This window comes from Embiotoca jacksoni, unplaced genomic scaffold (genome assembly GCF_022577435.1).
Source record: "Embiotoca jacksoni isolate LCO1_2020_lvr unplaced genomic scaffold, fEmbJac1.0.p SCAF_1, whole genome shotgun sequence".
Lineage (NCBI taxonomy): Eukaryota > Metazoa > Chordata > Actinopteri > Embiotocidae > Embiotoca > Embiotoca jacksoni.
In genome coordinates this window covers 19,151,590-19,204,156 of record NW_027185229.1, presented here as the reverse complement: position 1 = coordinate 19,204,156, position 52,567 = coordinate 19,151,590, and the positions used below count along the sequence as shown (strand labels likewise).

Genomic DNA, 52,567 nt, shown 5'->3' with positions numbered 1-52,567 from the left:
GCGTGCACATCTAAATCGCTCCTATAGCTTCTGTGGTAATTACAACATTTGGATCGACCCGCTATTGATGACAACAGGTTGACTTGCCCCGCTGTACGCGCAAGAGTAATTGCTTAAAGGTAATTGTGCAAAAAAAAAAAAAATAATGCTCGACTATTAAACTCGAATAGAAAGAGCACATATGGCAGAAAAGAAGAGGTGCATGTGTCAACTCGGTGGGCCCACCGTGCATATAAAATTGTGTGACAATTGCCGTGGAAAACACTCCTGGTGGAAGGCAATTTCACAAATAATTTTAGCAACAATTAGGGAGTGTGGAGGGGTGAAATGGCGATTTCACATGCAGATGTGCCGGTGGGAAGGATCTGGTACCCTGCCGAATAGCTATGACCCTCACTCTCCCGCTTTGGTTTGCTTCACATGGGACAGAAAGGCACAAAGAGACCGCCTCACCCTCCTGGGAAGGCGCAAAGAGCAGTGGATTAAGTCAAGCATCAATCATGTGAAATCTAAACAACAGCACATTTCTCTCACGGAAAGCGTGTTCTTTTACAAATATTTCACCTCTCTCTCTCTGTGAAGCCACAACAGGTATGTTTTTGAACAGACACGCAAATAAAACTAATAATCCCGCATTCCTGCAAATATCATTGGTTCAGCACCATCTGGTCTTGACTCTGTTATCCCAACCATTACAAGCCTGATATTCATTTGCGGTGCAGCTGTTTATAATTTCATCCAAAAGAAAATAGTTTTCTGTGTGCAGATGAATTAACATTATTACGAATTTAAGTGTAATGTTTGGTTTGTAATATTTTTGAAAACATGACTACACGTCTTTTTTTTTCCTCCAACTTTTAGTTTTCAGATATCTCATAATTTGTACTCTATTTTGAATTTAAATTGAACATGCAGGGGACAAAATAACATGAACACCTCTACCGCAAGCCTGCAAACTCAAACACAAACATTGTGAGCTCCTCAAAGACAAGTGCAAGATTACTAAGTTTTAATTGCACATTATTTTGTTTCATGTGCACATTTTTCTTGATGCATTGACATTTTCAAAGACATTGAAAGAGAGTGGCTTTTTAAATCATAGCACTTCAGTTTGCTATGAGCAGAATACAGTGATGTTGAAAAACAGTCTGCTAATGAAAGATTTTCATTGTTTATTTTCCAGTTTTACTTTAGATTGATTTTGGTAACATGAAACCAAGATCTAAATCCTCATTTTAATGTTGCAAAGGTCTATTTTCCATCTGTGCTTTCAAAACATAGTATTTTTTTATGTTTAGGAATAGTTTTTAAGTATTGTTGTGGTTAACAGCCACCATAAAGACGTTGGCACCATGTCCACTAGTGGGCGACTACTGCCTCACTGTTTCTAACAGCTGATTTTTGTTGTAAAAAGGGACAAAAGCCACATTTCCTGTGAGCTTCATGCTGCTCTAAACAACAGCTTTGTCATATGTATCCGAGCAGAAGTGGCATCTGACTCACACTCGTCCTCGTCACACCCTAAACTCCATTTTGCCTGGTTGTTTCTGCGGGGTTCGGCTCATATAAGTAACTCTGTCACTTAAGTTTCCTCTCAGCGGCAGCAGACAGAAAAACACTTCCTCTCTCTCTCATGATACAGTCTCCAATCTTATCTTGATCAGGACCGCTCTTCAAACACTTCCCTACATAGCCTCTCATTATTTGTGTTATGGCAATTACCAAAGTTTCTTTTTTGCTTGTAGGTGAACACTTTTCTCCCCCTCCATATCTACATGTATTTTCTCTGTACACAATGTTTAGCCATTCACACTGAGGAGCACAAAGGAGAAAACACCTTTGATGAGAGCCATCGCCAATCCTGAGCTGAACTAAGGTGAGAAGTGCAGGTAATAAGTGCATATAAACATTCATTTTATTTAAATATTAACAGTTCTTTTATCTTCTATTAGTGGAGTGTGAAATGCAGCCAAGGAATATAGAGAGCTGAATATATTTGGATGATGTTTTTTAATTTCTGCAGTACAGCCAATTCACTTCTCAGAAAGATGTGTGTACTACATCCATAAAAATTGAGAAAAAGCCTTTTGTTTCTTTAACTCTTTTTAAAAAGAGCAGATGGATGGTAAAATCTAGGAGCAAAATAGGTATTATTGTATAAGTTTTAGATGTTAAAAAAAAGAAAAACAGAACACAGTAAACATTGTGACAAATACTCCATTTCATGAGCCCTGCAGGCTGAACTGTAAAAGTTAGAGAAATTCATAAATCTGATTTGAATATTTCCTGAAGCTCATTTTCCATTTCATGCGTATATTAACGCTGAGGGCACTGTGTTCTGTTCTTTGTTGACAATGGCAGATGTTTCTAAAAATAATGTTACATCTGCACACGTCCTCAGTACATGACCCATAAGCTGCCTCTGCTCTCCAGTGATGGCTGGTCTCACTTGTATTGAACTTAAAAAAGTCTTTCATGCAAACCTGCCTGCATATAAAACAGCTGTTACTATGATAAACTGCAACCCAAAGATTTCAAGAAGGAAGTTGTACTGTGTACGAAGCCCAGGACATTATTTTAACTATCATCTTGCTTCCATTCATGGTTATGGTAGATGTTTCTTGACGCTGCTTCAACACTGACAAGGTCTGCACTTCCACCACAGCCTTGTTAACGTGTTGAGACATTTTCACATCTGCTTAGAATTACCCAAATGTGTAATCACTTCCTTATGGGAATTATTTTATCACGATAGAGAGAGAGCGTATAAAATGCGCTCTTAGGAGAAGACTGTTGAAAAGCTTACTATGTGTTGTAACTGTAATTAAAGAAAGCTGATTTGAGATATTCATCTCATTATGTGTGGCACAGGGAGGAGCTCTGAACAGGGATGTAGGGTCTGACAAGGTGATGTTTGGTTAATAAGGAGAGCAAGGAGAAAGGAATTCCTCAAATGCATTTGGAACAAGTTGGCCTGCATGTGATCCTTGCCTGAATTCTCACTGTTCAGTTTCCACCTCGCTGGCTCTGTATTTAAGAAAGAGGAAAAGTAAAACCAAGAGAGGCGAAAGCAGCAGGTTTGGAAAATGTAATAAATTCTCAACAGAGATACCCATTTCAAACAACCATAAAGACTTCACAGTGTAGAAGCATTTCAGCATTTCGAAATGCTCCTTTAGAGAAAAAGTGGCCCCCAACCTGGGAGTCAGGACTCTGATCCACAGAGACGATTTAAACATAAGGGACAAGAAAAATATTTTGCACTAAATACCCTCAAATGAGACAATCACAGATCTTTGATTAATTTACACTCAACTCACGTCCCAATCAAGTTGATGTTGTCTTATTTCAAAGCATGCCCAAGCCAGAAATGGAAACTACGGCTTTAGACCAAAGCACATCCCTCAACAACCGTGCTCATTCCCACATCGTCATGTGCACTGCTCACACACAATGTGTGGCAGGGGAGAGGAAAAACAACATATGTTATGTTGACATCTGCATCTGGTGTCTGAGTTACGAGTCTTGGAGAAATCTATAACTCAACCAGTGATCAAACACAGCTAAAGACCTCTTAGAGAGGGCAGCCCTCTCTGGATTTCTGAAGAGATCAGAGGAACAGGACATGGACACGTGAGAAACAAAAGATGGTCAAACTTTGGTAAAAATGAGAATATATCTCAGTCATATTCGGGCAAACTTTGGAGAAGTAAATGTTGCCTTCATGTTGCAGCACTATCAACCGTCCGTTGGTTCTGCAGAAATGAGTGGGGGTGGGGGGTGGGGGTTTGCGGATTACATCACACAAACAGGCGGACCCAGCTGGTTGGGTGCAGGTGGGTGCAAGGGTGGCAGCAGCGTGCTGGGGGTTGATCAGTGCCAGAGTGGGTGACATCCTGTCACTGCTCATTATAGTGTGAATTCTTTTTATCCTCAGTAACACCTTCACTTGGCACGAGCAGTTCAAACCAGCGAAGTGACACAGTAGATAGAGGCCTGGAAAGGAAAGAAACAGAGCCCAAGTCTGGTTGCATCATAAAGGAATTGATGGAGATGGTGGACAGCGCACCGCACAAAGACAGACAATGAAATTACAGTGGTCTCATTCATTCAAGTCAGGGAGGAACTAGGAACAAATGAGCAGAAAATACAAGGCACATGATAAATGGCTGATGATGTCTGTTGTCTTCTCGGTGTCTCTTGAAGTGCAACAGTGCTGCTTTATCCTCCTTGAACAATATTTTAAGAAACCTTGTCTGTGTATCCCGAGGCTCTTATCGCCTCACAGCAGCGCTCACCTGCCCTCTTCCGTTTGACGCACAGAAAACCAACAAAGTGCTCATTTCTGTTTTACTGACATATGAAATCACGCTTCCACTTCAAGCGCACCAGTTCGCTTAACATTTTTTTTACATTAGGATGTCGTGAGAGTTTAACGCGATGCCTGCTAGTCTAAGTCATGCATAAACAAGGTAGCATGTCATAGCCAACTGCTGATCTCGTGTCTTTGATGATTTGCCCCAGACCGGAAAGAACACATTGAGATAATGCAACATTTTAAATGGTGTATATACTGTCATGGCCGCCTACGATGTCCCTGAGATAAGGCTGCTCTTGGTTTAGTGTCAGTATCCTCAGAGAGGGGCATTTTTACCGTTACACACTGAGAAATGTCTGTGTTGCTACTGGGTGTTCAATAAACAGGTTACACTAACACCTAGACGTGAAAGATCACAGATGAACAGATTTCCCCGAAGCGTGCATGAATACGTCTCAGACTAAATCAGTCAACTAGTATTTTTAAAGAATTTATCCTTCACGATATTCGTCACTTGCTTCAAAATCCCTTCAAAGGTTTGACTAGAACACAACCAGAGGGCCTCTTCTAATAGTTAGAAAGTCGCTTATGGATCTAATTTAACTAAAATCTGCTTTTACATTTGTCAAATGTAAACTCTTCTGTGCTCTGTCCAGTATGTTGAAAATAAGGAAAATGAAGAACGGCTGTGTTACTATTCAAAAGTTTCCGATTATTTAAGATGTAAAAAAGAAAATGAAGTTGTTAAAACTCCTTTCTTATGTTGTAACAACACTGGACAGTGAGTGTACACTCAAACCTTTAGTGAGTTGGGCTGTAAAGGAATACTGTGGGTTGCTGGCATCATTTCATTACAGTGGCCAGTGTTACAATCCATTTTACACGACCAGAAATGCTCTGTGTGTGTTGTACTTGTGTGTGTGTGTGTGTGTGTGTGTGTGTGTGTGTGTGTGTGTGTGTGTGTGTGTGTGTGTGTGTGTGTGTGTGTGAGTGAGTGAGTGAGTGTCAGTGTGTGTGGCATGTGATAGGACCAAAATGCTTGGGTATCACGCTCTGATGTGCATGCCAAATCCACTTGTCCTCTCACACAACCTACCAGTGTGGCTCTGCCGTTTCAGCTCTACCAGCGGAGGTCTGGGGAGAGCAACGACACAGGAAGCAGGTCACGACCTCATAGAGCAGAAATCACAATGTGATGTGCTGACTGCGTTTGACCAAATATTACCTTCAGCCGGCTTCGGTTGCCCCGTCTGTTTCCACTGGCTGTTAATTGTTTTAGTATGTAAATGTGACTGTCGATCAAATCAGTCAGATTAAGTTAAATCAAACATCAGTATTAAAAACATAAATAGCATCTGGAAGGAGGCTTCTTTTGATCGCAGAAATAAAAAAAAAAGAAATAAAAAAAAAAGAGGAAAGCAAAAAATCTGAACTGAAGGACTATTTTCATTGATACTTGGGTTGGACTGAACCAATTGCTTTGCTTAAGCAAAACTAGACCTCAGTATAAAGATATTCAATCACAAGTAAAAGTCATGCATTTAACATTTCACTTCAACACCTATTGAAGTATAAAACAATATTTGTATTATCTAGAAGAACCCAACAATTCAACAATTTCCACACAAGCCACAGTGCCGAGGAATAACTCCCTTAACAGGAAGAAACCTCCGACTGAAACAGGTTCAGATGTGGTCAGCTGTCTGCCGCGACCAGTTGTGGCGAGGGGAGAGCGGTGAGAGAAAATACCAGCATAGAGAGTCAACAAACGATATGAAAGCAAATTGAGATTAAGCTAATTTTAAGTACTTTATTTACTGTTGGTTTGTATAATCTGTAACAAAGCCTCATGTTCTACACACTGATTCTATGTTTTGTTTGTTAAATCTAAATCTGCAGTCTAACTGAAGCTAACAGATATACATAAAAAGATGATTTAATATGCATTCATTTTTTTGAACTTCAGTGTTTTACCACTCTGATAAAGTCTAAATCGGTCTTTTAGGGCATAAAAAAGTAATTTTCTGATCTGGTGTTCTGATTAAAATCTGGATACATCTTTTTTTTGACCGTTTTCTTTTTCAAAATGGTCACAAAGCAAAAGTTGTATTATTATCTCTGCACAAGCTCCTGTTGTTGATGGAGAAATCAAGTCAGCAAAAGTCGAGAGATAGCGTAGTTTTTTTTCCCTTAGCTGACCATGTGGACAAACAGTACAAACTATCCTATCGGTTTTCTGTTTATGAAACAAGCACAATTCTCATATTTGAAGGCTTAGATTATTTCCCATTTAACTTTTTTCAAGACCAACAAGTAGTTAGTTAAAGCTGGAATTTTTGCTGTCCAAGTGGTACACAGTTGTTTGCCAAGGTACTACAGCAGTATTTATCAGTTACTTCACAATTAGCAACAATATTAGTGAAAATCAAAGCAAAGAATTAGGATTTTAGCCTATTTGTGGAATAAAACTGTTTTTCCCACAACATTAACATCTTTATTGACTGAGGCAAGCAACCACATGCCTCAAAATTCCAAAGAACACAGAGCATTTTTTCTTTAATCGGCGGCCGCAGTAGTGCACAAATCTTTGAAAAAAAACGAAACAGAAAAAGAAAAAGTCTCTTTGTTAATGAACATAAAAGTAATGCCTCCATTTTGCATGCAATCACAATTAGTCTCACCACAACCATCTGAGAGATCCTCCCAGAAAAGGGAGATCACTTGACCATCTATCTGTGACCAAATCCTGTCTTTCCATTAGGTGCTCGCAACCATAACATCTATCTTGGCTCAAACTGGACACAGATGCTTAAAAAAGCAGAGGGCATTACAAAGAGCTGACAGTCTGGAAGTCACACGACCCCCGTGATTGAAAAGGTCCATTATTCTGACCGACCGAGCTGAAGAATCTTATGAATATGCTGCTCCTTTCAAAAACAAACCTAAAACAACATAAAGCTGGTTGAAAGTATAAAATACCATCATTGATGTTAAATGCCCGTTCGCTTTAAGATGCGTATGAACAGAATTATAATGTATGCTCACAACAGTTTAGGGGAACACCTGCAGTACAGCACGAAAGCTCTCCTACAACATATTTAACTTTACCTTTTCATAAGAGGAACGTAATGATCGTGAGGAAGATGAAAGAAATGTGAGGAAAGTGTTCATCATTTTACACTGTTTTTCACGGCCTCCCTGGTTGTAGTGTGGTTCATGACAGGATCGAGACATTTCCCTGCACCACTTTCAGTAGCGCATGTTTGTATTTAAATGCTCTCCCAGGGGCCATGTGGGTTTCTTATGCATACTCATATGACTTCATCCCACATCTCAAAGACGTCAAGCTGAATTGGAGAGTCTACAGTGCTCCAACTGTATAAATGAATGTCTACACAGTATATATGTGTTGGTACGTCCTATCCATGGTGTTTTCTTATCTCTTGTATATGCCTCAAGCGGGTCAAAACCCCCCACAAACCTGAAAATAACAGGAGGACTAATAATTTTCTGTCTTTTTAAAAAAATATATTTTAGTTTTATATTCTCACAAAATATACCTAACTAATTAACACCCCATACCAATTCATATTCATGTAAAATGGGATGAAGTTTGTTCCATACAGGACAGGAGACACTGCAGTTTTACCATAAATATAGATAATATGATAGTCTCGCTCCTGTGCACTTTCTAATTACATATAAACATTTATCCCTAATAAAAATAACTGTGGATCCAATGGAATATTGAAACAATACCTGACATTTTTGGAAAAGGTCATTGCCATCTTGCTATTTAGGAGCCAGAAGTGACCATATTTGGATGAGCTGGGGAGGGTCAAGTGGTTAATCTGATTCCAGAGGACACTAAACCCTGCCCACCTATAAGCAAAAACCTGACAGCACCACAAGCCTGTCAATCAAACAAAGACTCCCTAAACATACTGCTTTTTGAGGCCTAATGTCTAATTAATCATGGGATTATTTTAAAATGGACCACCAGAAAACTAATAAGAAAGTAACTTTAGGGAAAGACACCATTGTGACTTCTTGAAAAAATGTATTGACTTAGTATTTCATGAGAGAAGCTGAATGGAAGTCTATGGAGACGGAGCCTTTTTGGAGCCAACCTCTAGCAGCCCTCGGTGGTATTGCAGTTTAAGGCACCTCTGCATTGGCCTCACTTTACAGATCCAGAAATTACATTCACTTTTATATCAAAGTCTATGATGGAAACAGGGAGAAACAACGAGCTTGGCTCTGTCCAACCAACACATCCTCATATACCAAAATGACAGAATAGGTCATTTGCAAAAACGACATATGACCAAGAGAGAGTACCAGCGACAGACGCACTGCACCTTCATCATCATGGTAACAATAATAAACACATGATTACCGTTGTGATGCGATCACACTTTGGTTAGCTTTAGGCAGCAAAAGTACTTTGCTAAATTTAGGGAAAAGTCAGAGCTTGGGAATTCTTCTATTTGATTAGAAGGTTAGAATAAGATGATGTATTACGTAAATTACGTGATGGGAATTAATAAGTGACGTTATTAAAATCCATCTTGTTTTTACACAAACAGCAGTCTCCTGGCTGAAATTCTTCTATTTGATCCATCCAAACACCCGTAACCTCCGGAGTTTGCCACTCTTTATGTCACCTGACCTCATCCTTTGATCCTGCTGTAATTACTATGGCCACCTGAGGCCGCAATAAATGTAAATATGTCACTTGATAAAGCTGCTGGAACAGATGAGCTACACGTCTGTGTTTAAGGGCAGGCTGGTTTGGTCCGAAAATAAATCTGCTTTCCACTTTTAAAGCTCCCTAATTAATACAAGTTTTGAAACTTTGGTTTATGTATGTGTTAAACAAGTGAGATACAAAGTGTTAGAAGTGCTATTAGGCAGATTTTATTACATTTTGACGTATTTTGGTAAATGAAGCTGATTGGTAATTCTCTTTTCATTTTGCCCTCCACCAAAAACCAAATAAATATCTCTCTTAATATGTTGAACTATTCCTTTAATGTCAGTCATTTCTTTAACAGTGCATCACTAATCAAGCCAGGATGGAATATTTGTAGCTTCTGTGTGGGACAACACTTTGACGACAAAAATTGTAATTTCAAAATCACAGCACAGATTGAAGCCAACACACGTCTGACTGACAACTAGTCAATGTGAACAAATATTTCAGAACAAATCTATTTCAAATGACACTGAGAAAAAAAGACGGCATTAGTTTCCCAGAAAAACAAATACTGGTTGACACTAAAAACTATTAAAGTAAATGTATAATGAAATACAAGACTATATAACACTGTAAAATGATTTGGAATGTTTTAATTCAAAATACAACGGGGGTATAAGGCTTTTCAAAGTGCATAATGTGAAGGCATCCTTGTTTAGAAGATACTAGTAGCATCTTCCACATAATCAAATTAACCTCAGACATGTTTGACTAAAATGTCTGGAGCAGCCGTCTTCGTTTAAAGCAGACTCCTCTTTCTTTTTTCCTGGTAAAATATCTGGTCATCTGAGCGTCTCTAACTGAACTGTCACAGATGATTAGAGGAGGAACAACTTGTCTTGGTATCCCAAAGAGCATGGGGTCCTCACGAGAGACTGAGCCACAACTAGAATCAATGTCACCGTTCAGATAATCATGCATTACCGATTCACCATGTAAGATGCATTTTGTTTGCTGCCTAACTGTGTAAAGCCTCTATTCATTTTCAGATTTTTCCGCAGAAAAAAACATGGCCAACCCCATAATGATGCTTTCCTCTTGAAATTCCGAGGCCTGGATTTTGAGAAGAAAGTGTTCTGTGCTACGTTGTTCATTTGGTTGCTCAAATTATTTCTGTGAAAAATTTTAAATCTTTTCAAACTGCAAGCTTGTAATCTTGTTATTCTTTCGAATTAAAGATGTGTGTGTTATGACTTGACAATTTCTCTTGTGATAGTCTAACTCATTTAAACTATGACTTATTAATACTCCACTGTAGCAGTGTGTATGATTTTTACCATTTTAGAAGGGAAAAAATTAAACATAGTTAAGACGAGATGCTTTAATTTGCAGATTGGAAAAGCCCTTAATGCTACTGTAAACAAATCTAATTGACTTAATGTATAAATTGGCAATGTTATTTTTTATTGAAAGCATAATCAGGGATATTATCAATTGCATGGAAACTAAGTATTTTACAAATATTCTTAGGTAATGTCTCTTTTATCTGTCCGTAACCAGTCATAAGTCATTACTAGCTTTGTGTGTGAAGAGTTACGCAGGGACAGTAGGATATTTTCAGAATGACAAACAAGGGCTCATCTCTTTTGTGTGTCTTCAGTGACCTCTCCTCGCAGAAAACCATGTGTTTGTCACACACACACAGAAAAACAAGCTTTACACAACAGGGGTGTGAAATCACCATGTTCCAAGACTGGGAGCGGTGGTGGTGGTGGCGGCTATGATGGTGGTGGTGGTGGGGGCAGCCGGGCTCCCCGTGGGCAGAAATCTTTGTGCGCTCGGACAACATCAGGCAAAGCAATGACCCCTGAATTCGTGATCACTCTCAGGAAATTGGTGTTTCATCTGGGCTGGGGTCAACAGTGGAAACTGATTAGAAACTCGACGCGCTGCTAATGTCAGACACACAACACATGGATAATGTGTAGGATCGCATGACTGATAAAACACTGTTGTAACCAAAGCTCCTCACTTTGAGTGGTAGAAAATTATATTTACAAACTGTCAACCATAAATGAAACAGCTGGATTCGTCACTTTTTCCACTTTTTTGGTTTACAGTGTGTACCAGATCCATTATCTTAACTAAAACTAGAAAATGCATTGCATTTAGGTTCCTTTGAGTACATTTGCACATTCACAGGCATTTAGCTGCATTCAAATCTGATGTATTTTTATAATGAGGAGAGTAAATATAACTACTATACACTATTGAGGCTCAAAAATCTGTTTTATGTATTGCCAAAAGCAGCAAATAAGAGCACGCAAATAATCAAGTTTAATTTTGAGGAGGTTTTCCTTACATATCTCCATTGGAAACCATTTTATACTTCCAGTCCGCTGCATTTTACAATAACACTGTATATTCCACAACATTTTTTATAAACTTTGTTTATTGGCCCTTTGTTTATTGTTTAACTTAAAAATAATAAACTTCTAAAATAATGAACAATCTATGCTGATAAAATGCAACAACCAGATAGAATATAAAGTCATTTAAATGAGCTCCAACTCAACCAGATAAAAGAATAAAATTCTGCTCACATGTCAATGCATCAAATATATTATTTTTTACATGTTATCATTGTAGCCTCTTACATTAACCCATGAGACGCTTTTGATACCTACAGTTTGTTGATAGGCCTACTTGTCTTTTCATTTTCTGAGTTTTACTTGTAACAGTAGGCCTATTTTATAACCTTTACTTCAATAAAGATTTTGAGCATCCCTGCATCTCCTGCCTAAAAGTAACCCTACATGTTAAACCTGCAGGATAAAACTTGAAAACAATGTCTGTATGTAACTACTCACATTATCTTTCTGAGGCCATTTTGAAGGCTGAAATGAGTTCCTCAAAAAGTGTCAGGAAATATTTCGGAGTGAAACACGAACGCTGACTTTTCAAACGGGAACTCTTTTGCAGTGATAGGTGTAGGCGGCCCTTCAGTTTCCTGCGGTGCAGCGGGCAGCAGTGCAACCGCGCCATCTAGCGTCACTGAGACGCAACTACGTCGCAGATACGTAACTTCCTGTTCAAACATGGCCGCGCACTGACAAATGTCACGACGCTTCTCCTGCTTAAAAAAAAAACAAAAAAACATCAAATTACTGTCGTCTGTGCGGCGAATAAAGAAGAGGCGACATCCGTAGAGATTTTCCTCCACGTCGTCTCACATCCTCAGAGGTAATTCACTTCTTCGTGCTCATTTCTAAACCGCCTATGCCATTAAGACAGGGCACGCTTCGTGCTGTTAAATTTAGCACCAGCCATACTGTTGTCATTCAATGACAATTTCGGGTTTATTAGTGATGTAGTCGGGGTTGAACAGTACAAGATTCGCTGCCGGCGTGGTTTATAGAAATTCGCTTTTATGCACATTGTTTTAAATGATGATTACAAGTGTTATTTCGTCTGTTGCAGGATATTTCAGCGAACAACATGGTGCATTTATGTGAGTATTCAGTCAGAGCTCTTTGCTCTCTGTCAAGGTTTTTAGAAAGGACAAGTGGATATATTTGTTTTTTTCTCACTTGTTCTTCCACTATAACTACATGTACGTATCACTTTGAAAAAAAAAAAATATATATATATATATATAGAAAATGCGTTTGAGATAAGAGTTCGTGTTTCATCTAAAGTGTCTTAAGAAGCTTCAATAACGCGAGAGGTGCGAAAAACGGACAATCAGTGGCTCAAAGCTGTGAATCAGGTTCCTTTACGTTTCCAAAAAAAAAATGTAGTACCGAATCTGAAGCTGTGAATCCTCGCAACAACAAAATGCCGACATGTCATCCCACAACACAAGTGGACATTTATCATCACCGGTATGAACACACTGCTTCGTCACTTCTTTCCAACCAAATCTAAATCTAAAACAAATTCCAAAACTAGTGAAAAATGTCCATTTCTGACAACAGTCCTAAACGCAAAGATGTGGAATTAAAGAATAATGTCAAAACAGATAAAGGAACAATCCACTCATTGGAGAGGCAGTAATCAGAGGATTCATTTTCTCATTTCGAGTGTATCACTTGGCTTGAGCTTCACAGTAAAGAAGAAAAGCAGCAGTCAAAACAAGATTAATACAGCTCACTTTGGGAGAAGGCAGGGTACACCTGTGAGGTGACAGTGCTAACCACTGCACTCTAAGATTAATATAAATAATAACAAACAAAAAAAAACATTTACTCCTCTCATCTCTGCTCCTTCCTCCATTTTTTTTTTGTTTTGAAGGTTATTTTGATAAAAGTAACAGGATCAGAGGTATAGACAACAAGAGTTGCTAAGTAAGATATTAATCAGCTTCTGTACGAGGTTCTTTGACAGTATAACGTTAACTTGTGGGATATCAAGCAGCCACTGACACCGGGGTATGTAACTCTCTTTTGTCCTCTTCTTTGACAATTCTCATTGTGTTCATTTCCTTCTGCAGCATCGCTCCTCCTAAAAAAGTACCACGGGGGTTACGTTGTCATTCGATTGGCTCTTGCAGGCCACAATCAAGCAAACAGACCCTTTTATCGCATCGTGGCAGCTTACAACAAAAGGGCAAGAGATGGTAAATATATAGAGCAGCTGGGTTCCTACGACCCTCTTCCAAACATCTACAACGAGAAACTGGTCAGTTTCAATTTCGACCGGATCAAGTACTGGATCGGTTGCGGTGCACATCCGACGAAACCGGTGGCCAAACTTCTCGGTGAGTAGTCACTTCATGAGTCGGCTCTTTTTAATGTCGTTTGCGCACTTTCATTGTCGTCCTTTCCAGAGAATTGTGCTGCTCGTAGAGGATTGTTTAATCAAGGAGGTCCAGCCGTAACATTTACCAAGCGGCCCACCCTTAGGTTAATATTTATCTCGAGATAATATCAGTACGGTTTACTCATTGAAATCTTTGATATGTTTTGTATACAATCTGCTATAAATCGTGACTTCATCATGCCCTCAAGCACCTCGTGCACCCACTGGTGCAAAGAATTGTACAGAAAAAGATTAATTCTTTATTTTGTGGGTTTAATAAGCATCTCTTGCATCACTTCACTGGACCAATGGCATCCTTAGAATTAAATGTAGTATATTTAGGAGGACTACAAGAAATGTACATGGTCTTAAAGTGATCATATCGATACACTAAGTTCCAAAAGATGTTGGCAACTCCCAGCAATGTTTCTGCAATATTTGTTTGGAATAGCTTGTTGTGGAAGTTGTCATCTTCCCCCTTTCTTTTCTCTCTTTCTGCAGGGTTGGCGGGATTTTTCCCTCTGCACCCCATGACGATAACAGAGGCGGAGCGTCGGAGAGCCCAAACGGAGCTGACAGAAACAGCGACGGAGGAGGGACAGAAGCAGGCGGAAGTATGAGAGCTCAAGCTGCAGACCGTGTGACTGTCCAGTTATTTGGAAGAAGAACCGATCGATTCGTTTTTTTTCACTCGTTAGCCGCCTATAGCGGTTTAAGATATGAAATGCCGTAGGATTCGTTGCTTCAGTCGGATCTCTGAAAAAGTCATCTTACAACTGATGTTTCATCAAACTCAGCAGCTTCACGCGCGGTGCGCTGCAAGCAGCAGTTGTTTGTATTTATTCTTTTATGTGACTGGATTAAAGAATTTCAATATTATATCATTTCTTTGGTGTTAAACTGTAGATATTTTTTATGATCATGTCTAACTTTTCCTGGACTTTTGTAAACATTCCGCACAAACAAGTTTTCATGCCTTTGTGCCGATAACAGCCGCAGCTGCCAGCATTATGTCTTTGGCTTCCCGTTCTCTAGAGCGGGATATCTCAGCAATTTTGAGAGAATTTCTTCAAAATTGGCTCAAACGTTGTTTTGGCCTCAAGGATTATCTGAATATAATTTGGTGGTCAAAGGTAATTTTTTGTTTTTGTTTATCCTCAAGTCAAATTTTTGATTGAGTACAAATTATAATTCAACTTTATCTTAAGTACATACATTTTCTTTTGTCACAAGCAAAAGGTTCCCTAATGTAGGTCAAAACAATATGTTTTGCTTTTTTTACCCCCTAAATTTGTACTATTAACAGCTACTGTATTTTCTATATTATAAAAGCAGAATTTTCACTTAAGATGAAACTGAAATTTTATTACAATCAATATTACATTTTGTTTACTCAATGAACAAATACAAGAAGATTCTCTTCAAAAGACCATCTTTATTGTGATGTTTTTAAAATGTGCATCACCTTCTGTTACTTGTATGTGTTAAAAAATAAAACCAAAATACACAAATAAAACCTGAGATTTGCAGTCAGTAGAGCTAGCTAGTGTGTGTATCACACATCAACACTTGAGGAAAAACACAGAATGAGTAAATGGTCTGTACTTGCACAGCGCTTTATCACCTTACGGCCTCAAAGCGCTTTTACATGTTTTTTCCAATCACCCATTCACACACGAATGAGACAGATCACCATGCAAGGTGCCGCCATCAGGAGCACATTCACACACCGATGGCACACCATCGGGAGCAACTTAGGGTTCAGTGTCTTGCTCAAGGACACTTTAGGCATGTGGACGGGGGGAGCTGGGGATCGAACCACCAACCTTCCGATTAGTGTGCAACCCACTCTACCGTCTGAGTACCGACGGAGTAAATTCTGGTCTTTGATCTGTTTTTAAGCCTTCTGTAACATCAACCACATCAATGCCAACATGGTACATCTTTTCTTTAAAAAAATGAGATAGGCAATGCAAAAGCCATCAAAAGTTTCCTCTGGTATTATAACTTGGCTATCCCTTTATAAAACAACCATAACAAATGTTACCTTGTGTTGAACCATTACAAATGCGAGATCGGAAGTTAGCATCCAAGTAATCTTTGTACTTGAATATTTCTTCAGCTAGCTTTTCCAGAACATCTTTGACGTTTGACCTATACACCGCATTTCCATGTTTTAACTGCGGTTCAGTGTCATAGGAGAATGTTAGTCTCAGAAACTCTCTGATACAGAAGTTCTTGTAGAGACAGCTGGAGTAGCTCTGTGTCGTCTGACAGTAGACTCCAAATCATCATAGGCAGTGACTAAATCCTTTGCTGCAATCATCAGTTATTGGGATGACCCGTACAGTTGCCAAATCCTCACATTCTGCAGAAGATGTGAAAGTTCACTTGTGCATCTCCATAGTGTCCGTCTTGGTCCTGCAATCTTACATTTCAGTTTACCTCACAGACTTTTCGGACTTCATCCATAAGCTGCTCCATTGTCAGGAATTCCATCAGGCAGAATGAGCCTCCTGGTGTCATCAGGATTCAGGATAACTTGCACCTTGGCTGGCCTTTTCATTGACCTGTCAGCCCATCCAAAAGGTTCTAGTAAAAACAAGAATAAAAACTATTCCTTTCAGTGCAAAATTGGCCATAACTTACAACTAATTCACACTCACAGATTCATTGATTCACACTTCTGGTGAATAAGAAAGAAATTTCACAATAAATATTTATTATTTATGAAATCAATGTTTGTGTATGTTAAACTGCTAAGGCATTATGTCATCTTTAAAATCGAATTCTTACATTGAAAAAGGCAGAAAATGTTGTCTTTTTCTTTCACTAGGTGAAGTGCCTGTACGCATACAAGGAATAACAATTTCCACCATTTGCTCAAATTGATTGCTTTACTCAAAAAAGTGTTACAACTTTGGATCTGCTGTAAAGATTTTAGTGTAGAGAAACATTAAAAGGATTTCTGTTTTTGGGAGACAAGCTCAAATTCTACAAGTTCTACAGCACAAAAGTTTTTTTGTTTTTTTTGTTGTAGGTCTTTCACTTCAAGACAGTGGAAAGTGAGCCACGACCACAAAGAGAAGTGAGAATTGGATTTTATTTTACTTACTTCATACTGTTTCGAATTTATACTACATTACATATTCAACTGAAATTACATTTAAATACTACATTGGTAAACATACATCTGTGTAAGTTCAAAGCTTTTCTATTAAAGTGCTAAATTTCTATTTTGGATTTGTAGATTATATTTAAATATACAGGAAAATAATATTCACAGTTGTTCATTATGGTACTTACCAATTTCAGCAATATGTTGATTACTTTATAATCCACAGCAGCAAACCTGTGAACACAAAGAAAATGGTGAGATCTTACTTAATCACAATAGACTCTAATTGATTAACTGAGCCTCAGGTTTACTGGTGGTTCTGTACTATACTCCATTATACTGACAGATCCAATCAATCAATACTCAGCACTTTAGTCAGTCCTACAACTTAATTCACCGTCGTAATTTTTGGTTATGCATCACAGAATAAAATTTGAATTCATATGTATTCATATTTGTATTATTAAATGCTGTTTAAAGAGCAAAACGGTAAAGATATCGCGCGGGGGGGGAACCCTCTGAATTTCAAGTCTGTGGGGCACAAAAGTCAGTGAACTACAACCCGCATTGCTGCTGCACGGCTCCACCTGCACCCCACCTCTGCACCGCTAGTAGAGGTGAGAATGGCTGAGGAGAGGCTGCATTGTTTATTAGCCGTTTCAGACCGGGTATACGGAACATACAAGTGACCAGTGCGCATTTCATTAGACATGAAGCCGACACGTTTAACATCCGTCGGATTAACGATAAACGGTGCATGACTGAAACGACGACAGGCCTTTTGCTAGTTTATCGAAGCGAGCCTTTCCATAAATCACTATTTTGGTCCTTCCGTGCCAGCGAAATTGCATGAGAAACAATATTAACTTTGCACTTGTCAACCGGAGGTAACCGCAGCCTCGCAGTTAGCACGAGACAGCGAAATACACGCGAAATACAAAGATAGTCTCTAAAGTGTTTGCCCATGCTGCCACTAAGCAAAAAATGTTCACAGAAAACACACATTCCCTTCAAAACAAAGAATTTCAAACGCTTACCTTGTTTAAAGGAGTTGTTTGATCCCGAAGAAAGTGCTCCCTTCGGAAGCGAGGTAACGGCGGGCAACAAAACTCGACGCAGAATAATTTGACGTCACGTCACGTGGCAAGTAAAAAATACTAACAAAGTAAAAGTAAGTATTGGTGTTAATTTACTCTGAGGGGAGTAGGTTTTAGTTTTAGACAAACGGAAAAACCCTGGTGTAAACTAGAAATCACAATTTTCACTTTGACTAAAGTATAAATTCACTTTAAGTCAATGACACTGACCTTTCACTTTTTTCAGTGATGTTTGTGGTTACAACTCAAGAATTCATATGCTAAATAGAATAAAATAATGACTTGATGATATTTTGTATCCAAAGGGTCAAAGGTCAACTTCACTGATATCATAATGTTCTGCAAAAACAGCTATTCTGTTCATTATTGAAAGCCATAACTCAGCAACTAAAAGCAAAATTGTAACCATATTTTACACTTATTCAGATACTGAGATTGTGACAATATTGCGGGTGTTCACCTTGAAACTGGTGATTGTTTGGATCTTTTGTGCTGTCGTGTTAAAGAGCTGTGTGAAGCACCCATGTTTTAGAAATTGTAACGTCTTTATAGCAACATCCATTTTTTAAGCATTGTCTACTGTTTGTAAGTTTGTGTTCTATCAGAATTCACTTTAGAGGCCAAATTCATTCAAAGTCTTCACTACATACAGTGGGTACGGAAAGTATTCAGACCCCTTTAAATTTTTCACTCTTTGTTTCATTGCAGCCATTTGCTAAAATCAAAAAAGTTCATTTTATTTCTCATTAATGTACACTCAGCACTCCATCTTGACAGAAAAAAACAGAAATGTAGAAATTTGTGCAAATTTATTAAAAAAGAAAAACTGAAATATCACATGGTCATAAGTATTCAGACCCTTTGCTGTGACACTCATATTTAACTCACATGCTGTCCATTTCTTCTGATCCTCCTTGAGATGGTTCTACTCCTTCATTGGAGTCCAGCTGTGTTTAATTAAACTGATTGGACTTGATTAGGAAAGGCACACACCTGTCTATATAAGACCTTACAGCTCACAGTGCATGTCAGAGCAAATGAGAATCATGAGGTCGAAGGAACTGCCCAAGGAGCTCAGAGACAGAATTGTGGCAAGGCACAGATCTGGCCAAGGTTACAAAATAATTTCTGCAGCACTCAAGGTTCCGAAGAGCACAGTGGCCTCCATAATCCTTAAATGGAAGAAGTTTGGGACGACCAGAACTCTTCCTAGACCTGGCCGTCCAGCCAAACTGAGCAATCGTGGGAGAAGAGCCTTGGTGAGAGAGGTAAAGAAGAACCCGAAGATCACTGTGGCTGAGCTCCAGAGATGCAGTCGGGAGATGGGAGAAAGTTCCACAAAGTCAACTATCACTGCAGCCCTCCACCAGTCGGGGCTTTATGGCAGAGTGGCCCGACGGAAGCCTCTCCTCAGTGCAAGACATATGAAAGCCTGCATAGAGTAACTTTTTGGCGTTAATTCTAAGCGGTATGTGTGGAGAAAACCAGGCACTGCTCATCACCTGCCCAATACAATCCCAACAGTGAAACATGGTGGTGGCAGCATCATGCTATGGGGGTGTTTTTCAGCTGCAGGGACAGGACGACTGGTTGCAATTGAAGGAAAGATGAATGCGGCCAAGTACAGAGATATCCTGGAAGAAAACCTCTTCCAGAGTGCTCTGGACCTCAGACTGGACTGAAGGTTCACCTTCCAACAAGACAATGACCCTAAGCACACAGCTAAAATAACAAAGGAGTGGCTTCGGAACAACTCTGTGACCATTCTTGACTGGCCCAGCCAGAGCCCTGACCTAAACCCAATTGAGCATCTCTGGAGAGACCTGAAAATGGCTGTCCACCAACGTTCACCATCCAACCTGACGGAACTGGAGAGGATCTGCAAGGAAGAATGGCAGAGGATCCCCAAATCCAGGTGTGAAAAGCTTGTTGCATCATTCCCAAGAAGACTCATGGCTGTACTAGCTCAAAAGGATGCTTCTACTCAATACTGAGCAAAGGGTCTGAATACTTATGACCATGTGATATTTCAGTTTTTCTTTTTTAATAAATTTGCACAAATTTCTACATTTCTGCTTTTTTCTGTCAAGATGGGGTGCTGAGTGTACATTAATGAGAAATAAAATGAACTTTTTTGATTTTAGCAAATGGCTGCAATGAAACAAAGAGTGAAAAATTTAAAGGGGTCTGAATACTTTCTGTACCCACTGTATGTGTTAGGAGTCTGGACAGACATAAACTGCAACTTTACTGATTGGCAGAGGCATACAGCTGTGAGATGGAAATTCTAGTTAATTAAATTAATTATTTTTCTTTCCTTTGAAATTGTCCTAGGAAGCTTGCCTTCTTCTTTTTTTTTCTCATTTTTGCCTGCATACATTTGAATGGGCACACATGAACTAGCAGTGAATGTCAATCAGGTTAACTACAAGGAAATAAAGAAATCAGAAGTGGGTGGGTTTGTATACATAGGTGTTGGCGAGCTTGATTGCACTTGGTTCCCTTTTGGTTTCATAGAAAATTCTCCACCCTTGTATTTTGGCAACCTTTCTTAACTGTAAATTTACCACTTGCTGTAAGAAGTGACAAAATATTTGACACTGGAATCATGTTATAGTAAATCTGTTTTCTGTTTCAAATCAGACAATTCTTCTCATAAAATACAACATTTACAGATCAAATTCAGGATTCATTGGGGTCAGCAAACATTAACTACCAAAATGCACAATAAATCATTCATACAGTAAATTATTCCGTACAGAATTGATTTGACCTGGTTAGGATAGAAAAGAATAGCAGTCACTGAAACATAAATGCCTGCCACACTTATTTCTTTCGTTAACAAACTAAGCAGGAGACATCATCATCAACAAAGGCTCATTATGCATGTTGTCTTTTGATAAATAGAGTGCAGAGGAAGCACCACATGCTGTCTATTCATTTATGTACTTAATAGTTTCTCCTCTCTTCACAAATAAATCAGAGGATGTCTGTCAGCGGTGAGACAAGAGACAGGTCTAAAATCATTTAATGAAAGAAACACTAACTCAACTGAAATACAGTTCATATTTAGATCATGATTTTTCACCAGCATGTATAAACTGCTGTCTGGTGTGAGTGCCACATGCTTATCCTTGCATGCTTGTCTTTCTGTCTTTTAACAGCTCATTGTTGCACCACAGGGGTGGTTTGCGTCAATCAGGGAGTGATAAGAATATCAATGTGAGCAAAGACGCAATGGATGACACCCTGGAGTCCAGATGAAAGTCCAGCCAAAACAAATACAAGACTTAAAATAGTTCTGTTGTCAATATTGTGTTTTTTCTATTATGACTGTGGACAAAAACTCTGTTGTTACTCTTGGGCGTTTCCAAGTACAGCTGTAGTTATAAAGCCAGTGCAGTCTGCAGTTTTTCTCATTGTAGTTACACATAACTTGAATTTCAAGAAAAGGAAACATAATTAATAAAACTGTAAAAGGAAAAAAAAGTGTCCCAAATAATTTCAACATTGTTATGAAACTATATTAATCTAGCATGATGTGGTTGCCAGCATACATTATGTTTTCTGTTGTGTGGCATTTCAGAAATAATTGTCTAATGAGCAAACAGAGGTGTGGAGTACTTTACCCAAATCTCATATGGCCTCAAGATCAAGAGAAATATTTGTGCTCAACCTCGTCACAGCTCATTTATCCCCAGATATATTGTCAATATGTTTCCAAATGATGCATTCCTTAAGTTAGAGTCATTTGACCTTCTCTATCATGTCCAGCCGGTTGCCACAGCATATGAATACAAGATTAAAGTAAATCTCAACAACAAAGCATATGAATCACTAGTTGCCAAATTTATAGAAAAATAACAACTAATTCAGTATTTGAAGAGAAGAACAATACATGTATTGTTAGTAATATTATCTTAATAAAGTTCAATTAAAAACTATTTTAAAAGTTAAATTTACATCATGGATAAACTGCTAGCAGTAGATTTTTCACAAAATCTTTAAGAAACATGCAAAATCTCTCACCACTGATGGATAGCAACTTCATTATAAACGTATACTCCCTCAATACTGTAAGAAATTAACCTGTATATCATCAGTGTTATCCATAACTGGTGGCTTGCTTGAACAAGTGTCATTGACTATATATTTTTTTTTAATGAAAATTACTCAATTACTTAAAAAAAATAGTACTTACTGCATAATTATTATTTAAATAAAATGTAGTTTCAACCTTGGTAGTAGGTAGTCGAGTTTTGTTTCATTTACTATGTTTGTGACATTTAGCAAACATCAGCAATTGCATGACAGGTGCACAGTATATTAAGTATCACTGTTGTCCCCGACAATACATAATGGGTAATAATGTAACATTGGGTAATAACTCTTTTCTTTTTGAAATTTCACCCACCCTCACTCTACCTCACCCCACCTCACCCACTCACACCTTAATCTTTGTCCACTTCAGCGTCACTGTGAGCTGTATGAGTGTAATTTCAGGGAACTTCACAAATCCCAGCAGTGCAAGGACACAAGTTTGCAAAGGGAGGGACCTACATCAATGACAACCTCAGTTTACCAGCTGATCATTGGTAACACATACAGTATATCTGATACTTATAGACAAATGTTTGTATGGCTTGCAACTGCCAACAGAAACACAGGAACTTACAAGTGGATACTAGTACAAGTTTACGGCAAGACTGAAATTTACAGAACAAGTGAAGTATTTAGCCTACGTGTTTCTGGAGGTATAGAAATTGTAGTACTTGAAATAGTTAACTTTAGCATCTTCAGGGGGATTATCTGAATGTCAAGGAAAATGAAAAGGAGGACTGACCTGGAACCCTGTAAATGGAGGAGGCTCTCCGCCTGTCTTACGCTCCTGACTTTTACGGTCATTCTGCTGATAACACTCGGTATGTTCTCTGCCCATAAAAAAGGTAAGTCTGTGATTTCTGTAATTGTTTTATACATAACCAGATGTGCTGTCCTGAGATTACCTAATTGTTGTGCATGTAACACTGGGATTACCAGACATAGTGTTTATTGCCATAGAATATTGACATGACTAATTTTAGTTGTGACAATGCCTCAGGAATAATGACAATTAATACATAAAGTAAACAGATTGACTGCTCCTCGCTGTCGACATGCATTTGGATTCTCTCAAACGTTAAAGTTTATTTGTACTCAATGTATTTGTTTTTAGAGAATAGAGAATATGTACATAAAACATATAAATGTGAATGGTTATTCTTTTTTTTTTTTTTTTTTTTTTTTTTTCTTTTTTTTTAAGTCATGTGGGGAAATGTTTTTTTTTGGATGTGTTTTAGAAAGCTTTTTGAAAATTCTGTCCAAAATCCAAACTATACAGGTAGATTTCCAGTTACATAACTTTTTAAGTACATCTCAACACCAAAGTTTTCACTTGTTTAACAACTATAAAAGACTGATACGGACTGGCATATTCAGTTAATAATTGCAGCAAGTGAATGATAACTATACAAACATTACACAGACATTAGATACTGTATGTCAAAGAGATAAGTAAAATCAAACATGTTCAATGTGGGAGGAAGAGATTTTCATTTCATGTGAACTTTGTGTGATCCCCTGTTATTATTAGAGCATCAGGAAAAAGCAGGTGAACTCTGTGGAATTACAAAATATAACCATTATCAATGCCCAACATTAGTCTTCAAGTTTGAAAAGTGGTGGTGAAAAAGTTACTAAACCCTTGACTTTATCAACTGTTTGAACTTCTTAGGCAGCAAAAACCTAACACAAGCATTTCTGGCAGGCCTTCACAACATTAAGAAGGAATTTTGATCCATTCCCCCTGACAATTTCCCTTATATACTTGAGATGCATGGTGTGAAGGTCATTCCACAGTACGAGTTAAGTTCTGGGCTCTGACTATGCTACTGCAAAGAGCAGACTTTCATTGATTGTAGTCATTCTGTAGTAGATTTACTTTGGTGTTTCGAGTCCTTGTTCTGCTGCATTACACCACTTCTACTGAACTTCAGCTGGCAGACAACAGCTGCCAAGATACCTTCATAGACTATGGAAATAATTTTCCCCTCATTTGCAAATTGTCTAAGCTTAGAAGCAGCAAAGATGCTCCAATTCATGATAGTCCTTCAATTGTACTTTGCTTTTGTGTTAATTTTTTTTACCTTAGTTTACCTTACTTTAATCAAAGTGGCAACCAACAGTGACGTCACTCCTTGGGTTGTGAACGGCCGTATATCAGGCCTTGAGTTCAGATATTGGCAATTGCCAAATTGCTAGTTCAGAGTGGTTTGGAGCCAGAAGAGACCATGTTTGGATGAACTGGGTCGGAATGAGCAGTGGACTGACTCGATCTCATTGGAAACCCAACTATACTATGTCCCGCCTACCGATGGTGGCAACCTGACTTCACTACAAGCCTGTCAATCAATCATTCATTTGTTCTTTGTTCTTTTTAAATATAGCGGATTCATCTTTGGTGTCGTGCAATGTACATCGTAATCATGCCACAATATTTGCATACAGACTCATAAATGTGAAATATGGTTTTAAAAAAAATTCAAACTGTTAAATTCATGTTACCTTAAAATTAGACGTAAAACTTTAACTGATTGAAGTTTCTCAAAACTGCATTGACCAATTAAATGTTCATGAAACAATTTGTATTTTGAATTTTTTTCCCCAGGAGATCTAACTAAAAAACGAAATCAACCTGACATAACATGGAGGAAAAGACAGTACTTGAAACAAGGACAGGAAAGCACTGAAACGTCTACAACAACTAAGTCCTCAACCACAGAACCACAATCTACATCTGTGACGACATTGATATCCACTGGAACAACACAATCTAAAGACTCAACTTCAGCCATTACTACAAACAGAGTATCAGCAACCATCAACACGGATCAGTCAGAAACAACACTTTCCTCCACAAATACAGAGGTTGACCCCAATACACCGTCTACATTCCCTCCTGTGACCACTCAGTTTACTCAATCATCTTCACAAAATACTGAGACTTCATCTGGACCTACAAGCACAACTCAAATTCCACCAAGTTGCCCTGAAACGTCTGCAACAACTAGGTCCTCAACCACAGAACCACAATCTACATCTGTGACGACACTAATATACACAGGAACAACACAATCTACAGACTCAACTTCAGCCATTACTACAAATAGAGTATCAGCAAAGATCAACACGGATCAGTCAGAAACAACACTTTTCTCCACAAATACAGAGGTTGACCCCAGTTCACCATCTACATTCCCTCCTGTGACTACTCAGTTTACTCAACCATCTTCACAAAATACTGAGACCACAGCAACACCTAAAAGCACAACTCAACTTCCACCAAGTAGCCCCGAAACATTTGCAACAATCAAGCCCTCAACCCAAGAACCACAATCTACATCTATCACAACAGTGATATCAACAGAAAATACAGAATCTAAAGACTCAACTTCAAAGATTACTACAAATACAGTATCAACAAACATCAACACGGATCAGTCAGAAACAACACTGTTCTCCACAAATACAGAGGTTGACCCCAGTTCACCATCTACATTCCCTCCTGTGACCACTCAGTTTACTCAATCATCTTCACAAAATACTGAGACTTCATCTGGACCTACAAGCACAACTCAACTTCCACCAAGTAGCCCTGAAACGTCTGCAACAACTAAGTCCTCAACCACAGAACCACAATCTACATCTGTGATGACACTGATATCCACAGGAACAACACAATCTAAAGACTCAACTTCAGCCATTACTACAAATAGAGTATCAGCAACCATCAACACGGATCAGTCAGAAACAACGCTTTTCTCCACAAATACAGAGGTTGACCCCAGTTCACCATCTACATTCCCTCCTGTGACCACTCAGTTTACTCAATCATCTTCACAAAATACTGAGACTTTATCTGGACCTACAAGCACAACTCAACTTCCACCAAGTAGCCCTGAAACGTTTGCAACAATCAAGCCCTCAACCCAAGAACCACAGTCTACATCTATCACAACAGTGATATCAACAGAAAATACAGAATCTAGAGACTCAACTTCAGAGATTACTACAAATACATTATCAACAACCATCAACACGGATCAGTCAGAAACAACACTTTTCTCTAGAAATACAGATGTTAACCCCAGTTCACCATCGACATTCCCTCCTGTGACAACTCAGTTTACTCAATCATCTTCACAAAATACTGAGACCACAGCAACACCAGCAATCACAATTCAACTTCCACCAACTAGCCCTGAAACGTTTGCAACAATCAAGCCCTCAACCCAAGAACCACAATCGACATCTATCACAACAGTGATATCAACAGAAAATACACAATCTAAAGACTCAACTTCAGAGATGACTACAAATACAGTATCAACAACCATCAACATGGATCAGTCAGAAACAACACTTTTCTCCACAAATACAGAGGTTGACCCCAGTTCACCATCTACATTCCCTCCTGTGACCACTCAGTTTACTCAATCATCTTCACAAAATACTGAGACCACAGCAACACCAACAATCACAACTCAACTTCCACCAAGTAGCCCTGAAACGTTTGCAACAATCAAGCCCTCAACCCAAGAACCACAATCTACATCTATCACAAAAGTGATATCAACAGAAAATACAGAATCTAAAGACTCAACTTCAGAGATTACTACAAATACAGTATCAACAACCATCAACACGGATCAGTCAGAAACAACACTTTTCTCCACAAATACAGAGGTTGACCCCAGTTCACCATCCACATTCCCTCCTGTGACTACTCAGTTTACTCAATCATCTTCACAAAATACTGAGACTTCATCTGGACCTACAAGCACAACTCAACTTCCACCAAGTAGCCCTGAAACGTTTGCAACAATCAAGCCCTCAACCCAAGAACCACAATCTACATCTATCACAACAGTGATATCAACAGAAAATACAGAATCTAGAGACTCAACTTCAGAGATTACTACAAATACATTATCAACAACCATCAACACGGATCAGTCAGAAACAACACTTTTCTCTAGAAATACAGATGTTGACCCCAGTTCACCATCTACATTCCCTCCTGTGACTACTCAGTTTACTCAATCATCTTCACAAAATACTGAGACTTCATCTGGACCTACAAGCACAACTCAATTTCCACCAAGTAGCCCTGAAACGTTTGCAACAATCAAGCCCTCAACCCAAGAACCACAATCTACATCTATCACAACAGTGATATCAACAGAAAATACAGAATCTAAAGACTCAACTTCAGAGATTACTACAAATACAGTATCAACAACCATCAACACGGATCAGTCAGAAGCAACACTTTTCTCCACAAATACAGAGGTTGACCCCAGTTCACCATCTACATTCCCTCCTGTGACTACTCAGTTTACTCAATCATCTTCACAAAATACTGAGACTTCATCTGGACCTACAAGCACAACTCAATTTCCACCAAGTAGCCCTGAAATGTTTGCAACAATCAACCCCTTAACCCAAGAACCACAATCTACAGCTATCACAACAGTGATATCAACAGAAAATACAGAATCTAAAGACTCAACTTCAGCGATTACTACAAATACAGTATCAACAACCATCAACACGGATCAGTCAGAAACAACACTTTTCTCCACAAATACAGAGGTTGACCCCAGTTCACAATCTACATTCCCTCCTGTGACTACTCAGTTTACTCAATCATCTTCACAAAATACTGAGACTTCATCTGGACCTACAAGCACAACTCAACTTCCACCAAGTAGCCCTGAAACGTTTGCAACAATCAAACCCTCAACCCAAGAACCACAATCTACATCTATCACAAAAGTGATATCAACAGAAAATACAGAATCTAAAGACTCAACTTCAGAGATTACTACAAATACAGTATCACCAACCATCAACACGGATCAGTCAGAAACAACACTTTTCTCCACAAATACAGAGGTTGACCCCAGTTCACCATCCACATTCCCTCCTGTGACTACTCAGTTTACTCAATCATCTTCACAAAATACTGAGACTTCATCTGGACCTACAAGCACAACTCAACTTCCACCAAGTAGCCCTGAAACGTTTGCAACAATCAAGCCCTCAACCACAGAACCACAATCTACATCTATCACAACAGTGATATCAACAGAAAATACAGAATCTAAAGACTCAACTTCAGAGATTACTGCAAATACAGTATCAACAACCATCAACACGGATCAGTCAGAAGCAACACTTTTCTCCACAAATACAGAGGTTGACCCCAGTTCACCATCTACATTCCCTCCTGTGACTACTCAGTTTACTCAATCATCTTCACAAAATACTGAGACTTCATCTGGACCTACAAGCACAACTCAACTTCCACCAAGTAGCCCTGAAACGTTTGCAACAATCAAGCCCTCAACCCAAGAACCACAATCTACATCTATCAAAACAGTGATATCAACAGAAAATACAGAATCTAAAGACTCAACTTCAGCGATTACTACAAATACAGTATCAACAACCATCAACACGGATCAGTCAGAAGCAACACTTTTCTCCACAAATACAGAGGTTGACCCCAGTTCACCATCTACATTCCCTCCTGTGACTACTCAGTTTACTCAATCATCTTCACAAAATACTGAGACTTCATCTGGACCTACAAGCACAACTCAATTTCCACCAAGTAGCCCTGAAACGTTTGCAACAATCAAACCCTCAACCCAAGAACCACAATCTACATCTATCACAAAAGTGATATCAACAGAAAATACAGAATCTAAAGACTCAACTTCAGAGATTACTACAAATACAGTATCAACAACCATCAACACGGATCAGTCAGAAGCAACACTTTTCTCCACAAATACAGAGGTTGACCCCAGTTCACCATCTACATTCCCTCCTGTGACTACTCAGTTTACTCAATCATCTTCACAAAATACTGAGACTTCATCTGGACCTACAATCACAACTCAACTTCCACCAAGTAGCCCTGAAACGTTTGCAACAATCAAGCCCTCAACCCAAGAACCACAATCTACATCTATCACAAAAGTGATATCAACAGAAAATACAGAATCTAAAGACTCAACTTCAGAGATTACTACAAATACAGTATCAACAACCATCAACACGGATCAGTCAGAAACAACACTTTTCTCCACAAATACAGAGGTTGACCCCAGTTCACCATCCACATTCCCTCCTGTGACTACTCAGTTTACTCAATCATCTTCACAAAATACTGAGACTTCATCTGGACCTACAAGCACAACTCAACTTCCACCAAGTAGCCCTGAAACGTTTGCAACAATCAAGCCCTCAACCCAAGAACCACAATCTACATCTATCAAAACAGTGATATCAACAGAAAATACAGAATCTAAAGACTCAACTTCAGCGATTACTACAAATACAGTATCAACAACCATCAACACGGATCAGTCAGAAACAACACTTTTCTCCACAAATACAGAGGTTGACCCCAGTTCACCATCTACATTCCCTCCTGTGACCACTCAGTTTACTCAATCATCTTCACACAATACTGAGACCACAGCAACACCTACAAGCACAACTCAACTTTCACCAACTGGACCTGAAACGTCTGCAACAACTAAGTCCTCAACCACAGAAGCACAATATACATCTGTGACGACTTTGACATCCACTGGAACAACACAATCTAAAGACTCAACTTCAGCCATTACTACAAACAGAGTATCAGCAACCATCAACACGGATCAGTCAGAAACAACACTTTTCTCCACAAATACAGAGGTTGACCCCAGTTCACCATCTACATTCCCTCCTGTGACCACTCAGTTTACTCAATCATCTTCACAAAATACTGAGACTTCATCTGGACCTACAAGCACAACTCAACTTCCACCAAGTAGCCCTGAAACATCTGCAACAACTATGTCCTCAACCACAGAACCACAATCTACATCTGTGACGACATTGACATCCACTGCAACAACACAATCTACAGACTCATCTTCAGCGATCACCACAAATAGAACCCCGACACAGTTCACCACATTACTGAAAACAACTTCCAGAGATGCAACACAGACTGTGACAACTATCAGCTCTACAAGCACAACTGACATTGTCTCACCATCTTTGCCATTCACCTCTACAGTTAACCCAAACCCACATAGTACAGTTACAATCCAAACACATTTCTCAGTTTCTCCTAACACAACATTTTCACCGTCAACCTCCGAGGCTCTTACATCAGCTGAAACCTTCAGCCCAAACACATTCACGGTCAGTCATTTACCATCTACTGGTGTCCCCCACTCAACTGCTTCTGCCACCGTGACATCACCATCTACAACTGTTCAGTGTCAAGACTTCACTTTTGGAGATGAATGCTCTTTTGGAGTTAATGACTTATCTGTTCATATTGGTGAGGATTTTCACTCCATAATACTATTTCTCCAATTATTTTGTCAGCTCAAAATAAGTTTTAAATGCAGATGTACGTTTTTCCGTTTTAGAATTACGTTCATTGTATTTGTTTAGAGTGTCAGAATTCTTTTTCCAGATGCCGAGAAAATACCAACTCGAGTGGCAAATTTTACTTTGGAAATCCGCATTGATTATCTGGACGCCTTTAATGATTTAACCTCGCGGGAATCATTAGAATTCATTAAAACATTAAAACGGGAGGTAAATAATAATTTTCTTTAATTGTTGCTTGATTTTATGATCATTTTTCAATTCCATTGCAGTGTTTAATAATTTTTCACAGCTTATTTACAAGTCAATAATTACTGATATTACACAATGATCTTTTTATCATTACTGTTTTCTGCTGCTTTTGATGTTATTATCCAAAATAATGTAGATTTATTGCATTTGTTCTTTCTTCCAGCTCGAAGCCTTGTGCAAACAAGCTTACCCGCAAGCCTATGAAACAGTAAAAGTCACCAATTTATCGTAGGTTTTCAGAAATGATTACTGTTAAAATGATTTAAATCGCCTTTTTTTTACAGAAAAAAAATCAAGTATAAGTTGTTTTGTTTTTTGTAATATCTTTCTCTTTTTATTTTTTAGACGGGGAAGTGTTGTTGCACAGAGCGTGGCGGAGTACAGATACCTAAACAGTGAAACTGAAATCCAGTTTGTCAACACTCAGCTTGAAGATGTGCTGATGGATATTTTAAATGACACAAGAAACCTCAATAAGATTTCTCAGGTCTTTGGTAATGAAAGTGTTCAGCTAAATGGACTCAGCTTCCAGGCACCTCTAATTACACGTAAGTGTATTATATGCCCTCTCAAAAGATACAGCACACTGAGTGTTTCTTCATTCAGTATTTTTCAAAATTGCACGATATTGCACGGTACGATATTACAAAATAATAAATACATTTTTTTAAACACTTAGATATCACAGACTTGAAGCCTTTTGTCAACTGCTCAGGGTTTGCAAATTACACTCCTGGGATTAGTAATGGTCAATGGAAGTGTGTTGGTCCTTGCAAACTAAACCCTAATTACTGCAATCATCATGGAGAATGTCACAATCACATTAACAAAGGGCCAATCTGCAGGTAAGTCAATGGATTTTATTTTATTTTTTTTTTTTTTTTCAATTTCAAGGAGATTTGAATGTCAAATAATTTTGTTGGTTATACTAATTTTATTGACTTATTTTGTCTTGAACCAAGCTGCTATGAAACTAGCTTCGAGCAGTACTATGGTCCACAGTGTGAGCTCTTCCGCCGAGGTCCAGGTTTCTTTGGAGCTCTGTTTGGATCACTGGCAGCTGTCCTGCTGCTTTTGATTATCATCGTCATTGCTGTCATTGTCAAAAAGAGACATACATCCGTTTGGTGAGTTACGATGCCGAATATGCATCTCCTAATATCATAATATGCAAATGATACTAAAGAAGTTCCTGTCCTTCTATTTTAGGAAAAGGAGCAACTTCTATAGGAGAAGACTGTCTTTTGAGGAGGATTTCTTTGACTTCTCTCATACAGGTGAGTCATGGTCTTTTTTTTTATGGTGTCAAATCTATTTTAAAAATTCAGTAAATCATTTCACAGCAAGGACTTTAAATGCATGTTAACATTATTCATTATTATTATTATTCATTATTCATTTTTTTTTTTTTTTTTCCCCAGGAGATCTAAACTTTGGATTTCTGGGCACTTACACAGCTAAACAATATTGACACTGGATTTGAGGTATACTTGTCCCTTATTCTGGTATCACATTCAGTGGTCTAATTCTGAAAGTCTAAATAAGTACAGTGTCCAGACAACTCTGTAATACACTGACAAAAAACATAACATTGTACGTAAAATGTTGATTTAAAAATGATACTTCTATTGTTTCTACAGGTCACAAAGGTTTTGAACATCAACACCAAATGAAGGCTGCAGACCAAAGAATTTTGCTTTAATCAAAATGTTTTGGCGAGAAGAAAAGAAAAGTATAGATCAGTCGGAGTTATAAACTATGTATTGCATGTTAAGTAAAATAGTAATAATTTGTTGTTGTAAAATTTATGATTTTATTTATATTAACTGTAATTTATGTAATCTCATGTGGCCTCTACTAAAAATGAACATGCCAATTCCGAATACGGTGTTTTTAGTTAATTCATGTTAATGTATCAATATCACAGTTTAACACTCAATGACCTACACTGTAGTATTCATGTACACCGGAGTGACACATTTTCTGAAACATTTTATGACTTGAGTATAATACAGTAACCATGCAATACTTACTGTGTCAGTGAGGTGTTGCTGTTGTATTTCAAAGTCAACATCAATAGTTTACGTATCATGTGTAAAATGATATTATTTCTATTATTATCTTATTGCTTCTGTATGCTGCTGTAGCGAAAAAATTTCCCCTCGGGGATTAATAAAGTAAATACCTACCTACCTACCTAAGATAATTGTTGCCCTCAGAGTCATTACAGTCCCCTACCACTAGATGGCATAATTAGCCTACATTCATTTTAATGTTTTGCTTTCGCAGAATGTGTTGAGAGACACTGAAAGGTAAGCATATTAGATTGAGGGGATTTAAAACAAATAGGCCTATATATAATATAATATAAAATATATAATTATATATACATATAGCATCAGCATCACATATTGGCAGCTTCAACACTGCAATCATAGCCCAATATTATGGTTCCCGTAAATTTGACTGCTTGCCATGGTGACTTTGGAAAAACATGTATATATATATATATATATATATATATATATATTTTAAACTATGCATCTCAAAATACTGGTGTACATCCTCGTTGCTGGCCCTTAACAGCAATAGGAAGTTCATTGATAGCTTTTGATGAGTTTTTGTCTCCACCTAGTGCCTGGAGGAGGAGGCACACTAACCAAATTCTTTACCTTTGCTTGGTGTGCTATATATCCATGTAAAATTTAACCAATTGCTCTTCAGCCTGAGTTAAATATTTACAACTCTGTCCATCCCTCCCAGCAAATGATAAGAAAAGTTACGCCTTAATAAAAAATTTATTGCAAACAATGGAAATTTTAGCAGATTTTCCAGTCTGGCTAGATGTTTTGTCTGAAAGTGGGATGGGAATCTGGAACCTTAGAAAAATCCTGTACAGATACAAGAGATAAAGGTCTGCTTTACCTGCCTCCTGAAAATACATCAGATTGCAAATTTTGCATTTTCTTGCTTGAATTATATGTTTATGTGCCAGATGCAAATGACCATAACTTTAAGGAATCAGTCATACAACAGCAACTTTACATATATGTTGTCTTACCATATAATTTATGATAAAATATAATCTTGGACTTCATTACAGGACAGAAGCAGAAAATGAAATAGGTAATTTGTTGAGCACATTTGATCATACTATATAAGCATTATAGGTATATTTTCCCATTTTAACTCTGCAAAGGTTTTACCCAGCTTGGATTCGTTTTGTTATAGTATCATCCTGGCACAGCAACAATAACCTTTGTTGAACGTCTAATCATTTTAAGTGGCTGATGGGCATGCACAGCACAAAGCAAAACACAATACCTTGTCTAGAAATCACCTCAGCATATAGTTGAATGTAGAAAGAACCAGTAATATTAAGTTACTGAGTTTTTGAAGACAAAAACATATTTAAATCTATAATCATATCTACAGAGAAACTTCTTGTGTCCTTTCCTGATTCTAAATCAATTTGTGATTGTAAATTTGCTCTGCACCCAGAATGAGATCCACTAGTGTTGTACTCAATAATCCATAAATTGTGTCAGACGTTTTGTCATTGATCTTTTCAATTTAAGACCACAATTTAAGGTAATATGTTTGATCAGTTTCTTTGCTCATTAAGTTGTGGAATCCAATCAAGATCACCAGCACAGCATACATTTGACTTATTTTGGGTAATGGTTATATCATTACATCAGTCTTTAATTCGTGTTACAGATTTCGATCTAATGCTGACACACACTGGAGAGTTATTATTTCATAAACACTACTCCCACTATCTTTACAATTTAATGCAGTGTCGATGCATGCAGCTGATGCTTTATAGCAATTATTGGGGCAATAATCATTACTGCTGTAATATAAGATAAGATATATATAATATAAAAGGACACAAACAACTTGGGACAAAAAGGGACTGAATTTCTTACAGAAACATAGTTACCCTTTGTGCCTTTATGGCCAAGTCTGATAAAAAGTTTCACAAGTCAAGTCATGAAAATTGTAAAAGTAGAGTCTACGCAATTCACGTCTGCTCTCTGGCTCAGAGCAACAATGCCTTTTAGTGCCAGTGCAGTGCAATATTGTGTTTTCCTTTTATTTCTTTTTAAAGCTAATCTCAAACAAGGCTCCTTGGTAAATCATACAGCACTTTCTCTCTTACCCCCAGCAGAGGTTTAAAATGAGCAGCCCGTCTTTCTTTAGTTGCCATAGTAGCTACCCATGCTGTCGCCTAGCAGCTCACCTGAAAGTGAACCAGGTGAAAGGGTTTGTATGTTTAGATTGTTCAAACTACCACCTTTTGTTCCATTGAGAGTGTAATGCAATATGTAATCGCTGTCAGCAGCAGATCTACGGAAAAATCAAACCACTGCCTCACTGAAAGGCCTCAGTGGATGTTGTAAATGCAGCTTATTTAGTGATTATTTGACCTCTACTGCTCCATGTGGTTCACGGTGATTTCGGCTCCCTGCCCAACTACATGGACTCAGGTCAAGAATAAAACACTTGTCACATTGTTATATGTGGGGGCGAAGCTGGAGCTCCTAAGCAGTTGAGCAGGAGGAAATCATGTTATAACCAGGAAGAGGAAGGTTATATACTGGAGACCTGTCACTCTTCTTTCTCTGGATAGAGGCCAGTCACAATAAGGCACAGCATGAGGGTGTGTGGGTGATAAAACAGGCCAAACAGCTGAGTTGAGAGTTTGATCTTGACAGATTCAAGAAACAGAACAAAGCAAGCTCATAAATAAGTCATTTTATTGTTGCTTTCTTTTTAAAGACTATATATTTATCAACTATATATAACAACAAATGGAATTGTTAAATACTGTACACAGCATACTGAACTCTCCCAGTGCATGTCTTCACCACAGCAGAGAAGTTATTTCTTGATAAACTAGTCTTCATTCAGTTTTATTATTGCTAATAAGACATATGAATACCTTAAGATTAAATAGTATTAGTGTATGATGTAAACATTTTTCAAACATTTAGGTCAAAAGCAACATTGTGTTGGCAAGGTTTGTGAGCGGGAGGGAGAGGAAAAGTATACTTCAATGACCGATTGACCTTAGCAGTTATCTGTTTCCCAATCTGGACACCGTGTTTGATAGCAAGGGTTACTTCAATATGTGCTACATTTTCTATATCATCCTGACACTTTGTGAATAATCTACAACAATAAAATTAATATATTTTCAAGGCTGCCAGCAGCCAGAGTCTTTCAGACCACACCCACTGCAATCATGTAAGGCAGGAATGCATGTGCAGAACTGGAAAGTCTGTGTCAGGTAGGTAAACCCTGCACTCTTTGTAATGGGTCTGCATTAACAGGTTAGCCTAACATTTCTGATCCAAGATCTGCCCCATCTAAAATCTCTATTTAAGGCTATCCGGTTCGAATTTACTTTATGTTACTTTTAACTGAAGTGTAAATGAATAATTTAATGGTGTCAGGTCAAATATGGAGCTGGTTACCTCATCTTTTCTGGATTGTAAATTTTACCTTTGGACACAATTTAAAGAGGAAGTTTGTGAAATACAGGATTCATATCAGTGAGGTAGTACTTGAGGCAAATTCGTTTCAAGCAATGACTCACAGCTTGACCAAAAAAAAAAAAAAAAGCTCCTTCAACTGTTTGACGGTTAAGAATAGCATACATTCATTTACGTTCGACAGACCAATTTCTGTGCAACAAAACAAACCTGGACACTGAAAGAAAGAATTCAAATGTGTGCACAAGCAGCACACAGTAACAAGTATGGTTGACACTTCTCTACTGATTGTAGAAAGTCATTCTATACAGTATCACCGGAACACTTTTCCAACTGCTGTTCACATGCACATATGCGCAAACACGTCAACGCACATACATACACACGAATACTCACATCAACAAACAATTACGCCATATAAGCTGCACAAAACATTCTACTGGAAACATGCATAGCTACCAGTAATGTACCCACCTCTTAGTACAAAATGTACCATGACAATATGCCATGTGGGAAAAAACAAAAAATTTACATCGATATAGTCAGCCTGAGTAAACTGAATCAAGGCACGGGAAACCATATCAGTGATGATATATAAAAGAAAACAGAATAGAGATTTGTGTGCTAGCATCCTTCATTTTGTTCAGAATTAATTGGGTTTATATTTAGACTTCATATATTAAGTGATTCATGGTTACATTACTGACCTTTTGTCCCTTGAGAGATACAAAGGCGGCATCGAAAAGCCCCAGTGCATCTCACAAAACATCCACACCCATCCAGACACAAAACACTGAGCTCACAAGGTTTGAGGCCCGCTCACACCTTCTGATCGTATCACATCTTCAGCAAGAACAGCACAATATTGAATGTCATGAAATAAAAATCATATAAAAAATAACCTCTAAAATGTTGAATTTTGCCCACAATCTTTTGTTAGATACAGTTTTTGCGTAAAGTATCTTGGTTGTGATAGCTCGTCCAACATTACCAGTAACTGTATACAGTGCACACATACCCTGTGTGTTCAGAAAACATGAGGGGTAAAAAAAGAAAAACATGGTAAAAGCAGCAGTTTGAGGGTTGTTGGCATCCAGTTTCACCATTTTTTTTTTTATCAAGTGTTTTTTTTTTTTGCTCATGTACAGGAGAGTCCTCTACTACTTCCACTTTTCAAACTAAATCCACAGGTGATTTCCTACTGGTGTGGCAGTCAAAAGATGAGTCTTCGAAAGCAGACCGCTGAGGCAGAAGGTAGTAGTGTGTGGTGCTGGCCTTCTTGCCATTCTCTATGACAGGAAGGATGCAGGTGGAGCCCTCACTGTTCTGTCTCTGTAAAACCCGACTTCTCACGTACTTAGGATCCGGTGCAAAGCTTTGGGTTGGGGGCATCACCCCGTTAATGTATGTTGGCAGGCTCTTGGGGCTGGGAGTGCGGGAGCTGCCTCTGGACAAAGGGTCCCTTGGGGGCACCTTGGGTGGTTTGTCCTCGTCGCTGTAAGCCCCAGATGAGACCTCTGCTGACCAGCGGCGGTAGTCTGTCTTGATTACACGTGGAGGGATAGGGGGTGGCACCTCTGGTTTATCCATACTGTTGGTGTGACGTTTGTGGCACGAGAGGCGCAGCAGCGAGGGCTTGTTGAAAGATCCAGCTGGGCCAGAGTGAGAGCGCCGTAGCCTCCTCTGAGCCTTGTCCTGCTGTCGCTGAAAGACCACTGGCACAGGTGGTTCCTGTCGCTGCGGCTCATACTGTTCCCGCACTTCCTGCGGAGGATGTACCGGATGGTGCTGCTGGGGCTGCCGTGGGCTTTGTGGTCCCAATGGACCATCATAGTAAGCATAGTTAATCTGCCCACAGTCCCTGAAGCTCCTTCGACTGGGGACTCCATATCGAAAAGGAGACGGTTTGGAACACGGACCAGACACCAGGCAGCAGTTGTCGTCTGAACTCGTGAAAAATTCGACCTCACTGTCCATAGCCTGCTCGGGGGAGATGTCTGTTTGTGGGGGGATAGGGGGCAAAGGCTTGGAACATCTGCCTGGTGTCTGTGGTGGACTGCTGCACTCGTAGAATGAGAGCCTCTGGAATGAGGGGACCACCTGGTCATCGTCAGCCGGACTTGGGGTGGATGGTTCAGCACTGCAGGACAGGGAGAGGTGGGAGGGCCGGGATTTCTTTGGAGGTAATCTCTGTAAGATGGGACTGTGTTTATGTCCTGTCAAAGAGGAACATTGCAAAAAAAAAAAAAACAGTCACATAAGTAGAACAGTATTAAAAGGCTAAAATTATTAATAATCACAATTTACTACTACAACTTTAGTGCATTCTTTAAAAAAGGATACAAAATGTGAATTTATGCACTGCCACAAAGACATTCGGATTGCAACAATTACTACATCAAGTATGTAAAATAGCAGATGATTCAAAGAAACAGTACATGCAATGCATAATTTGTGTATTTCAGAAGACATTTACTGTGCAAATGAAGGATGATGTACTCACTCTCATAACTTTGAGGTGGCCCCTTTGGCTGGCCTCGAAAGCTGTGATCTGTGTCCATACTGAAGTAGTGGCTGTTCAAGAAGAAAAATTACATTTTAGATTAGCAGAGGTTTAAATAATGCATGTAACAATTAATAATCTACCAAAACTCTTAAACTGACCTGAACCGTATAACTTCAACATGTCATGCAGGTCTGAAAAACATCATCCCTTTCTAAAGGTCTTCCCCTAATGAGCTGCTAGTCTTGGCACCTGAACACTCACTTGTCCAGCTCATGGCGGTAGCTGCAGGCGGGTTTGGATCCAGCCATGCTGTGACAGTAGCTGCCCCGGAGGAAGGGGTTTTCAATGGGAAAAGAGATCTCCTGGGCAGTCAGGCCCACTGTGGACATGCTCCAGGCAGAATCGGGTCGCATCAAAGCCAGGAAACACTCAGATCGTCCGGCTGGCTGCCCCTGCTTCTGGTGTACCTGTAACACAGCCAAAAGGACACTCATGAATGATGGTGAAAGGAGGCTGAAACCAAAAGCAGGTGAAACAGAACATAAAAACACTCTGAAAGCAGTGCAAACATCCTTTGGTGAAGCCCAAAAAGGAAGAAAATCCTGATATCAGATAAGACGGCAATAACAGAAATATCTGCCTCTTTTGGACTTAACAGGCCAAATATTTAGTTATTGCTTTTTGGATGATAAAAATCTGTTTTGACAGATGAATGACAGGCCCTAAGGAAACTTGTGTCCTAACACCTCCTGAGAACATGCCATTCACAGTTTTCTGGTAACAGTATAGTACAAAGGAAAGAAAAGCAATAGACTAGACTTGTGTAAAAATGTCACTCATTGCACAGATTGTTTTCTGGCCATGTCCACTGTTGAAGGGCAATTGGCCCTAAACTGAATGGGATGTAGACACACTGGTTGCGAGTTATGAAACTCAATGTAAACAGTCTTGCAAATTTTAAGAAGAGTTACCCGTTTAGAAAGATGAGTTTCACAAGGAGAGAGGTGTATGTTGAAAGCAAGTACAAATTAAAACATTTAATGTTTCCATACTCAAGAACTAATCTTTATATTTCATGTTCATAAGCCTATAGTGGGTGTGAATGCAACAACCAAAGTTCAAATTTCTATTCCTAGACACTGTGCTTCTAAATAAGTTAAAACGTAGACCGAGTTGTGCTCCAGTGCTGCAATCCTGCTCGTCTTGAACAGGAAAGAGGCTCCTCCTGTTACCAGAGATATACCTGGTGTTGCAAGAACTCCTCATGTCAAATGACCTGAATGTGCGTGCCATGTCAAGTATGTGTCAGGGCTGAGTAAACAATGCGTACAATATTCAGAGGGGGAAAACCTGGCAGCGTATTGATATTTCTGGGGTCAGCCATACACTGGAAGCAAAATCTGATCTGACTTAGGCCTCGGACTGGGTTTACATATATACTGTGTCACAACCTCAGCAGAAATGGGCTTAGAAAGAGACAAAATGTTGTGACTTTTTACTTTAAAGTAAGTGTATCATGGGTAACTGTGGGTGTCTTGTTGTCTTAGGTCCATAGGACATTATCTTTCCATTGTTGCAGCAGATCAGATGACTAAACTGCACCTGCAGAAGTGTTAAACACATTCAATCCAATTTTCTGAATTAACTCTTAACGGGTGCGTCGATAACCCCGACGGCCATATCATCTGGAGACCACAAATGAGGTGCACGCACACCCAGAGACACGCTGTCCTCCTTATAAATGTATGAGTGATGAATGAGAAGAACAAGGCCCCCTCGTTCCTGGTCTCCTGTGAGCCATATTTATGTGCTGCCTTGACAGCTGGTAAGAAACAAAGGTCTAAAACAACAGGAAGCATGGGGCATCAGCCTGAGCCAAACTGCCCAACAAGGCATGCAAATCCCCCTGCCCAGGGCCGTCGATTCGGTTCGGCGGGGACGGGAAGCAACATGATCCTCGATAATGAACCCCCAGGGGCTTGTGCTTCCTCTTGCAACAGGTGCAAAGACAGTTCATCCTGGCAGTTAACCATAGGAGCATTTACAGGCAACAGGATTAAACAAATGATGTAGTCATGCAGAGCATAAACCCTCCTGAGGAGGAATTATTTTAGTCAGTTAATTCAGAACATTTGACATGAGGACGTGGGTCTTTTTTTTCTTCTTTTTTTTTAATGGTCAAATGTAACTGGTGTGTGTATATAATAGGTGGACAGGCTCAATGTGAGTGTGAAGATAACACAAGGCCCATGTGTGCTAGGATAGAAGCAGGTCTGCTGGGGTTGGCAGTGATGTCAAACATCAGCTTGCCTTTAATTCAGGCTTGTAGTAGTCACACTCAGACCTTGAAAGAAGGAGTTCACACCCCACTCGTGACACCCCTGCAGCGGTTTCCGAGCAACCATACCCGCTCTACCTGTGCGGCAAGCAAACAGCGCGCACACCCCCTCACTTTACCGGATCGAGATAATAATGGTTAAAAGCCCTGTAGCAGGCAGGTGACTCACACCACAACACTGTAGTCAGCTTCTTGGCAAGCCCGGGTAATGATAATAGTATATATATTGAATTATGTCCTTTTGTTTAAGCGGGAAGACACAAATTGATATTGCACTCGAATTAAGAGAATCAAACCAGGTTAAAGCGTGGAATCAGACGAAAGTTATGTTATGGGATAAAGAAAATATCCCCCTAATTGATGGATTAAAATAAACAAACATATAGACATATGTTCATTAAAATGTTCCCTTCTAATTTATTTGTCGGACTTTCTTGATTTGGGTTAAAAGGCAAGTTGCTTTTTCAGTGTCTGGCCAGAAAATAAAAACAAGAAATAAAACTTCAAAGTAATTCCAATAGAATCTGAAGTTGCATCAATCACTGGTGTCGTGCTGGCACCAACATACAAAACAACAGACAGGCAGTCATACAGTAGCCCAAATAGACATTTCCAATCTGAACTCACCTAAATAACTTCGCAGTTCTCCTCCGCTGACTGACCCCTAAAGTCCTCTTTGGTAAATGTATAGCTCCTCAGTTACTTTCGGGGTTTGAATTTGGAATCTATGATCTTGAGATTTCTATTGCATCAGGAACAGGACGCCAGCGAGTTGGCGACACTCCGGGTTTACTGTGACACTTTTAGATAAGTCTAGTAGGCCTGTTGTAGTGAGCCATGTTTTATAAGCTCCACCGCACTACAGACGCACTGGCTCCGCCTTGCACACTTGCCCTTAAAGGCACAGTCTTCTTTTACGAAAGTCTGCAGTGTCGCTCCATTCAGCACAAGCTGAGCACATATGGACTGCAAACATCTTCACAGGGCAAATTTAATCATAACTTAACTTGATGAGATCAAAGTCTGCAGGGCCTCATCTGTCATCACGTTTGACAGAGAAGCTGTGAGCACAGTGACTCAGGCAGCTCTGAAAAAAACGGTTCCACTGGGAAGGGAGACATACACTACACCTTAACAGTTAGACGTGTATAAATGAGTTCAAGTCGAGCGTTCATGCCGCCTGCTCCCAGATGTTGCGGAAAGAGAAGTGATGATTGCAGACAGAAGTTCTCTGCAGACTTCTCAAAAGTAAAATATAGCCCTGGCAAGTTTAGCCTTTCAAACCTTTCCATGTTATGACCTGCTTATACTCACATGTGTCTCTGGCGTGACTTCATAAACAGCATAGGCTGCAGCCAAGAGTAAGCTGCACAGATCTGCAGATAAACAGAGGCAGTAATGGGGATGGCTCCAGGGTAGAGAGCAGGCAAAGAAACACAGACAGAAACACTCTTATCTATACGGTATTCTGCTGCCAACTGAATGAAGCCCAGACCGTTTAGCTGCTTATTTATCAGATAACCGTGGGCATTTTCTTTTAGTCTGACCTGTTCACGGTTTACCTAACATAATGTTCACTTTGAGTTATTAGTTCAAAGCAACAGGCTTTGTACATACATGTTTTTCTCTTTTGGGTAATATTTGAACAATCTGGGATGTGCAGCGTCTCACACCTTTCAATTCCAGCCAAACAGCCTACTAAGACCTTAAGTGGTGTTGTATTAACTATGTAACCTATCCTAACTGGGCTAAACAAACACAGCTATTGAACTGCATTGAATCAATAGTGGCAGAAAGCAGTGGTTGGTGTGTGTGTGTGTGTGTGTGTGTGTGTGTGTGTGTGTGTGTGTGTGTGTGTGTGTGTGTGTGTGTGTGTGTGTGTGTGTGTGTGTGTGTGTGTGTGTGTGTGTGTGTGTGTGTGTGTGGAGAGAGAACAGACTGTTCTTGTGCCTGAGTTTGTGAATCCCTTACAGCTTGCCCACCAGGGCCCCCTCAAACCCAAAAGGCTTATCATATTTGGCCCCTACATGGACCAGACTCTCGCTAATCCTCCTTTATAATTTCAGGCACATTTTTGGGATTCTTCTGGGCTAGTTGTGACCAGCAGGGGAAAGAGAGGTTTTTGCGAGCAGAGATTTACAGTTTGTTTGTGCATGAGCATAATATGACTATCAGAATCCAGAGAAAAAAATGATTTTGTGACAAGCTATAGTTTAGTGGATGGTTCAGTAAATACAGACCTACAAAGGGAAAAGTGAAAATGTAAAAGAAGTGTTTATGTCATCGAACCAAGTTCATTAAGTAGGTGATGATGTAGTCTTCTCGCTATACTGCACTGAATCTGTTATTGAAACTCTTCACATGTTCCACAAAAGACACACATTCACTGGGACAAATAGGACTCACGTTCAAAACGTCTCTCCGCCCACTTCAGCCCTCCCTCCTCTCCTCGCCTGTGAGGCATACTGTCATCACTCACAGGAAGTTCCTTATAAAGTTAGTCAGAGAAGAAGAAGAGGAAAAAAACCAAGTTAGGGGGGAAGATAAACGGGGACAGCCACAGGCAGGACTGATGAGATGGCAGATGAAAGAACTGGTGTCAAAGAGGATATCTTTCTGAGAAATTACTCTGCCTTTTCTTTGGTACAGCCTCATGACTCACACGGAGCTTTATGGGAGTATTTCCCCTGAAAAAGTGACACCTTTGGCTTATTTTCCTTTCAGCTGCTGTTGAAACAGCAAGGAATTTCCCTTTTGTGGCTGACATGCCAACACAATGGTATAGTTACAAAGTTATGCTTCAGTCTCTCAGTTGATCACTATGAATCCCTGACCAACAGGAAGGGTGGAGTTTAGTTTGAAACAAGGCAAAAAAAAAAACAACAACCTTGTATTATTATTGTAAATGATTTATTCAGTGTGGAGGTCACAGCATTGATTGCCCCTGCCTGCTGAGGTAATTAAATTACATGCATATCCAGCCTGCTTCCAAAGTTCACACTGATATAAACACAGCAGCAAAAGCTTTACTGTTGTAGTGAGGAGATGTCAACCCTGTTAATCCGTAGATTCCAGTGAACAGTTGTTACACTTGCAACAAAAGCCCCCTCTTGAAATTTGTTTGCAACGCAGTCATACTAGGTGCTCCTTCCTGTTTCTGGTCTCCGTAATGAGCTAAACTAGCCAGCTCCTAATCCAGCTCTAACTTGATATTAACTGCAGTGATGTGAGAGTGGTATCCATCCACTCATGTAACGATCAACAAGAATTTGGTGAATTCTCCAAATTGTTGATTTTCATCCGTCCATCCATGTTCTGCCTCTTATCCAGAGTCAGTTTGCTTTGACAGCAGACCGCAGACCTTTATGTTCCTATTACATGTAAGAAAATATGACGTTTTTTGTGAATGTTTTTTTTTTTCTTTCTTTGAATTATAATAGAGTTTGTGACTTTGTTGTAGTTTGATGCTGAATGATGAGTTACGATTGTGGAGTGGCAATCGTTGCTTAATTTTATGCACAGTAATTTAACAGCTTATCATTTCAATAATTCTGGCCCTTGCTTCTCACACTGGAGATGAGCTGTGTGTCCAGTCGGTACAGCTGGGACCACCACAGCCGGAGCTCAGGCCAACACACCGCAGTGTGTTACTGCTGGATCGTGGTTTTGTCTGGCAGACCCACGCACACTTGGCTCCTGCCATGGAAACAAAACACAAATCCCCAGGCAACGGGCTGTCATCTCTCACTACAATGTAAATACGACCATATTAAAGCACTTGTACTCGTTATCCATACCAAACTGCTGAGAATCATCCAGCTGCTTCAGTTATTAATCATTTCCTGTATTGGTTTCATGACTTCGAGGAAATAGAGGGATTTCATGGTAAATTGGCTCGCACGCAGGTATTTTCTATTTTGGAGCGCAATGTAATCAAAAGCAGCAATGACGAGTCATCATTGCATCACTCCTCAACGTTGTTGTGTTGAGTGGTTCAAGTGCAGCCACAGCCTGCTGTTAGTAATAGGTGGAGCAAGCCAATCCGCCTCCTTGATGATGACAGGGTGTGTTTAGTCTCCAGGACCAGAGGATCACTTTAGACATAGACTGGGGGAGTTACTGGCAAGCTCATCCTGTGACTGAGACTGAATCAAAGTCATGTTAGTAATTATAAAGTGTAGCTAATATACTGTAGTAATAATTTTTTGAATATTGATTAGTGGTAAGAAAAGTGGGAACATACTTTTTCGATTGCTGTGGATGGGATACATAATCCCATCCACAGACACCCACATGGTCACTTTGATTTGTGTGTGATGTTTAAGGAGAAGCTGTGAATACGACAGCTGTGGAGGACGTCACGCTGGTTCGACTTTCTCTCCAGTTGCTAGTCCACAGCCAAGTCTGCTCACAGGCTTTTTCTGCTGGAGCTCAACAGGACTGACTGACACAGATGGAAACTGGTTCCTAATTTGCCATGTTTCCGGGCTCACAACTGCACACAGCATCAGCTATTTTTTGCCTACATTTTTATTTTCTGTTTTGGCTGCGTTATTGAATCCTTAAAGGTCTCATGAAGAAATACATCATCAGTTTCCTGCAATGTAATGCCTGTATTCTCTTTCAAACGCAAAGCAGGAGTTTTTGGCATTAGGCCAACGAGTATCCCAGGTTTCCGGTGTTCCTGATGTCAGTCTGTTGAACAGGAGGTTTAAGCTTCATAGTGTAGCAATCTCTTCATCTTAAATAACAACCGATCGCTGGGGGAGTTTTCTCTTTCCCTGATTTCCTGGTTCAGCCTACCCCATGGGAGATATTGAAACGCAGCACACAGTGGGACCCAAAGCCCCCAGTTCTTCTGATAAAGATTTCAGATGTTGTCCACTTAAGAGATCAGAAGGCTTGGCATCAAAAGAGGGGCAGCTCTCATGGAGGGGGCATAAATCAATAAACACGTGGTTAAAAAAGCATTGCTCTCTAGGTACACTAAGAGGACAGAAAAACACATGTGTAATGAAGGATGCAGTCCACAGATGAGCTACAGTTAGTGAGCTGAACAAGCCCTGTTTTCCCATTTGTGTGTGTCTGTGTCTGTCTGTGTGTGTGTGTGTGTGTGTGTGTGTGTGTGTGTGTGTGTGTGTGTGTGTGTGTGTGTGTGTGTGTGTGTGTGTGTGTGTGTGTGTGTGTGTGTGTGTGTGTGTGCATAGCAGAGCCAGATGACAAGGACTGAGTCATTCAGGGCAGAGTATGTGCTTTGTGAGAGCGCCTTTTGTTCCATTCACACATGGATTTAGGATGCCTGATGAAATCAGCCAGACTACCTGGTGGCGCTGGGCAGCAGCCACATTAATTCCTTACAACAGCAATGCTCTGGATCACTGCTCACACAAGCCTCTTAATGAGCTGGTTCGGGAGAATAAAGATGAGGTCCAGCTCCCATTTTCCATCTCTTACAAGCAGGTTGGCTGTGCAGACGCATATGTTAGGAGCAAAATGTAGTGCTCTAGGGAGAGAGCCCTGTGTGGGTGGAAATGCACAGTCCTGTCCTAAACTCGAGTATAAGGGCGCAATCATGTCCTTGAGGCTACATGGTGAAAGCCGAGCCAGATAAATAACTAAACTGCCCTCGACTCTTAAGCACAACGTAAAATGTTCCTTTTTCTCAAGAGTGAATGTAATGTGTCACTCTATGTATTACATTAGAGAACAGTGAATTCTGAACACTTACAGCTTCATTAGTGTGTTTATTACAGATACTTATAGTTATTCATGCACGGTATACAGAAATGTTCCTTTTTATAATGTCATAATATACAAATTACAGACAGGTGATAAATTAAAGGAAAACCTGAACAAATTCATTTATTCAAGGAATTTTGAGTTGATATATATGTATTAAAATGTAGTCTGACATATTGGAGGCATAAGAAAATAAGAATTTAAATAAGAATTTCGCCTGGTGTTTTGATGACGATGACTGAGAGCGCTGTGTGTCGGTCCAAATCTCCCATTGATTTTAAATTAGGTTGGGAATTGTGTAATTTGTCCTTTAAATTTATCGAGTGTTTGAGTGAAGCTCCCTGCTCTGGATGGAAGCAGTTCAATTTATGTTTTATTCCTCTTAAAGCAAAACATAATGCAACTTTTGCTGAGCAGCAGCAACAGCGGCGTCTGTGGCCACAAGTTGTAATTACACAAAATCTTGAAATTTTAATCCAAGCCAGCAAGCACGCTGTAAACTCATATAATGTCACAATAAATAAGGTGCCAACAGACAGAGAGCAGCTGGTAAATTACATTAACCCTACAATACGTGGATTCCCCAGAATTATTCATACCTGTCAAGCCAACATAGCTGGGCAGCACCTGAGAGTGCTCGTTACCAGTAACTGAGAGTGTTGTCATGCAGGTTTGTTAACCATACCATGCCATGTTGATGAATCGACTAAACTTTTGTTAAAATGGGCAAACGAGGCTAATGATCAAAAATTTGTGAGTCGATAACTTTGCTATCAGAAAAAAACACAAAGCAAGTGTAACAACACAATGCATGGCAACCCAGCTAATAATCCCTATTAGTCCACCAGAAAAAGGGCTGGATGGGCATCTGTCTTGAAGCCTTTTATTTGACAAAGTTTTTGCCTACAATTTAAAGCCATTCCAAAATTTATTCTAGTCCAGCCGCTTGCTCGGTCACTCATTTTGTTTCTCTTCTTACCTTTCTTTGTCAACGTCATCTTTGCCTTGATGTCCGTACAGAGCTAGCTTCTTCTTATAGCAACCTGAAGAGCCATAGTTGGTGGTGTGTGACAAAGTGGCATAAAGCATTACGCACTTTTTGTACCAAGTTGTACCTGGTCAAACCAGGTTACATGGTGCAAAAACAGTTGATTGGAGTGTGGTGTGGGAATGAAAGAGATGTCGTTCTCCCTGTATTACAGATCAGTGTTCAATCAAAATTAATTTAAGGCTGTTACTTTAAGCTCACATAGTTGCCTAATGTTGCTTTAAAGTTTGCATATTTGCAACTTAGCATGTACAAACTGTGGCTAAAGCATTATAAATATGTTTTATGATTAAACATTGGTTTGGCGTGTAGGTAGGCTACAATTACAGTTAAGCAAGCTGTGTCATCCCACCAGCAGTGTTTCACACACTTGAAGATTATAGCCATACCAAGATGCACTGGAGCTGAAACCCTTTACAATTGTTTAGTTTGTTTTTACATTTATTTTTAATCAATATTTGCGTCTTGGCCCATTCTGCTCAAGAATAGGCCAAGTTTTTTGGTACTGGTACTGATACTGATACTGATACTGATGCCAAGACAAAACAGAAGTCAAAATAGAGGCTTCATTGGAGCCACCTTCCTGTGTTGTATATTTAGCTCTGGGTGGAAAGAACATTCAGTCAAGTTCAAATAAGGGCTGTAATTATCCTGGAGGCAGCAGATTATTCTCAGCTCTGCAGAAAAATAATGGTTATCCCTTCTGTAAACCCTATTTTTAAATCATGTAGCAAATGAAGCTGAAGCAGGATTTGACATTTGGGTCATACTTTGTCCTGTAGTTTTCCTGTTAATACAGTTTAGAAAGCAGCACCGATATGCTTCTGTTTGAAGAGGAGATGAAATGTAGAATTAACTGTTGTTATACCTTGTAAATCAAACACAAATCTCAGTTTATCTTCGTCATCTTTCAGCCTTCCGGCAAACTCTGAAAACGCTGTCCTCCACACACCGCTGTGGTCCCTGGCAGGAAGTAAATCAGCCAAGGAGCCGCCCCAGACCAAACACTGCGAGGGCCTCTGGAGCCTAAAGGCGTGTGGGAGGTGTGCACCGAGCTCACGGGGCACTTTGTGCTTGTTACTTCCTTGTTAAGTAAAAAAACAGACTTTGCTGTACACACAGATGTGCACATAAACTCACACTGAGTCATGCAAAAATTTGTGCATGCATAGACGCCTGCACGAATCTGAGTTTACACTTAGGCCGTCGACAAACAGACATGCAGGCAGACAGAGAGACAAACATGCTTATACTTAACTGGAAGATTTTTTTTTCCACGCATCAAACAAAAATGTGAGCGCAACAGTCTGTACTTAACACCCTCTACACACAAATCTTTCCCAAAAGCTGTATTTACTGGAAAGCTACTGACATAATTACTCCATCATTAAAGGCTTCTATGAATCCTCATAACTGAAATTTTGTTTTTCTGATAGATCCAATACACAGGAAAAGTGTGTCATTTTACACTTCTCTAAGAGGCATCACACTCCGTTTGACCTCAGACTGCCTCTGTTGAAGGACTAGCTTTAAATAGGGGCTCACGTCAAAGTGGTTAAGACACATTGTGACTGAACATGTCTGTCTTCAAAAGACGTGTTTAAAGGAATACTTTCTCTAGATTTAATACATTTGTTTTAATTTTATTAGTAATATTGTTTTCTTCAAAAAAGGTACTGTGAAAACATCCTTAGCTCATACGCAGTTTCTGGAGATCAGACATATTAAACATCAAACAGTGACCCTCAGGCAAATCTCTCTATGACTATACAGCCTGATAATTAATCTTCCTGAATTAAAATGCTTCCATAATAGCCTGAATACATAGATTAAAGTGCAGATAATTTTCCATGAGTAACCTGTGACTTCAGAGACATGGTTATCTGTGTCCTTCATTTGTAGGCGGCAATAGCTGACCATCTAATTACCAGTCATGTTTCCTTGACAAGAACAAGCTTCGCTATCCTGACTACCAAAGATAGTCACGTCCTATCTGCTCGTGAACTCATTATTTAATCGTATCCATTTCAGTTACTATTATCTGCTGACAGAAAAGGAGCTCAATGTTTACATTAGTTCCACACTATTGCACATATATGATTTCCAAAGCCTCTCAGGCCACTGGTGTGTCATAAACTAGTCAAAGAAGAGACATGCAGAGCGGTAGACTGACTACACAGACAGCTTGTCTTTGAATGTTTACTCAAACTAAAAGGAAGTGTATCAAAATTGGTTGGCTTTTCAAACAAACACTGCTATACGTCAACACAGTTCATATGAAAAAGCATAAACTTTAAAGCAGATAATTGGCACACGAAGAATTACAGACTCTTGTTGTTTACATAAAACATCATGCTGCTGTACAGCGAGTGTGTGCTTGACTGCAGTCTTTTATTGATGTGAGCTCGCAAAGTTTTCCCACCAGGACCTGCTAATTACGTTCATGCTCATTAAAGTGCTGAAAGTATCTCCTTTCAAATACTGTCTGGAATGCTGAAAAGACCAAACAAATCCCTATTAAACCTTTCCAATCCAAGTCTCCCTTCAGATTAAAAGTTAAACAATCAGTGGTTGGAACAAGTGTTTGTACTTGGTGTGGTGAGAAAGCAGGATAAAAATCATGATGTAAAGATGTTTTTACATGAAGGTCCAGTGAAGAGCTGCTATCTTCAACTCTGCAAATTATTTACTTTTTGTACGAGAGAGGGGAAGCTCATTCTTCTAAACTCTTCCCAGCGCAAACTAGTGGATGCATTCCAAACTCAGGCCAGATAAGATTGGGAGTCATTGAAAGGGCTCCAAAACACCCAGCTCTTCCTCTCCTGTTCCAACAGCTCCTTTCAGGGATATCTCTACTTGGCCCTTTATCAGAACAGGAAGCACCGAGCCGAGAGAGACAAGGACAGTTCTGCTTCCTCTGGCCTTTCCCTGCACTGGGAAACTAAGCTAATAGGAAGTAGATAAAGCATCTCAGAAATTGAAAACAGTTTTTATGTTCACATGCAGGTACAGTACGTCCACATGCACTTGTGCCTTTGTTGTTGAAAGAGCAAGAGTTGTACAAATAACGTCAGGAGGGGATGAGGAGCAGAGCGCAGGCGACATTTCACTGGAGTATGTCAGCATGTTGTTGGCCTTCAGTGTGAGAAGAATCAGACATGACACTGGAGTGTTTTCCTTCTCCCTGGTTGCCTGTTACTCAGATCAACACACAGAGGAGGAATGGATTTTGTAATGGGAAAGACTTAATTCTAATGGACGTGCTGGCCTGCATTGAACACCTTACTTGTACAAGAGCGATAATACCACTCCTTGTTGTCTGCTGGCCGCTTGTGTTTGCATAGGCATGTGTCCTCCTGACATAACGCAGATCCCTCATGTGACACAGCCGTAGCCATAGCTTTGCCTGTCTCCAAACCTGATCTCGTATTAGTGATATTTACACCTTCAGTCAAATCCTGGTCAGGAAGTGAGGATGATCGGCTGGATGATTCAGGCGGAAAGAGGGAGTTAGAGAGGAGGAGTGTGTGAGGGAGTTTAAGAAAGATGGGTCAGGGAGTAGTCACAGAAGTGAAGCCACCCACACTTACCACAAAGGCTTGACTCATGCGGTTCGGTTGGCACACGGCTGTGGGACAGGAACATTACACTGGGTCTCCTCCCCAGGATGTGCAGCTTTACCCTGAGCCAGAGCAGCACAGTAGAGGGGAGCACCCAAAACCCTAACAGCAGCTTTCTTGACTGGAGCCACAGTGACTATCAGCTGATTAGTAGACACACAATTATTTTAGTCATGACGCACGAACATGCAGAGAGCACACTGCAAGAGCTTATTGCTGTGCACGTTGTCATGAGTGTCACTCCTACTGTCGCATGTTTCTTCAGTGACTAACTCCTCTGTAACACGTAGTGATTCTGTTTGTAAAATCATTTAATTTACGACATCTCGAAAAAATCTCCTTAATGCGAAAAAAGTTGAATAATTCTTCTTTTTCGAGTGACATAAAACCTTTTATACTGTGTTTGGACATCAGTTACACACACTGTATATAAACATATAGCCTATTTGGCTCATTGTGTGCTTACTATCACTCTTTTCTCTTCCTCATTTAGATATTGCATAACAGGACCATTCGTTTCTGGTAAAATGAAGAGAAAGACCAACATGCTGCCAGAGAGGGCTATCACTTTCATTCGCATGCCAAATGTAAGACTTCTAAGAAAAGATTAGAGTGAACTGTGGTGCAATCTCCTTTCTGAGAGCATTATTGTTCTCATCCGCTATCACCATGACTGTAACACCTGGTGTTTTGCTTGTTGAAGCACCTGGCCTCTGTTTCCTGTTTTATGTTTTTGTCCCTGGTCACTCAGTGTACACTCTGTCTCCCTCCAGTTTGCATTTCCATGCTGATAAAAGCCTCCCTTCTACGGCGGCTGAGATAAGAGCTGGTGATTACGACAGGTAGAGTAGTTAGCGTGCACTGTTATGAGGCTCAACACACATGTGGTGCGTATAAATGTGTTCTTACCAGCTCCCCCAGGGATTAATGGTGTTTCCTGTTTGGATATGTTGAAATGTTGTCTTCCACGGAAGTCACACAGTCACACACAACATAAAAACTTTTTAATGAATGCGGGCTGTCAATG

At 39.6% G+C, this 52,567-nt stretch overlaps 3 protein-coding genes across 4 annotated transcripts; 2 read left to right on the top strand and 1 right to left on the bottom strand.

The window, feature by feature from the left end:
• The first annotated feature begins 12,103 nt into the window (after nucleotides 1-12,103).
• mrps16 (mitochondrial ribosomal protein S16) lies at nucleotides 12,104-14,703 on the top strand. Its single transcript, XM_069145964.1, has 4 exons — nucleotides 12,104-12,260; nucleotides 12,498-12,528; nucleotides 13,510-13,776; nucleotides 14,319-14,703. Exons 2-4 carry the CDS (start codon nucleotides 12,516-12,518, stop codon nucleotides 14,435-14,437), a joined length of 399 nt encoding a protein of 132 aa, XP_069002065.1. The 5' UTR covers nucleotides 12,104-12,260; nucleotides 12,498-12,515; the 3' UTR covers nucleotides 14,438-14,703.
• Nucleotides 14,704-22,956: 8,253 nt separating this feature from the next.
• Nucleotides 22,957-32,259, top strand: LOC138198808 (uncharacterized). The gene is made up of 10 exons (XM_069150466.1): nucleotides 22,957-22,978; nucleotides 29,122-29,483; nucleotides 30,300-30,483; nucleotides 30,622-30,746; nucleotides 30,952-31,016; nucleotides 31,134-31,336; nucleotides 31,468-31,633; nucleotides 31,751-31,915; nucleotides 31,998-32,065; nucleotides 32,210-32,259. Exons 1-10 carry the CDS (start codon nucleotides 22,957-22,959, stop codon nucleotides 32,257-32,259), a joined length of 1,410 nt encoding a protein of 469 aa, XP_069006567.1.
• A 3,280-nt stretch (nucleotides 32,260-35,539) lies between these two features.
• Nucleotides 35,540-41,932, bottom strand: errfi1a (ERBB receptor feedback inhibitor 1a). 2 transcript variants are annotated; one of them, XM_069145944.1, is made up of 4 exons: nucleotides 41,761-41,932; nucleotides 39,057-39,262; nucleotides 38,793-38,863; nucleotides 35,540-38,505 (listed from the first exon to the last, which is right to left on the bottom strand). In XM_069145944.1, exons 2-4 carry the CDS (start codon nucleotides 39,206-39,208, stop codon nucleotides 37,463-37,465), a joined length of 1,266 nt encoding a protein of 421 aa, XP_069002045.1. In that variant the 5' UTR covers nucleotides 39,209-39,262; nucleotides 41,761-41,932; the 3' UTR covers nucleotides 35,540-37,462. The 2 variants fall into 2 exon arrangements, with proteins under 2 accessions (XP_069002045.1, XP_069002054.1); XM_069145953.1 differs by lacking the exons at nucleotides 39,057-39,262; nucleotides 41,761-41,932 and adding an exon at nucleotides 38,954-39,034.
• Between the last annotated feature and the right edge of the window lie 10,635 nt (nucleotides 41,933-52,567).

Coding starts and splice junctions, on each gene's coding strand:
- mrps16 (XM_069145964.1), top strand. Junction 13,777..14,318: donor ACCGGTGGCCAAACTTCTCG/GTGAGTAGTCAC, acceptor CTCTTTCTGCAG/GGTTGGCGGGATTTTTCCCT.
- LOC138198808 (XM_069150466.1), top strand. CDS start 22,957: ATGTTCTCTGCCCATAAAAAAG. Junction 22,979..29,121: donor GTTCTCTGCCCATAAAAAAG/GTAAGTCTGTGA, acceptor CTATCACAAAAG/TGATATCAACAGAAAATACA. Junction 32,066..32,209: donor CTTTGACTTCTCTCATACAG/GTGAGTCATGGT, acceptor TTTTTTCCCCAG/GAGATCTAAACTTTGGATTT.
- errfi1a (XM_069145944.1), bottom strand. CDS start 39,208: ATGCGACCCGATTCTGCCTGGAGCATGTCCACAGTGGGCCTGACTGCC. Junction 38,864..39,056: donor TACCGCCATGAGCTGGACAA/GTGAGTGTTCAG, acceptor CTTCTTGAACAG/CCACTACTTCAGTATGGACA. Junction 38,506..38,792: donor GCCACCTCAAAGTTATGAGA/GTGAGTACATCA, acceptor CCTCTTTGACAG/GACATAAACACAGTCCCATC.